General features: G+C 39.9%; 1 protein-coding gene across 2 annotated transcripts; it reads left to right on the forward strand.

The window, feature by feature from the left end:
* The first annotated feature begins 20,611 nt into the window (after positions 1-20,611).
* On the forward strand, positions 20,612-59,058 carry COL1A2 (collagen type I alpha 2 chain). 2 transcript variants are annotated; one of them, XM_009085961.4, is made up of 52 exons: positions 20,612-20,832; positions 22,952-22,962; positions 23,584-23,601; positions 24,265-24,300; positions 25,889-25,972; positions 27,262-27,318; positions 29,436-29,480; positions 29,577-29,630; positions 29,907-29,960; positions 30,389-30,442; positions 30,954-31,007; positions 31,281-31,334; positions 32,996-33,040; positions 33,244-33,297; positions 33,403-33,447; positions 35,448-35,501; positions 36,623-36,721; positions 36,804-36,848; positions 36,957-37,055; positions 37,657-37,710; positions 37,811-37,918; positions 38,823-38,876; positions 38,980-39,078; positions 39,965-40,018; positions 40,399-40,497; positions 41,271-41,324; positions 41,986-42,039; positions 42,159-42,212; positions 42,312-42,365; positions 43,080-43,124; positions 45,230-45,328; positions 45,981-46,088; positions 46,891-46,944; positions 47,516-47,569; positions 48,130-48,183; positions 48,301-48,354; positions 48,461-48,568; positions 49,525-49,578; positions 49,672-49,725; positions 50,643-50,804; positions 51,517-51,624; positions 52,025-52,132; positions 53,066-53,119; positions 53,228-53,335; positions 53,545-53,598; positions 53,909-54,016; positions 54,635-54,688; positions 54,820-54,927; positions 55,322-55,568; positions 55,957-56,150; positions 57,805-58,047; positions 58,638-59,058. In XM_009085961.4, exons 1-52 carry the CDS (start codon positions 20,763-20,765, stop codon positions 58,782-58,784), a joined length of 4,095 nt encoding a protein of 1,364 aa, XP_009084209.1. In that variant the 5' UTR covers positions 20,612-20,762; the 3' UTR covers positions 58,785-59,058. The 2 variants fall into 2 exon arrangements, with proteins under 2 accessions (XP_009084209.1, XP_050827450.1); XM_050971493.1 differs by lacking the exons at positions 20,612-20,832; positions 22,952-22,962; positions 30,954-31,007; ... (1 more) ...; positions 32,996-33,040; positions 33,244-33,297 and having other exon boundaries at positions 23,482-23,601.
* The last annotated feature ends 3,764 nt before the right edge of the window (positions 59,059-62,822 follow it).

A 62,822-nucleotide genomic window follows, 5' to 3' on the forward strand; every position in this document is an offset into this window, starting at 1 on the left:
CTATAGGACAATCCTTCCTCTTCTATTTTTTACCTAAATGAATAGTCAAAGCAGATTGGGAACTATTTAGAAAAATAGTGCTTCCATTTTTACATTCACCATCAACTACACAAACTGTAAAAATCAGACCTATGGCAACCTGCTTAGGGAACTCCTCAGTAAGCTTCATTTTAAGTCAAACACAGCTTGATGGGTTTCACTGTTGTAGGTCAGTTCTATTTCATACAGGATGTTCATTATTGGTTTTGTTCCTTAGTTTGTGACTGCACTTCTGTATTCGTAGGAAGAATTCAAAAAGACTGAAAACCAGTGAACACCGAACAAGAGAAATCGTCAATTGTCCTAGAAAGAATGGTGGAGTGAAGCTGTGTTTGGAGAAAAATGGAAAGGAAAAGTTCCCAATAACATATCCTTTCTTAAAAGAGAAGACCTTAGTACAGGTTAGCTTTGATTAATTTTAACACAAAAGAAGTAGCAAAGGGATAGGAAGGTGACACATTGAGTGGAAGATTTTGTGCATGTAAAATGAAGGTGGGAAGTTCATAAGTAGGGGTTCCAGTAAGAAATCCCAGATCACAATGCAATAATTTTTAATCTGATTTTTGCAAATGTAAATTAAGTGATATGAAATAAAAATGAACATTTAAATGGTGAGCTGGTTGAAGTTGAGGACTTACAGCTTGAAAGGGGCAGTTTTGCAGCACAATGCTTGTCTGATGACTTTGTGAGAAATACCAGCTCACTAAACTGCCCAAAAACAAGTACAAACATAAAAACTAGTGGTTTTCAGCTGGTTTAGTGAACAGAGCTTGTTCACCAAAAGTTAGATGAGACCTCAACCTGGAAATAAGGGGCTACATGGTCAGGACCACATGGGAATGGAATCGCATTTTTTGGCAGTTTTTGAGATGTCAGAACAGCTCAGACCATCAGATGCAACTGTACCATAAGTAGGAACAGCCCCAGAGACTTCAAATAGTTTATTCTTAAAATCCACTAAGCCTGCCATGCTTTATGCTGTCAATACACAGATACAGATGCCAGATGAAAAGGAAGCATCACATAAAAAGGAAAATATACAGGTGTTACAGAACTAGAACAGAACTCATTTTTAGCCTTTTACTCAAACTGTTCCACTGATCCTCATAACAGAGAAATTCTGTTAAGACCATCTCACTAAAAGCAGTAAACTCCATCCAATTTAACCAGATAGAACACATGGGCACCTGCAGGTGAAAGTAGCAACATGCTCCATTATTTGCTCCTAGTACCATCTGTATATAAATAAGACACTTTGGGGGAAAAAAAATCACAAAAAATCCTCTTCTACTTTTTTTTTTTTTTAACCTAAGTGAATAAACTTTAGAGCTATGTTGGCCCCATGACTATTTTCATTCTGTAAAGACTGTAGTGTATTTATATGTTTTCTCAGAATCTTAGAGGTGTGTGGAAGCAGCTGAGTACAGAGTGAATGCATAACCATGAGACATTAATGAAATAATTCTAAATATTTACTAGAATCAGAGAAATAATTGACTAGGTTTTTAGGTTTTTATAATTGAGTCTTGCCAGTTAAAAGAATTTGCAGAGAAAAAAAAAAGTTTTTCTCCTCCCTTTTTAAAAAAACATAGGAAGGTGTCATTCATCTACATTCACCTACAAGTATTTTACCATTATATGAAACACTGGCTTCTGCACATTTAGGACACATCTAGTTCTATATGTGTTGATTTAAAAGCTTTTAGCAAACTATGGAATATGGAGAAACAATACCTTTCTGACAGATTAATTGTTTTTGTTTAATTTTTCTTTCATAGATTAAAATATGACCTTGCTTCAGTGCATGTCTGACACATGATAAAATATAGGCTGGCCCTTCTGAGGCATCACCACTGCCCAGGAGCAGGCAGAAATAGCTAGGGTTAATCTGCACATCTAGCAGAAACTCCAGTGTCAGAAAAGAAAAATCAACTGCTCAGTCCCAAGGAGACAGCCACCGGAGGTTAAATCCAGGATGTGATTTCAGTGCATTAATCCTACTACCACATGGGAAGGAAAAAAAAACCAGGCAAACTTTTTTCCAACTTTTGCCTTATTAGCCAGAGTAGGAAACCCCCACTCATCATGCTGTGAATTGTGAATCTTCCCTAGAACCCAACTCCACCCGGGCCCTGGGGGAGCTTGGCTTTCCAGGTCAAGCACACAGAGCCTGCCATGTGCTTTCTAGGTACTGCAGGCACAGCACCAGAGCACTTGCAGCCTGTAGAGCACTTGCAGCCCGTTCTGGGGAGAGACAGACACTGCTTTGGCCTTAATTTAATGCAACAGTCCCCTGCCTGCTCCACGGGAGCCGTGTGGCTACTGCAAATATTTCCTGTTCAAACTATGGAGGGGAGGGCAGAATGTGGCTTTTTCTCTTTTTTTTTTTTTCTTTTTTTTTTGAGACCTCATAATTTTAAGCATAGATTCTGAGAGCTGAGCAGCTTGTGGAGCCCAAGAGAAGAAACGTAATGGTGAAGGAATGAATCCTATTGCAGCAGGAGCAGCACTGCCACATGGCTAACTAGCTGGAGCAAATCCTGCCACTGCTCTCCAGGCCCCTCCTTAAGACCCAAGTAAACGTGGCTCAGCAGTAAGCTCTCCAAACCAGGGCTTCTCAGATGGAGGGATTTCAAGGAAGCTGCCTAGGATTGGTAGGCTTTCTTATGGAAACACTTCCTTGCTTCCTTCCTCCTCCTTCTTCATTCTTCCAAGTTTCTTTCTGAGGGATTGGCTGCAAGGCACTCCAAGACTATGCTGATAGAACAATCAGAACAATCTTTTCTAGGCTTATTTCTATTTAACATCTATACCACTAGGTTTGTGGGCCAGACAGGTCTTTCTGACCATGCCTTTCTTTAAAAATTAAAGCACTCTGTGTGGTGATAATTACCCTGTATTTACCCCAGACTAATAAGAGGGCAAAAGGAAACAGCATTATCTGCTATACAATGCCATTAAAAGGGGAAGCCCATTCAAGCATTTTCCAAAGTAATTTCCAACAATTCACATCTTCATTCAAGAAGTGTGGTGCACACAAAGCAATTACTCTGAATCAAATGCCACTTAAGGTTAAAATGGGAGTTTCACTGGACATCATGATTAAATAAGAGAGAACTACTAGATGCCACAGACAGAGACTATGGTTGAACCAGTACATCCCTGCTGTTTTTCATATATATGTCAGAGATATATTTAGTTCTTTAATGTGTGTGTTTAAAAAACTATGAGTCATGTGGATTTTGCTGAATGATAAATGGTTATTATGCTGACCAAAGGGTGTGCCCTTCTCTGAGCTTTCAACTTTAGGGCCCAGGTTCATATGCTGCAAGTTCACACAAGATTCACTGCTTGTGAAAGGCTGCACAGCACTGAGGGGAGTTAGAGAAGCCAAAAAACCAAAAGGTTTTATTGCCAAAAGTGGGTTCTAATAAAGCAGGTAACACCTCTGTGTTATAATAAGCCCCCTTCTTTTCAGGTAAGCCCAGCATACTGCTAAGCATTTCTGCTCAGACTTCCTCTAACAGCCCCTTTCTTCTGAAGGGCTGCATGAAAGAAAAGAGTGGCTTAAATGCAGTTTTTTGCAGTGATGACTATCTCATAATTTTTCATAGCGCCAATAGGTTTTTAGTAGCTTCTCTCTCTCTCCCTCCTCTCTTTTCATTTTCACCCTCCCTTCTCACTATTTCATAATAGGGGGAATACTCAGCATGAACTTTGCCTGGATACTGAAATCAAGGAGTTGCAAGCAGTTTTACTAAGAGAAAGGAGGAGAGGGAAATGGCTGCAGCTACAAAGAGCATTTGGAGGGCTGGAAAGAGCCTGTACTTCCCAACAGCTGCACTGCATCAAGGCAAACCACAAAATAGTTTTGCAGCAGCTCCCTAGCACAGAAGGGGAACAAAAGTCAGACAAGGCTGTTTTAAAGGGTGTTGGTTTTTTAAATGGAAGAGGACAGGAAGGAGAAGGGGACAGAAAAAAATACCCTCCTCAATGGGTTTTATTAGAACCCACTGTGTATATGCATCTGTAAATATACAGGTAGCTGGCAGTACTGCTCATCGTCATATGTTACCCATTGGCTGTGACTTACATGCTGAAGTTTTAGAACAGAATTCATGCCCTAGTCAGCTGCAGTATTAATCTACTAATAGAGACAGCAGTAGATGTAAAGGGGGTCTAAGGATGTAGATAATTTTGACTCTCTGACTAGTGATCCTCTGAAGAAATTACATTTAGATTACTGGTTACTCCTGATTAAAACCAGTATAAATGTCAGATTGTGCCTTTATGCTCTTCCTCTGACTCTCCACAAAAGTATAAACCCTGTTGTAGTAAGAAAAAGATGCATCAATTGTCTGAAGCTATTCAGATACTTCTAATGAGAGGGTTAAGAAAACTAACTCCTCCCAGGACATGAAAAACTTCAACTGAAATCATAAGAATGTCTGAGCTGAAGTCCTGTCTCCCTCCCTGCCCCCATTCTTCAGGCTGCACTGTTCTTAAATAAACTATTTGGGTTGGAAAACATTCCTTGCGTGTATTCTGACTCATGATTTCTCTGCTGCTTTAGAACCTTTAAGTGCCAGACAGCTAGACAAAAGTTTCACTCTGCCCAGTCTGCTGGGGAAAAAAGGCAGCTCCTCACTTCCCTGAGCAGAGGGAGCCCAGTCCAAAATCAGTCACCACTTTGGGTGCTGGCTGTTGCATGACATGTGAGGAGGAAACATGGGCTCTTTCCTAGATTTCCTAATTGCCCTCTCAGACGGACATGAGATGATTCATATCTGGCTATGAAGAACTCTTGCTTTCCAGCTTTTTTTTTAATAGGTTTTGGGACCAATCCATTAAAAAGTAGCTTTCAACCAATTCTGAAAGAAAGGCTGACCACTCCATACAGCCAGCAACAGAAAACTTTTGGTGTAGCAGGGAGGGTTTTCTTGATATTGAAACCAAAGGCAAAACATAATTTAATTTATGTGTTTACCTAGCAAACCATTACATGCAGTACAGATTTAGGTCCTCTCTCTCGTGAAGAGAACAAATAACTTCCACAGGTACATAGTTTTAGATGGACACAGGTACACATCCATAAAAACATTCAAATTAGTTATGTTTACATACCAGCTGTTTCTGTCACTGCCTACATGCATGCACTCAGATCATGTAAACTGCAAACAATACAATTTATCATACCCCTTAAGGGAGTAGGGATAAAGTAATCTCATTTTCCCATGTTTGTCACAGACTATTTGTCACGCTCAGAGACACTGATCACAGCTCAGCTGGTGACAGATCATCCACCTGTAGGCAGCAATTCACATCTTTGTGCTTATACTGTATATAAACACTTGTGAAGATAGATAGGGCTCAGTGTTTCTTCTGCCAGTTACAGAGGCTACAGAGTATTTTATTCCAAGGGGCACTATGTGCTTTATCTGCAATTTAAAGTCAAGCAGTATGGTAAAGAAATTTTAATTTCTCATAACAGAGAAATACAAGAGCTTATAGAAAAGGAAGTGAAGAATGTTCTGTATGAGCTGGAGAAAGCCAATTCACTTTACGTCCAGGACGTGCAGCTGTCAATTATCAACTGTGCAGACCCAGGTGTGTTAAGCAGCTCATAGAGAACAGCCCAGAAATTAAGTGGAAAGTGAGACCCAGTGCACTGCAGTGTTTGCATCCACTCCTCATCTCTGCCTGCTGCAGTGTTTTCATCCTCTGCCTCCACTCATGACCTACTGCAGTCTTTCCCACACAGCAAATTGTTCCTTCTTCTTCCACAGCTGCAACTCCCAGCCCATCAGAAGAGAGGCAGATGTTTGATGCCAGATGAACAGCAGCCATTTCACAAAGTTCCTCACTTTCCCCCTGTCTCTTTTCCCTGCTACCTGAGTGACCCTAGCTGTTTTCCCACCACACAAAGCCCAGTTAATTACACACTCACGTGCAGTGCAGGAAGTGTACGAGAACCCAGGTCAGTGAATTATGGGACAAGTCCTGGAACATTTATTTATTTATTATGGGGCTAATCTAGAAGTTATGGACTCTTCTGAAGTGCTGCTTTCTTTGAAAGGTGGTAATACAAGCAGGACCAGACCTCAAGATTAGATTATATCACACACGTGTGCACACATATTCACAGGCCTACCTGGAAGGCAGAGGGGCTGCTTTAAGTCATCTCCTGACCTTGGCCATAGCCCCTCTAGGTTCCTCTCTGCATCATTTTCCTCCACTTTGTTTTCTACCCCTGCATTGAAATGCCAGATATGTTTACATTATGCCTACCCAAGAGACTTCTGTATACCTCTGATCAGCCTGATCATATAGCCAATAGTTATTAGGGTTCCCTGTAAACACACACATTGTTCAAATTAGGGCTTGAAGACAGGGGCTTCCTGTTTGCTCTGATTCTTTTACAGCCTTACTGAGGAGCAAAGCCCCTGCAAGTGACAATATAATCCTTTTCTGGCAAACTCATTAGGAAGCATATGTAAGCAATACAAAACACAACTAGAGCACAACCACCTTGCTAAGGCCTTCAGAACCATAATCAGCCACAAATTTCTTTAGAACTGACTAATAAAGAGCATCAAGACCACATCTTCTAAGTAGCATTTTAACAGCCAGACAACCTCTGCAGACACCTTTATAGCGGGAATATGGCTGAAAAGCTGAATTATATCCACTGTTCAGTTCAGATAGCAAGAATGCCTTTTCCCAGCCTTGTTGTTATTCCAACTCAGCCATAAATAAGGCCTGCCATTCTACTGGGTGGAAGCCTAAATATTCAAGGATCCCATCCAGCTGTGGCGAGCAGTCTAACAGGAGAGCACAGGTGATGACTGAGAGATGGCTCTTGAATAATAATGACTTGAGGAGATGTAATGCCCAGGTGCAGGTAGGGCTGAGTGAACAGACTGGCATTAGGTTCTGACTGGCATTAGGGCTCAGCCACAAGGTCTGCTTGTGCCAAAACATTAACATTTCTGTGTCACATGAAATTAAGGCTGGGCTGACTAAAAGAATATTCAGCACCTTTGTTGAGCTGCATATCTTCAAAGCCTGCACCAGCATGAAACTATTAGCATGCATCACACCTCCGCAAATCATGTAAATGAAGGCTCTTGTATGCATAATGCAGGGGCAGAAACAAGGACCCAGGAGGTAAACCCTCAGAGGTTAGCTGTTCAATCAGTGTCTTCAGATGATGATAAATGCCTGTCCTATGGCAAATGCCATCATGCTGCCTTTCATATATCTTGTATGCAAACATTCCAATTGTTGGAAATAAAGAAATTATTTGGGAGCTAAATAACTCCTCAAAATACCAAGATTCTAAGGTCTGTTGAACTGGAAAATAGTGTCTCTAACTGATCTGTGTCTGTTGACTATATTAGCCTGGAAACTGAATATTGGTGTATACAACACGTTTATCATGTAACTCATAAGTTAGATTTCTAAATGAAACTTGATTTAAGCAGTAAGCTGGAGCATAGTGGGTAAAACAGCAAATTAAGTTAAAAACCAAGAAAAGAAAACTATGAAACTTATTCTGTAGCAAGTAAATGGAAAGGTATTCTTCACTTTTATCTGTCTAATTTTGGCAAGGATGTTGAGAATGAGAGCCAAAGAGGTGTCGTTTTCAGCAGTGTGATTCTTGCACCAATGAGATTTTCTGGTGTGCTGCAATAGATTCCACCAGGTGTGAATGTAATCATTCTCTGGTTCTTTGTCTGTTATAAGTGATCCCCTGCTCCTGTTCTGACCCCAGCTTAGGAGCAATATTTACTTTGGAGAAGTAAGAACTGAGAACCCAAAATGTGAGTAAAAATTGGTACAGTTTTATTTTTAATGAACAACCCTGCAACTGTGAAATGCAGTCCTGTATACAAATGACCTGGAATTCATTGATAAGAAGTTTCCTTTGAAGATACAGAACTCCTCAGAGCCTGAAATATTTGACATTAAAGTATATACTTTCTCCTATTTTTGAGACAGTGTTCCAACCTTAGATTAAAAGAGTGGAGACCACATTTAAATTTTAAAGACTGAAATGTAAGAGTTCATTTGCAACATGTTTTCTTCTTTACCAAATGAAACTCTAAAATATTAATACATCCCATGCATTCTCTGCGTATTTTGAATTAGAGTGGGAAGATCTAGCTGCTTAAATTGTCATGTCAGCTCTTCCATGTTAGTTAGCAATATTTCCTTGTAGAACCCTGATGCACTGCTCTCAATCCAGTTGGAGAGCTGTTGTTGGAAGAAGTCAATCCGATCCATTAAGGCTGCAGAGACAGAGGCTTACAAGGAAAAATAATACTCAGACTTTTGTGGGCCTGATTGAATTCCACCAGCAGATCATATATCTGATATGTGATGGTTTTGTTACCTACCTGCTAAATAAATTCTTTCTATAATTTAGCACCTCCCTTACAGTAGATGTGAAATATTGTTGTTCCATGTATGATGAGCAAACAAGATCAAAACCTACATCCTAGAATCAAATAATCATACTTCTTTTAGCTAAATACATTGGAGGGTTTGTCTAATTGTGAGTTGTGTTCTGTTTCTGTTGAGCTCTTTCCTTCAGTATTTCCTCAAATAAGGATGAAAGGAACCTCTACACCATTCTTTAGGTTACCTGACTATTTTAAGTCAAATTTGTTAATCCAGAGAATTTCTCATAAGCCAAGCTAACCCTGAGAAAATTAACCCTTTCTCATCAGGCAGAATAGTTCAGTTTTCATAGAGCTTTCCTGTTGATTTAAAAGAGAAGAAAGCCACTGTTTCCCTATATTTTTTTAAGGAAATCCTAAGATAGGAGTTTCATGACAAAACTCACTGTTCAAATGCAGTCTTCTGTGTTAATTCTGCATGAACATCAAGAATGTTATTCCTCTTGTCCCAAACTCATGTTTGTGCCTTAAAAAAGGGACTGCAACCTTGTGTGTTTCTCTTCAGCTGAGCCCTTCCCTGCAATAGGGGCAGCAGTTCCAGCAATTTGGAAAGAACTGAGAAATATGAGAGTCTGGAAACAAAGCAACAGGAGTTCAGCTGGGCAACCCCAGTCAGAAACCATCTGGAGTGTGGCAACACTGAGATGCAGGATAAGTTATGGATTTGGAAGTAGCTAAAGAAAATTAAATTAAGTCAGAGCAAACAAAAAAGAGAGCTCCTGTGTAAATTAGGATGCACATTCTCTGCTGCAGTTTTCTTTTTCTTTTGTTACCACTCAGACTCCTTTGATGATCAAGTACTTGTAGAGTGAGTGGAGTTTGCACAGGATGGACAAACAAATCTTGTCCTGAACTGATGATGAAGAACATACATGAGGCTTGAATTTTGAACCATGCACCTACCCACCTAAGTTAAATGCACTGATTTTCTCAAGTATTAGAGTTTAGAATATTAGAATTTGCAAAGCTGGATAAACTGATATGTCTGTATACACAAAAGATTGCAAATGTCTTTGGAGTTTGGACATGGCTGATGCTGCTAATGCAGAGCAAGAGTTTGAGCACCAATGAGAGCACAAAGTGTCTCAACATCTAAAATTAAGAGAGAAAACTACTAGAAGTTACAATAGAAAATAATAAACTAAGGATCATTTAACCCTTTCACAGTCTGTGTTTGAATGCAAAGAGCTTCAAGAAATAATTCCTAAAAAAGTTTAAATGGAGGTGGAGTTTTTAGATCCATTCAGGAAGACACAAACACAGTTAGACTGTAATGCCAGGAGTACACAGCAGCTTCCAGAAAAGCTGAAAGCTGCCTCACTTGAATGCCTTTCAGTCTCATTGCAGGGATACAGAGGGAGGCACATTTCACCTGCAACTAAAAATATTTAGTTCATTTCATGAAAATAGTGTTATTTGATGGCTAAGAGAGAGTTTGGCTCCAGGTGACTGCATAATCCACAATCTAAGTCTGCTAGGGTCATACAATAACAATGGATACAGTTATGTGCTCTCATGAAGGGTGATCTTCTCATTTACCATTTAGCCAAATGAAACACAAACACTTGTGTTTTGAGGGGAGTGTAGGAGGCATCATTTCTTGTCTATAGCAGTTTCATAACAGAGACACCATCCTCTGTGGTTTGAAACCTTCCAGAGAAGCCTTCCAAAAGCCAAAGACCTTTAAAATAGTATTCGCTTAATTAGCAAGTCTGGATTTTTTTTAAAGCACTTTAACCCTTTGTTAATTTGCTAATTTTCCATTCAATGAGACCCTTTCAGTACAAATAACTTAAGAAAATATTTTTGTTTTCAATTTGGATAATCTATGTGGTGATGGCAGCCTGTAGTCCCAGTTCTGTGACCCCTGCAGGGGAGGCTGAGCAGCTGCTGAATCAAACCTCCTGAGGCTATGCAGGCTACCTAGGCTGCAGCCCTAAATTATCCTGAAAGGGCATTACACTCTGGGCTCTCCACACAGCTCAGGCCCTTGAGCTTCACAGCACAGCATTTCCTTTTAATGTACAGCAGCTGTGCTCAGCTCAGAGCAGAGCAGGCTGCTCCCTCAGGATGTACCCCCACTCTGCAGCACTACCTTTCCTGCAGGGCAATTCCCTCATTCCCACTAAAGACTGTGCTAAACTCCCAGCACTGTTCCTTGACAAAACCTTGGCTTCCTGCAGTGAACCACTGAGGCTGGATTCCACCACACTGTTTCAGAAGTGGGGCCTTCATACATAGAGAAATTTCACCAAGGTATCCTAGTTCTTAATCACTCTTTCTGTAATTTCTAAAATGATAAATAGTGGAATAACCTAAAAATATACCATCATTTGTAAGACAGCAGACATTTGTACATGCACATACATGCACTGGGAGCTCTTCTGTCCAGATCTTATCCATACACTCTACTGAGCATCTTGTCACAGATAAAAAGCAATTTGCAAATTCAAATATTCTCCACCATAACTGTTTAGCATCATCAGAGTAAGCACAGACAGTTTACCTATTCTCATGCACAGCCTGCTCAGTAACATAGATTCTGTAGACATGATCCTACTTTTCTCAGAGTCCCATGGATATACCTGTCAAGACTTTTCCATTCAATTTTTCAATAGCAGTCTAAGGCACAATCTATTTTTCCAAGAGTGATCTGAGAGACAAAAATAAATCTGCAAACTGTATAGAAAACAAAAAAAAATATTTTAAATACACAGGCTCAGTACTGATAATTTTTAAGAAAAATTAATGGATTCTACTAACTTACCTGGTTTTATTCTGTGATTCTGTGATTCTTGGGGTTGTCCTGTGCAAGGCCAGGACCTGGATTTTGATGATCCTCATGAGGCACTTCCAGCTCAGGATATTCCATGATTCTGTGACTTTATGTTTAAAGAACCCAGCTTTCTTTCAATATTGTGGGGTTTTTTTATTCATAAGTACATTTTATTCATAAGTACATTCATAAGTTTTTTATTCATAAGTACTATCAGGTCAAAGTGTGTCTAATGCAGTGTCTTGTCTCTGATGGTGACCAATAAAAGATACTTAAAACAATAAATATAAGAGGTGATATTTTATTAAAATAGTCTCACTGCTTTTAGCTTCTTATGGGGCAGGAGCTACAAGCCTGAACTCTCACTTGTGAATGTGCACTTTGTAGAGTTTCAAGGAGTCCACTGATTTATTGCCTAACACTTCAAATATCCTATTAAAGTTTGACAAGTGAAAATATTATGCTGTGAAAAAAGTGGAGTACAGCATTACAACAAGGCTGCTTATCATCTCACTAGACTATGGAGGAGAACACCAAGGCAAGGATGAGCAACCTTTTTCAAAGAGAGAAAATATTGTAGAGGAGAGAATGGAGAGCTACCACTCATTATCTATTAGGGGTATTTACTAACAAGCAAATTTAATACTAAGAAGGTATTTTGTGCTGAAGAATGCCAACAACATTCAACAAAATAGATTTATATCTGAAGCCCAGCAGACTTCAGTAAGGCCACGCTTGCATTCTCTCTACTTGCCTGCCCACTGCATTCCCCCATCACCTTGTATGATGGAAGAATCCACACAGATTTAAGGATTCTGCAATTTTCATGAAACCGGAAGGTTAGCTAGAGGGAAAATATTTAAATCTGCAGCTCCAAGAAGAAAAGGCTTTAGTGTGAGTCCAAAACTCTCTGGTTTGGTTTACCAGCTGGCTAATCAGTACAAATATGCTGGCCTGCTTGAGGTCAGCACTGGCATGGGCTGGTTTTTGCCCAGCTGATAGCTGCAGAATAGGAAGCTGGTTCTAGTGAGGGGAGCAGGTGTAGATGTGAGAGGGTAATCTAGGAGCAGGGAGAATCTGAGGTTTTTAGGATGTTTGCCACATCCATTCTGAAGGTGTGAGATGGTACCACAAAGAATCCCAACACAGAATATTCTGAGCTCAAGGGACCACAAGTACCATTTAGCCCAGCTCTTAAGTGAAGAACCTGTGACCTTGGCTTGGTTATGAGCACCATGCTCTGACCAATCTGTTGCAAGGTCTGTGGGTTCCTCATGCAATCCCCCTGGGCTTTTTACCAAACCACATGCTGTTACAAGGAACAACGGCCCATTCAGCTCTATTAAGTGCTTTTAACAAAGCACAATCAGCTTTAAAAATGTTTGTAGGGAGGAACAACACTGTGCTGCATGCCATCCATTGATTCTACCACTTAAAAATGGGAATGTTGTGGTGTACAAAGTTGGGGAACAGCAACGTGATATACTCAGCTGAGCCTTATATGCGATCTCAGCTGCAGGGATTTCACATTTGCCTCTGTGTGACATAAAAAATGTACCTTAAGTCTTTGTACTCAAATGCTATACCATTTTTCCCTAGTCTGCTGCAGTAGATTTATTTCTCTTTTCAGTGAATGAGAAACAGAAAGTTGTGAGAAGGACATCCAAAACTACTCAATGCAGAAGATTTCCTGGGCATTGTCCTTCCAGAATGAGGGATTCTAACTCCAAGTGAAGCAGAACAGAGATCTGTCCACAGTTGCTGAAGGAGATGAAAGGACTTCAGGATGACAATTGGTGAAAAGTTTTAGTCATGGAAAGCCTGGACTGACTGGTCAATGTTGTTGCTGAATACAACTTAAATATGTATACTGCCTCATTTTTCAAAGTAGGATTTAAATACACTTGAAAATCACCCCCACTGCCTGTGGGAATTTAGCTGCTTCAAAAGGTAATTTCAGTGATCAACACTGTCTGAAACAAGTCTTTACTTGCACTGCTGCTTATTTCTGACTGTCAGTGTGCATACCAAGTGGTATCTATATAATGAAGGATCAGGTTAAAGGCGCTTCCTTTACTGAGACAGATTTCTTTCCATTAAATTATGGGTTATGTGCTCTTTTTTGTAGCTGAAAATTACCACTTGATATGAAAAACTACCATTTATTGTTATGCTAATTGAAACTCAGGACATGAAGATAACAAAAAGACTGATTCTTTTCCCACGTGCTGTAAACTGTTACAGTTGAGCGTTCTTTTGATGGTTTTGTTTTGGTTTTTTTAATTCTAATTGTGCAGCAAGCTGATTTCAGTGGTTAATTTCAAGGCAAGGTCCCAGTAATTTGGCAGTTTCCTCTAATATTGCCTGTCTGATTTTGATTGCAATAGTAATTGTATCAAGCAGCAATTAGAGCTTTATATGATACTGTCCACAACATTCCATACAAAGACATCTTCACACAGACTGAATACAACCCATGATCATGTTTGCTTGCTTTCAATTACTCCACTGATCTTTACCTTTTATATTTTGTAGTACATTCTTGATTCATGCACTTCTGAGTTCTTATCATCCCCAATCCTGTTGAGAATGCAAAGGAATGGATCTGTACTGATTCTCTACAAGTGACATTCATTGCATTTTTATTTCATTTCACACAGAAAATTACGAAAGTTCCCAGGAACTGAGGCTCTGTAGATGTCAGTTCCATAAAGATGCAATGCAACCTTTAATTACTGTGATTTGATCCCTATTTCAGCAATATTCTAAATAACAGTGGTACATGCTTGGTATACCAGTCCTCATGTCCACATCACAAACTTATTGACAGATTGTCTACACACATCCATTAATGTGTTTTCATACAGAGAAATTATTCTCACCAGCACCATGTTAATTTGCTTTACTAGTATTGAGTACTGATACTGAGTATTGAGATGATGAGCATCTCAAAGGACCACCTGTCTTTATTTCGTCTTGCCTCCTGTTTTAGTTGAGAATTTTGATTTCCTTGAGCCAAGTTGTAAGTTTGTTTTTTTTTTTTTTTTCCAAGTTGGGAAATAAAACAAGGGGGAAAAACCCAATTAGAGAGTTAAAGCTGAAATTAAAAAAAAAAAAAAAAGTAAAAAAAATTCTGTGATATGGGTTAAATACTTGTGAGATATACAACTATAGTGAATATGGGCCTGGCTCTGCTATTACTGAAGTCAGTGTGATTTTCCATTGTATTACCAGAGTGAAAATAGAATCAGAACCAGTGTGGAAGGATGTTTATAACAGACATGCAGGCTTATGGCTTTACTAAATGAATTAGAGATGAAGTCCAAAAGGTCTTAAAAAATAATTTTTTCAAATTAGCTTTCAGATGTAAAGTTAGCATATCAATAATTTCATTATTTTAGCAGATGACTTTCAGTGTCACAGAGCAATAGACTGAGTTGATAATGACATGAAAAGAGGTCAATGTGTCCTGAATTTATTTAAACACGATAAATTTGTTTGGCTTCACTAACAACCAAGTTATAGTTCACCTATAACTAGGTGAACTAGGCCTTTGTTTTGACCTCCTCAATCCCTAATTGGGTAACCTTTGAGAAAAGAAAAGAAAAAAAAAAGTGAAAACAGAAAAGAAAAGAGAAAAGAGAAGGAAAAAAAAGAAGAAAAGAGAAGAAAAGAAAAAAGAAAAGAAAGAAAAAAATTATATATATTTTGAATAACTTAAACACCACCCAGAAAGCTCACTGACTGCTGCTGTGGAGGATTACCCCTTTTGAGAAGAATAAATAGACATCTCAGTTTCAATAAAGCAGCCTTGGGTCATTCTCTTGTTTGCTTTTACTGAAGTATAATTGAGGAAAATTTTCCATTAAATTTGTCTACTGATCCCTCTAACAGCACTCCTGCAAGGGCTGCCTATCTGCTGCTCCTTTTTGAGAATTCATGACCATTAATGCTGCTGAGGATAATGGATGATGATTTATTTCAGACACGAGACAGCCACTGGAGAAGAGAAACTAAATGAAGCAGCAGTCATAGCTGTTCACATAGAACCTGTTTATTTCCCATTAAAAGTCAGTTTTCTGGACTATTTATCAAAACCCACTTTTAATTATTCTAAAAGAACTGTCTCAAAATACCAAAGAAGTATTAGAAGTCAATGGCTATGAGCTTTTTGCACAATGTTCCTTCTTCCTTAACATTTACTGGTATCCCATGGACTCCCTCTAAATTATGATCCCTGGAGCAGCCAAGTCATGACTCTGTACCTGTGCCATGCTCTTACAACTATGTGTACCTTTAGTGCTATCTAGGAACAGTAGGACAGGCCACAGGAGCCTTGGCACACCCAGCCCTTCAACACTGGGTACAGAGGACTGCTGGAGGTTCCTTGTAGAATCTTGTCTCTCTGCAGGATTTTTCTGTAAGAGCATGGCACAGCCTTTTTTTTATTTTTTTTTTATTTTTTCTTTTTTTGTTTGTTTTTCGCTTTTTTTTTTTTTTTAACTAATCAGTTAAGAAGAAAACAGCAAGCATGACACAATGAGTTGCAGTGAGGAAGATACATGGTACCACTTCCATATTTTCTCCACTGACAATGTACCAGTCTCCTTGTTCATGCCAAATACTGACTAACCAAGCTAAGGTGTGAAGTCCAGAATCATAAACAATTCCATTAAAGATATCTCTTGGGAAGCTGATATGGCTACACAGCAGACATTGCGCAAAAACTACCCAAGGTTCTGCTTAGTGCTGCATGAAATCATGGAGACCCTCATACATCCATACAAAGGATTTAAACCTACAAAAGGAAGATTGAAGCCAGACCATGTCACTGAACCAGCCCCAGTACTCATCCCACTGGGAAACTGCTTCCCTTAAGCACCTTTGTTGCTCACCCACTGCTGCTGTGGGGTGGGGCATGCATCCCTCATCTGAACAAATGTGTGAAAGATTGTGTTGGAACAGATGAGAAGAAATGAATAACTTATTTGTGCCAACCACAAACACTGCTGCTCTCCCCTTGACATCAGCTGGAGGAGAACTTGGATCTGAGCGCACACCAAATGCAGTTATCCACCCCGGGGTATGAGGTTTGGGAACAGCCTAAAAGGACACAGATCTTTCTCCAAATTCTAGCATTTTCTGTGGTTTCTTGTAATATGGTGCTGACCAGACAGTATTAAATTGCTTGGCTGGGTGATTGTTTGGTGCCCATACTCCACTCTGGTGAGATCCCACCTTGACAAATGTATCCAGCTCTGGGGTGCCCAGCCCAGGAAGGGAATCAACCTGCTGGAGCGAGTCCAGAGCAGGGCTGCCAAGTTTATTAGAGGAATGGAGCATCTTTCCTATAGGGAAAGATGAAGCAATTTGGGTTTGCTCAGCCTGTAAAAGAGAAGACTTTGGGGTGACCTAATTGTTGCCATCCAGTACCTGAAGGGAGCCTACAAGTAAGATGGAGAGAGAGTATTTACAAGGATGTGTAGTGACAGGACCAGGGGAAATGGTTTCAAACTGAAAGAGAGTAGGTTTATATTCCATGCTCAGAAAAAATTCTTCACTGTGAGATTGGTGGGGCACTGGAACAGGTCCAGAGGAGTTGTGGATGCCCCATCTTTGGAAGTGTTCAAGACCAGGTTGGCCATGGTCTAATGAAAGATGTTCCACAGCAAGTGGATTGGAAGAAGATGGTCTTTAAGGTCCCTTCCAACCCAAAACCATTCTATGATTCTATGATAAGGGCCCAGTGGTTGGCTGATAAGTTTTGAAATAGCATGCAGGGAAAATGCTTCCCAGTGTACGTATAAAAAAGTTACCATTTTCATAATTTTTATCTGTATTATAACGATTTTTTAAAATATTGAGAAATAAATCTGGGTTGACATCACCTGGAAGCTCCTCTCTTTTAAAGCCTGCCCTAACAGCAAATCTTGCAGAGGATATTCTTTTGTTATCGTGAGAGTTTCAATTTGAATTGTGCCATAGGCATTACTGTCTCTAGTGTGAAATAGTTCCTTTAAACAGGTATGATCCAAAGGGAAAAACAATTCTTAGATCCTTACTTGTTGAAGCTGGTTGATCAAATCAATTCTGGTATGCTAATGGCTCCAAAAGCTTTCATGTTATTTCTGATACTTCAGAAGTACTTGTAATGATATTGCACACAAGCAACCATTTTCCATCATTGTATTTTATGGAAAAAGTATTTCGGAATTCACACAATAGAATCAAAGTTGCTAGTCACTACCCATTTAAAGAAATACTTTTTTTCTTTCCCCCAAGTTTCTAAGATTATTTTTGCATGCTTAGATAGAGGAGATAAGCACTGTAGTCTGTCATCACAACAGAAACTGTGACAGTGCCTGTATGACAGAGATACCTTGTAGGAAGGTCATCTTAACAGGCCCTTGTCACTTACCCTAAAATCATTTGGTGTGGCTTGAATGACTGCTGATGTGAGAGGGAGAAGAGATTCCTCTCTTTCCTTCCTCACATTTCTGTGAAATATGAAGACAATGGATGATTGAAAGAGAAAAAAATGGCCAAGGACTCCATTGGTTCCGAAGGTCAGGTATGAATCTGAGACTGTTGTGGCAAAGCTAGAGAGCTTCAGCCGTCTTTTCAGCCATCCACCACGCTGAAAGATCCATAACTGTATGGATGATTCAGTATGGTGGATGGCTGAAAAGAGCCATATCAATGACTTATTCTTCTGCATCTCTTTTTTTTCTATCCATATGCAGCAATCCTGAAATGGCTGGAGCATACCAAGAATTCATCTCTTTGGAAGCCTGAGGAGTCTCATACCATCTCAACCGGTTTTTTGTGTTGCTGAGCTTCTTGCTCCACATCTCCCTCAGCCACCTGCGTTATGGGAGACATGGTCATTGAAAATCCACATCTTTGCAGGGGTTTTCTGTCCTTTGACTGGGAGCTTGTCCTTCCTGTGTGAAACTTCATGGGTAGGATGGATGGGAATAGTGGCTTCGTTTGATTTCGTCAGGATACATGTGCCTGCATCCTTGCACCTTCCATGTATTTCTTTAATAGAAAGGGGATATCACTTATTGAAAATTTGCATAAAATAGGTTTATATGTATGCAATTAGAACAGGTTTGTCTCAGAAGTCTCTAATTACTATTATAATCAGTCAATAACTATTCTGCTGATGCATCAGAGTCAAAACAAAGAAAAACTGGCTACAGAGTCAATGATTGATTTCAAGGAAAAAGTTGGAAAAAAACCCAAACATTTCACTAAAAGTGGTATCAGGAAATACTTGGACTTGAGCCACAGTGTTTTGGGTCTATAGGAATATTGATAATGTATTTATCATTTTAACTTGTTTGAAGCTCACAGAGCTACTTTAGGTTTATGCTGGTATAAACTTTCAGGTAGTTATAAAGTTTCAGGTAGTTACTATCCGGGTTAATTTAAAATCCTTCTTGGTCTAAATTGATACCATTCACATGAGAGATAACCTGAAAGAATACTCATGTACCTTTTATGTCATATACTTTTATTACAATTACAATCACAGCATTTGTTGTGCTACCATTTTGTGGTCAGACACACTTCGGTGGATCACCTTTTCCTAATGTTGTGGATTTTTCTACCCAAACTGCAGGCTTTTCCATTTCGTCGGCACTCTTGAGAGCGAGGAACCGTACTGTCCGCGGAGGCAGCTCCAGGCAGGCTGTCCAGCCGGGAACGGCGGGCTCGCCGGACACGCGTGGATGCGTGGCACAGGAATGCTGCTTTCGGTGCTGGCAGTGCCGCTGAGACACAGCGCTGTGGGGTCGCGGCTCAGGTGCACAAACATGACCCATCCTTCCCATTCTTTCTGTTCACGTGCCCCCGACGGCAGCTGATAAACAGGGGCTGGATACACCCCCGCCACCTCCCCCAAGACAGGCTGCGGGCGAGACGACCCTCTTGGCTGCGGGGTGGTCCGGAGGCGGTGCCGAGCCGCCACCGGGAGCCCTCCCTCCCGCGCCCTCCGCCGCGGCTCTCCCGAGGCTGCTGCGGCTCGCCGCTGTGCCTGGGCAGGATCCGCCTGTCCGCGACCCGCGGCTGGGGGAGGGAAGGGGGGCGAGGACGGGCGCCCGCATCGCCTTTTCCGCCCAGGAGAGATTCCCCCACCACCCTGAGGCGGGGCTCCTGTTTGCCTTCGCCGTCACCTCTGCCCGGGACTCCTTCGGCGAGCGGAGGGGGCGTTGGAGGGGGCGGCTGCCCGCCTTGGAGGAGCCCCTGGGCGGGGAGGGGCTGGCCGCGGCTGCCGCTTGGCCTGGCCGGAGGCACCACGTCAGCTCCCGGCAGCCGCGGGGCCGCGATGCGCGACCCCAAGTGACTGCAGCGCCGACCCCGGTCCCGGGGCAGAGGAACGATGGGGCGGCCGGCCCTCGGGGGCGCAGGGCGGGCAACTCCTTTCACGCCCACCTCGGCCCCCTTCCCCGCGAAGGGAGAAGCCGTCTGCCGAGCAGACGTGGCAAACAAGCCCGCCAGCTTTCCCTCAGCTGGGTGGGCGGGTGGCCGTCGCGAAGGGGAGCTGCCGGGAGTGCCCATCCTCCTCCCTGCGCCCAGAGAGTCCCGCTCAGCCGGCCGGGAGGCGGGCGGCGCTCGGGGCGCCGGCTGCGGGTGCCCCGGACTCCCCTCGCACACACACACTGCCCGAACGGCCGCGCAGACGGGCAGGGCTCTGCCCGCTCCCTGGACGGAGATACTTCCCCGGGAGAGCAAACAGCCGGGACGCTAACGCGCTCCGCCGCGGCTCCCGCTCAGGCTGCCGATGTCCGCGGCACCCGCTGTCCGCGGGGAGCGCTAGGGGCGCGGGACCGGAGTGACCGTGTAGAGAGGTCGTGCTAGAGGGTCTGGGGATAGGGAGAGCGTCGCCTTTTGCCTTTGGTTGCAGTGGGAGTGCGGAGAGGTTGAGCTGGGATACAGCCTCATCCCGGCTCCCCGGCCGCTTCCCCGCGGGGCGGGAGGCGCCGCAGGTCCTGGACAGCTCCCGCTTTGAACGCCGTCAGGGCGCTGCCAGCCGGCTGCCCGGCGAGGCTCCCCGCCGCACTCCCAGAAAAGCGGGGCGAGAGGGGCGTGGGATGGCTGAGGGGAATAAAAAAAAAAAAGAAAAGAAAAAGAAACGAGAAAAAAAAAATGAGACGACGAGTCAAATTTTCCTTCCGAAAGCCTCAGTGTCCACGTCCTCAAAGCATGGAACCAATTTAGCGTTGCCGCCCCCCCGCCGCTGCCGCTGCCAAGGCTGCTGTGGAGGGCTGGAGACACGGGGCACGTGATGGCCTGGGCGGCGCCGGGACCCTCCTGCGGTATAAGTAGGGCGGACCGGGGCTGGGTTAATTTAGCGTCCCTGGCAGCAGGTTTCTGCTAAGGTTGGAGTTACTCCGCGAGACTGTATGCCTGCGTCCCACAGGCGATAGCTTACCAACCGACTCGGCACCACAAGGAGTCTGCATGTCTTGCAACTAGACATGCTCAGCTTTGTGGATACACGGATTTGGTTGCTGCTCGCAGTAACTTCATACCTAGCAACAGGCCAACGTAAGTGCTTTCCGCTTGTTTGTGGCAGGGGTGGTGGCAGGGGTGGCTGTCCGGCTGTGCGCTCTGTGCTTTGTCCCGACGCCCGCCCCACGCACGGCAGTCTGCGGGGAGTTGCTGCTTCCCAAACGATAGAGACCAGCTCAAACCTGCCACCTCCGTCCCAGATCAGACTCTAGGACTCTAGATTCTTTCTTTCCCCCAGAAAAAAAGATGGCCAACGAGATCCCCCTCTGCGGGAAAAAAAAAAAAAAAAATTAAATTAAGGGACCACCTCCTCCCCATACGGGCTCGTACCCAGAGGAGGACACAAAGCCTCACCTCCGGCGCAGTTGCTGCGAGGAGATACAGATGTGGGCTGAGAGGAGAGTGCTTGCGGCGAGCGGAAGCACCCCGGCTGCACTTTTGTGAGACTTGGGGCACGCTTTCCAAAGCGGGGGAGCGGTGGGCTCATCCATCCACCCATCCCTCCGTCCATCGCTCCCTTCCCTCCGCGGGCTCCGCGCGCGGGGCGCCCCCTGCGGGCCGCTCGGGGCAGCGCGGCGGGCGGAGCTGCCGCGGCCCCTGGGGGCTCCGGGGAGGGAGCGCCGAGAGAGGCAGCAGGAGGGAGGCAGGGAAGGAGCAGTGCTCCGCTCCTTTGCCAGAAGGGAGCGCGGCTCCCCAAGGGCGCAGTGCAGCTCTCCGCCTCTCGTTGGATGAGGATGTGGTGCCCCCTCACCGCAGCCAGAGAAGCGCGCACACACAAACGCACACACACACACCCACACCCCTCACACTGAGATGGGACGGAAACGCACCCCGCCATTCGCGCGGGGGCGAAGCGGAGCCTTCCTGCAGGGCAGCGCCCTGTGAAGGGCCCCCCGAGTCCCTAGCCACCTGGCTTTGACCCAGGGTTTGGCCGCGTTCCAGGGCGGAGCCCGCTCCTGGCGCTGGGAGCCCCCGGGGTTTTGTGCCCCGGGATGATGTCCCCCGGGTCGCCCTCGCTGGGGCAGGGGGCAGCGGCGGGGCCGTTCTGGACGGGCATTCTGAGGACATTCCCCCAACCCCGGTGACGGGAGGCAGCTGTGCCTTCGCAAAGGAGACGGAGCGGTTCTTGTGGGGGTGCCCGAACCGATCGCCCCGCGCTTCCCGCAGGGAGTTTGGGTAGGCGCCGCTGTCACCGTCACCTGCGAGCAGTAATGGCTTTAGTTTTGAGTCGGGTTAGCACAGGCTGTCTGTATGTACTGCCGCGGAATTCAGCATTTCAGCACTGTTACCTTTTCTGGAGTGCACGAATCATCCGAATTTAGTGTGGTCGTGCGCTGCCAAAGTGACACGTTGTGGAAAAACATCCAACAACATGTTAGTTAGTGGTGTTGTTAAATTGCAGGGATTCAAGTGTGATATGGAACTCTTTTAGTGTGGTGAGTTTAAGTCAAAATAGATTTTTAATTCCTTGAGATTAAGAAACTCCGAAAATTTGTTCCTCCAACTAATGAAAAAAGTACATACTCACAGTTAACAGTGCATAACATACAGAGATAATTATTTGCAATCTGGTGTTTAATAGCTTCAAACTGTTCCCTCTTACACAGTTTTACAGGAGTATGTGGAATTAGATGGAAATGGATGTTTGGCTAGAACCTTCCCCGAATAAAAGTGGAATTGGGCCATTTATGTGAAAATTTCAGATTACTCCTGCAATTTAGTACCTTCACATATGTCAGTCTGCCTGGGTTTGTTAATCTCTTGCATTAACACATATGTAGAAATATGTAGGTGTGGGGGGCTTTAAATTCAGGTATGTTGAAACATATTTAGAGCAGGTTATAGTTGATATCTGCCTTTTTACTGTATCCACCATATCCACTTGTTTTGATTTACTTAGCAAGTCCATTTTGAATTCGAAATACATGGCAATTTCACCCTTGTGTTTTTCCAGTGTAAGATAATCATCTTAACAGGAAGAAATTATATTAGAAAAATGTTTATTGCATTAAGGAAATCAACTGAATTGTATTTCAAATTAAAAGCAGCAAATTTAATTTTGAATTGAAACAAGTTTAAAATTTAAAACTTGTAAAATATTTGCTCTAATTATCTTCTCTAATTATCTCTTTTTTTCTTTCCCTTCTCTTTGCAGATGTGAGTCAGGTCTGTATATTTTTTTTATCTAATATGAAACACTCCAGTTAACAGGCTAGGCTTCTCTTTTTGTGGCAGTATTATTTTCTAACATTCATTCCCGAGATGGTAATGGAAAAGTGGTGATTAAATCCTGAAGGCACTGCCTGGAAAGGTACCCACCCCAATTTCACAAGTGGGACGGTCTTTTTAAGAGCCTGCCTTCATAGGTGAAGGGACCATGAGGAGAAAGTAACGGAGCAGTGCTCTTTGGACATTGTGCCTGGCAGTTTGGATTGGAGATGACTCTACTTTAAAGCCATTTTTAGAGTCTAACCTTCATTGCACAGTAGGATTATGAAAGAACTCAGGTGTGACTCTTTTTTTTGATTCTAATATTTTAGGCTGTAGTAGCTATAAGATTGTCAGACTTCAACACAACATTTTAATATAATTACAGTAACATCTTTGCTGTATATAACCTCCTAGCCTTCAAAGTAATTTTAATCACAGGGCATAGTGAAATAGATTGGGCTGAGAAAAAGTATAATTACGTAAGAAAGTGAGTCTAAGTTTATGCATTATTTTAGTTCAAAATACTGGCAGAAATTGTAACTTCTTTTTTTAATTCTCTTCCTAATTTTTTTCCAGGCACCTGCAGGGCGCAAGGTAAGCATCTTTATTTTTCTTGTGTGGAAATAAAGATGATATCAGGTAGTCTTCAGAAGATTAGTATTTTGTTAACTATTGGATGAAAGGAAAATTGGCTACTCTGCTTATTTTCAATGTTATAGAAATATGCTGAGATGAATAGGTAGGAAAAAAGGAGGAAATGATCAAATGAGCATTTTAACACCAGGGTAAATTCAAGTATTGAATCAAAGGTGCTTTACCTGTGAGCAGAACTAAGCCTACCAAGACATAAATGTCATCAAAGTATCATTCTAATTTGAACAGAGTTCTTTTGTAAAGATTTACGTGGATTGAATAGTACAGCAATATCCAAACAGGTCTAAAAGGCTAAATTGATTCTATATTATTCCTAAAAGTCAGTAATGTTAAATTAGAACTAGTTATTCAGTAGGAACAAACCTCAATTTTGCAAGCACTTCTGTGGTCTGTGCAGTGACACTTTTAATTCAGTGGCTAATCTATTTCCAGTAGATTATTGTGGACAGAAATGCAATGTCTACGGAAAGTAGCTGCTGGACCTGAATGTGCAGCCCTCTTTTCCTTTTTAATGTACCCTAATTTTGATTTGTGTATCTGTTTCCCTGTATTGTCCTGGAAAATTTCCACAGTAACTCATTGAGTGTTATTTTCTTCCGGCAGGGCCCTAGAGGAGACAAAGGGCCACAGGGAGAAAGGGTAAGGAATTAGATTGATGTTTACTTGTGATCTTTGGATGGAAGTTGTTGGAAGACCAGTAGGAAGAAACTAAGTTTAAGCATTCTGTGAGATCAAATGATTGTACCTGTAGAAGTTTGCACATGCAATTTAATTTAAAAAAGAAACCAAGTTAAATATGTGCCAAATTCAGCCTAATTATGGTCATTGTGCCTGAGCAGATATGGTTGAGATCATAGGGCAGCCTAGCTCTTCAAGTGACAATTTGAAAAATGTTTTTCCAGCTGTTCACAGTGGAAATAACACATAGAAATGCAGAGGGAAAAGTTGACATGTAATCTTTGAATAATATAGTGTATTATGGGTAGGCTCTCTGCATAAAACCTGAATAGACTAAACCAGTTTTGAAGATAATCCATTATTTGTACCTCCAAAGGTGTTTTGGAAAAGCTCTCCTCTTGGCAGCTGGGCATTTGTTATCTACCTTCTGCTAGTCAAAGAGGATGTTATACTGCTGAAGGCTCTACCCTAAAAATAACCATAAATAGGGACACTTGAATAATTTAATTGTAATGTTCATTCGTATTGCTCATATCTGCTTTTCTGGTTTGCTTCTGCATCATTGCTGCTTTTTGTAAAGTGGTATTTTCAACTTCACATGCTTATCTGGGTTGTGTGTAGTTATGTGTATTTTTTCTATCATCTGAAAATGCTATAGTACTGATGAGGGAGCTCTTAAAGATTTCTGAGATCATAGTGTGCTGACAAATGTAATGGAAACTATTAGGAAGACTGTATCAGTGTGGATATTTGCTTTAGGCTGCCACTAACTAAATTTGTTTAGTGAAAGGAGATGCTTTCTTTGTTCTGAAGGCAACAAGCCTAATTCTGCTCCTTTAGAATCATTTATTATTGATTTCATTAAGTACTGAACTGGGTCCAAAAAACTCAACAAATTAAATAGCTCATATCAGTTGCCAGCTTAATGTACTGAGGACGAAAGAATGTAAGGACAAATGTTACTGGACTGAACACAGGTAATTTCAACCTGTTGTAAAAGAAGTTTTGACAGTGGTAGCAGATGGATGGTATCAAAAATCTGTAGAAGAGCACTGCTGAACTTTAATTGGATTTGCAATTATACCAGTAAATTGTCTATACTGATTAAAAAATTGGTGTTGGACTTAATCTGGATCCAGTAGTACTGACCTTTTCTAATCCTCAGCTGGTCAGACTTTAGGCTCTCACTAACAGCGTCTGCCAGGCTGTGTGGGTCCACATGGGTCACTTGGGGTTTGTAGGTCCAAAGTTTGTCACATAAGATGAAACTTCCCAATTTGGACGTTATGCTTTGGTAGTGTAAATCCAATAGTGCCCCTGTAAATCTTTTCAAATACAAAGCTCCAGTACATATCTGATACAAGGTGTAGCAAGGTAACATAGAATCAGACTATATTTATTTTCTCAAGTGAAGCATTTATTGAAACTATTTATTGAAATGTATAGCACTGCTGTATGGTGTGCTGTGGGTGCCTGGTTGTTAGTGAAGTTACCACATCAGAGATTTCTTCAGCTTTTTTCACTGTATAATTCTCTTTTTTAACTCTAGGGTCCACCAGGTCCACCAGGCAGGGATGGTGAAGATGGTCTACCAGGTCCTCCAGGGCCCCCTGGTCCTCCAGGTCTTGGCGGAGTAAGGCATCCAAACTTTTTATTACCAGAACTCCTAAGCTGTGCATTGTAACCAAGATGGAATTTATATCTGCTGGAAAGCACTGTTGTTGAATTCAAGAGTGAAAGAAACATTCTCTTGCGAGCCGTAAAAAAATGATGGCCCAGTTCCAATGAAACCCTCCTTGGGGTCTATATATTCCATGGAAAATTTGGATTCTTATTCAACAGGGACTTAGGAAGAAGAGCAAATCAACCCTGTTATTTAGCATTAAACTTACACAGCAGTAATGTCTATAGGTGAGGCATCAACTAGATGAAACCGGTGCTGTTAATAGATGGGGAAAAGCAACCTTTGTGGTTGGATTCAAGAGACAGCAACTGTATTGGAATAAGCAAAGGAGATGACTCTTTAAGCCAAAAGTCAATTAAAAGAGCTATAGAATTTTAGAGTATTGCCCTTTATAAATTTTTCTTTTTATCTGTGTTCCTACTGCAGAGCTGTAAATGGGCTGTGCCTGCACACATTGTGCACCGGTGTCCATCATGTGCTCTCTGCAGAATGCTGAATTTAACTCTTTGCTTGACATTAGCTACATAGGGAGCATGAAGATGTAGACAGTGTTGTACTGATCAAGTTTAGTAAGTCCATTTGCATGGAAGAATACTCTTTTTTACTTCAATACTTTATTTTGCTAGTTGCAAATATCAAACTGCTTTCATTTTTTTTTTAATTTCAATATGCTAATGAAACAAGCAAGAAAAGGGGGTTTGATTGTGTTGTGGAAAATCTTTTTCTATTTTGATAAAATATCAAAAATCTATTGCAGTATTTCTGAGGCTGCATGTTCCTCAGATATTTCTGAAACTGAAGGGCCCACCTCATGCAATAGCTACTCAGTTGGGACATTAATTTTAGTTATGTATATTTTTTCACTGTTTTGCTTAATTTCCCTCATTGGAAATTAGGCAGAATAATTTGAGAGTTTCAAGAAAGTTTTCAATTTAAAATCAGCACTAAATTTATTTTCCTAATTTTCTGTTCACACTATTGAATCCCTTTCTATCACTTCTGCAGAGATACTTAAGTTTGAAAGGGCCTTCCCAGTAAAATTGAGTCTTTTTGGAAACAAGTGAATAGAAATGTATTTATAATAGGGCTATATTTACTGAGCTATATGTATGCTGCTTTAACAAACCTCATAGCAAGTATAAAAAATCAGATTATGTTTAGATACAGAATGTTGATTATAAGTAGTTTTTAAAGTATAATTTTTAGTATTTTGATTTCAACCTTTTTATTATCTACAGAACTTCGCTGCTCAATATGATCCATCTAAAGCAGCAGATTTTGGCCCAGGACCTATGGTAGGTATATGACAAAGCACTTCATAACTCACATGAATAATGTGTTTGGGATTTTCCTTTTACTCTAGTTCAGCTGCATTAATGAAAAACATAGTGTTAAAATTTGTGTTTGATCATATATTGACTCAGACTGGAAACTGATCCTTTAACATAGGATGATGATAAGTATTTTAAATAGTCTGAGGGCTTGAAATATGGTCTTGAATCTGTATATTTAGCTTGAATATAGCACTGCTGGGTCTTGTGCTTTAACTCTGTTTGTTGACCACACTTTCATGAGTCAATGAATCTCATAATCTGATGTTAGACAACACATGGAATTGGAGATAGTATTACTTTACCCATACTGAGACAGAAGGTTATGTTTTAGGGATGAGATTAACTGTAAAGCTGCTCTCTAAATCAGACACAGGCCTAAAAAGGAGCTCAGCATCTTGGCTCCAGTTGGTGATGATTTTTCCTCCCTGGCTGTACAACTCTTTTGATACCCTTGGAGTGAACAGTTTTTTTAGGAAGTTGGCCATTACATTTGGTTCTCAACATCTGAATGTTAGTACTTGGTACTGTAAGGCTGCTCTGAGGAGGACTCTTTATAGCTCACTGTATACTGTGTACAAATGGAGTTTAAGGGGTCCATTGCCACTCCATATGAATTTCTAACCCTTCCTTATGTTAGCAAATGTCTTCAGTATACATGGGTATCAGAATATGGGTTAAATTCACCACACACTCTGATGTCACAGGCAGTGCATCTGATGGGTGAGCAGCAGGATGAAGGATGACCAGGATTGTTCTGGGTCAAGTGCTTGCTTCCTCTTCCAAAAATACTCTAATATTAAATGGACTTTGAAAAATATTTTGGCATCCATTCAGTTAAGAAATATAGAAAATAGGAGTACCTTTAATCAAGTTCTGCCCTTAGTGTCTGACAATTAATCAGAAAACATAGATGAGGATTTATCTGAGGTGTCGCCATTTCTATATTCCAATTTTTGAGTCAGTTAGGTTCATTTGATAGAAGCAGCAGTAGAATCTGCCTATTGTGAGGAAGTTCTCAGTTTCACATATTTATTTCATAAATAATACATAAAATTCAGGATTGGGAAAATAGTTATAGAATATAATTTAAGAAGAAATTCACAGGGTTTATGCAGCACATAAGATTCAGATTGTCTAGGAACCATTATTTTTCCTAGAATTACTGCATATTTTCATATCCACAACATTGTTTTAACTTCCATGAATAAATGCCTGTAATTAATGTGCATTTATTCCTCTTAATAAAATGTTTTCAGTTTTATGGAAAAGCTACACAAACCAGTGAAAAGTTGGCATATGATTTTAATATTATAATGAGAAAATCTAAAAGACTTTCCAAGAAAGATTTAAAACCAATTTAAAACATAATTATTTCTGTTGAAATGTCTCCTAAATAATTTGTTTGGACTATAGAAGTCCAAGTTAAAATTTCAATTTGTAAATTGTTTGCTTGCTTAGTAAACCTTAAGATAACTGTTAAGAGAGGGCACCAATCTATGACAATTTCCTTTTTAGAAGTGATTTTTCTCACCCTGTGTTTTCAAAATGTATGTAAATTTTAAATAATGCCAAGGAAAGTGTATTAGTGACTTATTTTTCAAGTGATATGAAGAGAATTTAAGAAACACCAGAAATAAATGAAATATTTAAATTGAAGTAGATAATTATTGGAAATAGATGTATACACAATATGTATAAGAGCCTTTCATGATGTGCTATGACCCTCATCTTTAAACATTTTAAACAGGAAGGGTAGAGGGAAGAATCCAAAAAAGAATGAACCAGTTCACTTTCTAACAAGCCAGAATAGATTAAGAAGAATAATCATGACATTGACAGCCATAATTTACATTTCTAATCATCCCACTGGATTCTGTGCTGGTTTGTTGCCATTAGATGTTTGCACTTGGACTGCCTGTGCAAATTCATGCAGACCTCTTAACTTCAATTTCATTTGAACATTGCACAATGGAAACTGTGATGCTCACCATGTTTTAGGAATGCTGGGAATTGGTGTTAGAGATGAGTTTTTATAATTGTGATGTTTTTAAAAAGATCTTGGGTTTTTCCTTCCCTAGGGTTTAATGGGACCCAGAGGCCCACCTGGAGCATCTGGACCCCCTGTGAGTACAGTCTTCTCTCTCCTACTGACACTGACATACCTGTAAAATTACAAATTATCTTGTTTGGAAACCAATAATATCTCCCTCATTTTCTAGGGTCCTCCCGGTTTCCAAGGTCTTCCTGGTGAGCCTGGTGAACCTGGTCAAACAGTAAGTATGGATCACACACAGACACTGCTAGCAGTAGGAGTAGCACCCCAAACTAGGCTTGTAATGCTTAGGCCTATTCCTCCTACCCATGTGCACTTCTCTGAATGTTTGGATACTCCTGCTTGATCCTGAACTCAGATTCAGGCTCTCTCCACTTGGAGTCATAAAGTGCAAAGTCAATTAGGCTCCAACTGTGCCCCAACTCGAGTCAGAAAACAGTGGGAAGATGTATATGAAGACTGATGCTTCAAGTAATTCTCCATCTATTTTTGACAGGGTCCCCAGGGTCCTCGTGGTCCCCCTGGTCCTCCAGGAAAGGCTGGTGAAGATGTAAGTGGTTATTAAATGTTTCTCATCTCTTTTGGGGTGGTGATTCAACTCTAAAAACCAGATCATTGTTAAGCTAAGCATTCTATTGGCCATATTTTTTACATTATTACATAAATAAACCCCTGAAATAATTATGTTATGGTACAAGAGATGCAGTATGCTGGAAATGTACAGAAAATTGGATAACTTCCAAACCACTCCAAAAATAAATACATAATAAATACAAAAAAATAAAAAAAAATAAAAATAAAAATAAATACATTATTTAACTTTAAGAATACAGGGAGAAGAAAACTTAAAAGTTAATAATCTCACTGTGTTTATGGAAAAAGAGAAGCCTTGCCAATGTACTTTCTGCTTTCTTAGTGGTTTGTGTTGCTGTTTTATAAGAGCTTTCCTTCTTATGCAATCTTTATTGCATTTTTTAGGGTCACCCTGGCAAACCTGGAAGACCTGGTGAGAGGGGTGTTGCTGGCCCTCAGGTGTGTAGTGATCCACTGAATACAATACAAACCAGTTCACTAATCCATGAAACCTAACAACCTTTCTGAATTTCACCACATTAACAGTCTAGTAATATTCCTTATATGGATTAATACAATTTCAGCCCTTACCTGCAGGGATGTCATATATTATGTTTTTATTTTGTTCCCCTACCCCCATTCCCACTAAAGCTAGAAATGAGTAACAGAAGTGTGAGGAATTACACAGGAGCAGGTAACCAGGCACCTTGGCGTAGAAAGTTAACAAAGCTGTGCTGTCACATGGTAATGCATGAAATTTGAGATTCAGAACTGGAAAAAATCAGGTTGCTTATTGTTAGTCTTGAAACAAGTCTGGTCCTGAGAGGTTAGGATCTGGATTCTATTCCTTACTTGAATGATAATGACTGAATCTACTTGTTAATTTTATTGAAAGACTTAGTCATCATCTTTCCTCTTAACTGCAGTGTATAATATGAGAGACAATCATTCATGCACTGTGTGTTTTTAGGGTGCTCGTGGATTCCCTGGAACTCCTGGTCTGCCTGGCTTTAAGGGAATTAGGGTGAGTACATATTTTCCCTGAATATTTAAGACTAACATCACTGCAGCATACTGAAAACCCCTGGAAATCCTCTGAAAGTGAAGAGTGCATGAACCTCTTCAAAGTTTTTAGTATCACCTGATATAAAAGACTTAATTATTTCTGAAAAATCAGAAGATCATATTAGGAAATAATTTTGTGTGGGAGGAAGGTTTTGTGTTATAAGACTAAGAATGTGCATAAAGCCATTTGGGAGAAAATATGTATCAATATTTATTTTTCTACTCAATATAGGGACACAATGGTCTGGATGGTCAAAAGGGACAACCTGGTACTCCTGGCACCAAGGTAAAGACAAAATCTAAACATGTAGGATGCATTTGTAGTTCTTCCTAGCAAAAGAGATGTGAAGAGATCCAATCAGTCTTCCATGTTGCCATTAAACATTTCCCAGCTGCAGTAATCTAGAAGTCAGTGGATCCATGTAGAACAAATACATGCACTTTGTCATGAGAAAACATTCCTGGGGCCTTAGTCTGGAGCCCTCAATCAAGCTGTAAGCAAGTTAGTGCTTTCAGTGAATAAAGGCTGTAGAATTGGGCTCTTAATGAGTGACTATTCACCAGCACTTCAGACTGATTTTGCTATCTCTGCTCTTCTTGTATTCTACATTTGGGTACGTTTTTTTAAAGCATGCTAAAATAAAAACATCTAATTTTTCTACAAAACTCTGCTGTGTGAGACATGTGGTCAGTGTAAGCCTTCCTGCTAAAAATTTGGATCATGCAGTGCTTTTCTGAGTTAAGGCTATTTGATCCTCACAGTCTTTTTTCTTTTTATCATCTTCATATTAGAGCACATTTGAACACTAGCCTTAAAAAAAACCCTTAATAATACATTCTGAAATAAAGTGTAGAAACATCTATGGTAAACTGAGTTTTTTCTTCTCCCATTCCACCTCAGTGCCTAATATCAGTGTTCTTGAAAAATCCACTGTTGCATCATTGTGTTATAGGAAATTCTGAATGATTCACAGGGGATTTGTATTCACAGACTTTTAATATAACAGTGAAAAACTCAAATACTAATTCTCCATCTTGCTTGTTTCTAAGAGCTTAGCACTACTTGGTTAAAGGGTTTTTAGTTGAAACATAACAATCTTCAATATCACTGCAAGTTTTTACCCTTCATAAAAAGTTAGGTGGCAAAGTCTGTCTGGTCATTGGAGATTTAAAGCAGGTAAAGCACATAAGTAAAGGATAGAAAAGATACCAGTAAGAGTGCTAGAAAACACCAGCATATTAAATCAACGTTGTTCATTATATGACCATGCTGAAAGCAGCAATGAAGGCAAAAACTTTCTCTCTTTGCAGCATTTAAGACTAAGAGCATTAAGGTATATTCAGGATACAAGAACTTGTCTTGTATCCTGAATCTTGTCATTGTAGACCAGCCTACACCTGTTGAGAAGGCTGTTGAGAACACAGTACTGAAGGGAGAGAAGCCAGGTATTAATGGCTGTTACTCAAATACTCAGTATTATTGGACTTAAGTCAAAAATACCTGAGCCAGATCCTTATTTTAAGCCATTTGAGAGGATTTTGTCAACTTACATTAAGGCAAAAGAAAGCATCATTCTGTTTCTGCTCTAGCTAAAAAACAGCTGCTGATTGATTTGGATTTCCAATCTCTTAAATGTGTACTACAGAGTAAATGTCAGCATAAAGAAAGGGGGTGAAGAAAGCTGAGCAAGTGACACAACTTTGGCCTCCCCTTCTGAAAGGATTCCATCTGGCTGTGTTGCAGTATATGCAGGGACAATTGCAGTCTCTGCACCCTCAGGATGTGCTATTATGGTATAGTGTGATGCAGGAACATGGACAGTGCTATGTTATAAAATGCTACAGAAGACACAGAAAGTGGGATCCAGTAGCTGAAAATTTCTCTGGTAGTGTTATACTATCTGTCCAAAGCATCCTTTAAATAACTCCAAACTTTCTTCTTCATAGGGAGAGCCTGGTGCCCCTGGTGAAAATGGTACCCCAGGACAACCTGTAAGTATTCACTGCTACTGTGGGAAAGTGTAATCTGATGGATTTAGTTCAGCCAGCATTTTCTTCAATATTTGTCATTATTAACACTCCAGATTCCCAGATACTCTAATGTAATAGTAATATGACTTAGCAGAGGGAAAGATCTCTATTTATCTATGTTCAGGGAAAAGATATAAATGAATTAATTTGATTTTTCTTTCAAGGGTGCTCGCGGTCTCCCTGGTGAGAGAGGAAGAGTAGGTGCTCCTGGACCAGCTGTAAGTGGCTTCCCATCTGTCTGTCATCATGAACCAGACACTTCCTGTGGCTTCCTCTGATATCCTGTTCTCTTTTCAAACTGTTCATCATCTTCTTCCTCACAGGGTGCTCGTGGAAGTGATGGCAGTGCTGGCCCCACTGGACCTGCTGTAAGTTTCAGTCTTGCTTTTTGACAGCCTTTTTTTCCATTAGGCTTTGTGCTTCTTTTCCTCTTTTTAGAGGATTTCTTGGGCTTTTAAGAGGTTTATTGTGTTGATGTTTTTAACACAGTTCTATGTTGCTTATCAGGACATCACAAAGAGAATTAGTGATAAACCCTTTGCAGATAAAATAATGACATTCTCAGGATTTATATTAAACACATCCATATAAAAGGAACCAAGTATTCTCTTGTTTGCACTGGTGATTTCATGAGAAGGTTTTCCAGCACATCTCACTGGGAAATACTCGGTGCACAGAATTCTCATTTCCAACAGTCTAACAGAAAAATTCTCATCCAAAAGCTAAAGAGACTTTCTACTTTTTAACAGATGCATACCTTGCATGTGTTACAGATGGCTATATTAATATACGTGCTGTAAATTATATGCACCTGCAGGCACTAACTTTTTTCATTCACTACAAATACCTGAGTTGTGAGCTATTGTGAAAGGCCAGCAAGATCCAACTCCCCTGACTATAACTATTCTAATAAGAGCTAATCCAGTGCAGATTTGTCTGTTTAAAAGGAGCTAGTGTTTCCATAATTTAACCCTAACTCCATTAAACCTCCTTTATCTCAGCCACATAAATATGAGTACAAGGATATGGTTTTGAAACTGTAAAATAAATCAGGAATACATCAGAATAATAGTACTAACAGTTAATAGGTTTTTTTTCTTCCTACCTTCAAAAAATGAGTCTATGATGAAGATGCACTTGGTTCTGTTTTGCCAAAGTTGATTTTAATACCCCTTGTCACTTCAAACACCTGTTGTGCTTTCACAGAGTAGAATGTGAGCATGACTGTGAATATCTCTTATGTTCTTCCATGTGGAATATTTAAAAAATATGTTATTGGGCAGTTAAATTGCAGGCAAATAAAATTACTGCAGCTAGGATCTGATGTAGTAGAATCAAAACATTTTAGCTGAAGACATTCTGAATTGAGGCAGTTGAGTTGCAACAGGAAAAGTGTTATGAAGCTGTTGATTTCATAGATTGTTATTCACAATGGGCACAGTGTTGCATTATGTCCCAGTGTCTGTCCCAGACTGAAGTTATTTGTCACACATTTAGGTGATGATGCCTTAAATATTCTGCACAGCAGTTACTAACACTCATTTTATAAAACTAAAACAGAAATAATGTTTTATCCTTCTTTCCACTTGAAATTTAAAAGGTAAATAAGTCATTGCGATGAAAATTCTGGGAGTTTATGCTTTCAAACATATCCTAAAGGGAATTTGGTCTTTTATTTTTGCTTATGCAAAACTAGTGACAATTCCAGGTACCCCCTTTATGTCAGAGTAGATTATAGAATGTCTGAAGCCAGTTCCTCTTTGTCATAGGAGCTGATGTTTTATTACCTTGGATTTGTGAGGCAGTGTTAATTTAAATACTTCTAATTGAAAGATATTAGCGCGCAAAAGATAGATATCAACTCCCAAGATGAGTTGGATTACTTAAGTAATAATTGAAGAGAAACTATCCCTTTTTATTGGTATGAATTTAAAAATTAAGGCTATGAACCCATCAGTGTATCTTCTCTTATAATGTCTGGTACGTTGGAACTTAGTCCCAATGTAATTATAAATCTCACAGCAATAGGTAAACATAGTAGAGTCAGTCATCTTGCCTTGCAGATGCCTGCCTCTGCTCATCCTCTGTTAGTTCTTTCTCAGGTGTTTGGCCTCAAGGCAAGGTTTTACCAATTCTTGCTTAATTTGCACTGCAAATGTTGTTTAAGCATTCACCTGGCTCTTAACTGTTTGTAGTGAACCAAATCTCCAGTCTTGCAGTTTGGAGCTGCAAAAGGCAGCTAGTGTGCTGAGGGGGTAATGTGTGGAATAAGTAAATGTGCGTTTTTTTAACCTGGTTACTTCAGCAAGCAAGATGTTTCTGTTGGCACTGAATACCTTTGCACAACTGCTTCCCTTTTACTTCCCAGGGCCCTATTGGTGCTGCTGGTCCTCCAGGTTTCCCAGGTGCTCCTGGTGCTAAGGTATGAACCTCTGCTTCTACTGGTACGTTTGATAGTGAAGATGAAATGTACTAACCAGAGTTTCCAGGCAGCAGAAAAACCCCATCCTCTGTGAACTAAGAGTGCTTTCTTAGTAGTTACTCTAGGGAATCATCCTCGTCCTGATCTGTATTTGGAGAACATCAGATATGAAGGCTAATTTAAAGTCAGCACTTACTTCACAGCTGAAGATTGAAGCTGGGCAGGTTCAGGAAAACAGAACCCTTTTACTGCTTTTAATTGGTGCACTTATACACACTTTCCAAGGATGACATGAGTCATGATAAATAAGAGAGGTAGCAGTTAAATCACTTTACAGAAATAGTGGAGGACAAAGAAGCTGCATTTGAGTATTGGGTTACTTCTGAGTCCCTGAAATTACAGTGCAGAAATTGCATTAAATTTTTTCAGGTTTAGGACAGTACCATTTTGCTCTTGCAGACTATAATTTAAATTATTCACTTTTTTCCTCAAATCTTAGCATTTTTTACCTGGCCAAGAGCCTCAATATTTTTAGTGACCAAGGAAGGACAGAGCATTTGAGGAAAGAGTATTGCATATATTTCATTTACAAATTTTGCTGACCATTTGTCACAAAATCCATGTCATTATATTCAGGTTCTTGTAGTAAACTTGCAGAACACAACCTTCTGAAAATAAAGGCAAGAACCATTTTTTGTCATTTACTCCATTGTGAATAGTATTGTATGCACTCTGATCAGGCATAATTTTGCATTTTGCATCTATGCAAATGGCATCTGAAAGTGCAAGATAATGGTCAGTTAGGTCTCATGTACTGTGGTACCTCAGGTTAATTCTGGAGGCACATGGATGCAAATGAGACTGGAATTCTAATTCTGATTGTTTTGGTCAACCTTCTGGGTAAGCATCTGGTTTTCCTGTCTTAGCCATTACCTTAGATGGAGCCTAAACAGACATCTCAACTTGAGTGCCTTTGAAAGCTCTCAGCTGCTCGGTTTCCTGGTCTCTGAAGTGGGAATACACAAATATGATTATCTTTGTGCCAGATGGATGCAGGATTGCTTCACTCTTGCCACAAGACTGTGTACACTGAAAGAAGGTTCTGTCCTTCTCTCCAACAGGGTGAAATCGGACCTGCTGGTAATGTTGGTCCTAGTGGTCCTGCTGGCCCAAGAGGAGAGATTGGACTTCCTGGTTCTAGTGGTCCTGTTGGCCCTCCAGTGAGTAACTTGTCAGGCTCTATCTTTTAGATGTGTGCACTCTTGATTCTGAATTAACCAGTATTGTTACCTTTCTTAACAGGGCAACCCCGGTGCTAATGGTCTTCCAGGGGCTAAAGGTGCAGCTGTAAGTACAACTACACTCACACGTGTTTCCTCTAAAAAACCCCAATTCAGTTATTGCAGCAGAAAAGACAATGGGTTCACAATACCTTTTTCCTCCTCTGTTGGACAGGGTCTTCCTGGTGTTGCTGGTGCTCCTGGTCTGCCTGGTCCCCGTGGTATTCTTGGTCCTCCTGGCCCTGCTGGTCCTAGTGGCGCTAGAGGACTTGTTGTAAGTGACCTCCTCTATATTTGAAAACCAGACACAGTGTCCACAGTTGTAAAAGATCTCTGGATCATTTCTTTATAGTGCAGACATCTTTTTCGGTATAGTGCAGACATCTTTTCTTGATGCACTATAATTAACATTGTAGTTAATTTCTGTGTTTCATTACTTGCTTTAGATGCTGAGGCTGAAAAGGTTCACTTTGCACTCCCTATGAGTGCAAGGATTAGTTGGACTCAGTGATCCTTGTGGGTCCCTTCCAGTGCAGAATATTGTGTGGCTGTGAAGCTCTGTCCATGTTGATAGCACTGAGAGAGATGTGGCAGCAATCTCACAACTAGGCCCTCGGTGGGTATCCTCAGTAGAGGAACCAGCCCTAAATGTGTCATTGTTCAATAATGTCATTTCTAAGCACCTTTAATATGTTTGGTTTTGTGCCTTTTAAGTCAAAAATGCAGTCATGCTCATTGGCCATTTTCACAATAGAGGGAGGCATGCCATTAGATGATAAAAAAATTTTTTAATTAATGAGTAAGCTCTCCAGGTAGAAGAGGGTTTTTTGAAATGATGCCTAATTCTGTCATCTCTTTTTTGTTTTGGACTCTAGGGTGAACCAGGCCCCGCTGGTGCCAAGGGAGAAAGTGGTATGAAGGGTGAGCCTGTAAGTATGGCAAAATGTGAAGGCTTTTTCAATCAAAAGCCTGATAATATCTGCAACACTGTGTCTGATATCTTCTTTTTTCCCTGTTTGTTCAAAATAGGGTGCTGCTGGACCTGCTGGCCCTCCTGGCCCTAGTGGTGAGGAAGGCAAGAGAGGCAGCCCTGGTGAACCTGGCTCTGCTGGTCCCCCAGGCCCTGCTGGTCTGAGAGTAGGTTTTCTTTTCATGTTCCAGACTTAGAAGCAAAAAGGAAAGTGGAAATCAATCTAGAGTCCCACAGGGAAATTAAATAATTATGAGTAATTAAATTGATATTAATGCTGCTAAGCAATTGAAAATTGATAATTCAATTTTCAATTGCTTATCAATTTTCAATTCAATCAAAAGGTTCAGAATTGAAAATTGATAATTTTCAATTCTGAACCTTTTGATTAGTGGGGAACAAACCCATTTTCACTTTGCGTTAATGCATGTTTACTCTCTTACCCCTGAAGTATTTAGATATGGCTTTGATTTATCTACTGTGTAATATTTAGTGAATTATCTTTTGATTATTCTTAAAAGTTTGTGTAAGGGATTTAACTGCTTAAAACCAGTAATGGGCTCACACATAATGGGCGGCAAAAGCTTTCAATTCAGTGTCTTCAAGGATGCCTAATAAACTTTTCACTGGGTGAGAAAGCCACTCCATGAACTTCAAGAAGCATTTAGCTTCATGAAGGAAGAGAACTCGCAAGAAAATAATAAGAAAAATGGCAGCACTTCCCCCAGATTTTTTTTTTTTTTCCCAGAGATGAAGAATTCAGAATCAGTAACTCTCTACAGGGAACATGGAACTTTGTGGGGCAGGTTGTGGGATCCTAGCTGCTGGCTAGAGCCACTGTTATTTATATGAACACTGAAAATTACACAATTAAAATTTAAAAAATCTACAGGAAGTGAGACGGATTTCTTTCACCATACCTATTTACACTGAGGTGTGTGTGCTTAAAGCTGCACTTAACTCAAATTCAGCAGACCTACTTGGAAGGCTGAAATCTAGTAGGCACTCTACACCTCACAGGAACAGATTTATTTCTTTCCCTTTCTTGATTTGTTTTGTGTTGACTTGCAGGGTGTACCTGGATCTCGTGGGCTCCCTGGAGCTGATGGCAGAGCTGGTGTCATGGTAAGACTTTGGTCTGGGTCACTATTTTTGAGCCACCTTTTATATACAGATCTGCAATGCTTTTTTTCTACCTCTGCCTAATTTTATTTCTTTCTTTTGGTAGGGACCTGCTGGTAACCGTGGTGCTAGTGGTCCTGTTGGTGCTAAGGGTCCTAATGGTGATGCTGGCCGTCCTGGTGAGCCTGGTCTTATGGGTCCAAGAGTAAGTTCAAACTCTGTGGATTAAGTTTGGAACTACACAGGAAGAAAATTACTTACAATTAAAGGACAAAATTATTCAGAAATCCCACTGCAAAAATTCAGCATGTGTTAACCACAGTTGGGGCACTCAACTACCTGAAAAAACCCTATTAGGAATGAATAAAAAGCATCAAAATGTTTATTGAAAGTAGTTAGTTTTGTTAACATAGCATTTGATGGCCTTGGGATGGAGCACTGTTTTCTTGTACTGGATACTGACTGCATTGACTTCTGTAAGGGGTTTCCACTTGTGATTGTTTACAGAATGTGATCATTATGATCACAATAAAGGTGTGTGTTTTCTTTAATGAACTCAAAGGAAAGCAGACCCTACTGAAATTATGTGAAATGGCTGATCTCAATTATTTCTTTTTATTTGGCAAATAGCCAAATAAAAAGAAATTTCAGCCAAATAGCTGAAAACAGCCATTTACTTTTAGTGGTGTTGGCTGCAGCAAGATTATGTTCATCTCACTACTTTTATGCTCCTTATTCTTTCTCTTCCTACCCTACCCTCTGAATGGAAAGTTTGCAATGCACATATGAGTATTAGGCATCTGCAAACATTGAAACAAACTATTCCTCCAAAGCAGAGCCTAAATTATTTTCTCTGAGTAAAATAGGTACTTTCCTATACTATTTTTCAGCTGGCCTGGGAGCACACACCATCAATCAACAGTCAGTGTGCTTCAGGTGGAAATGTGATAGCACCTGCAGTCCTATTTAAACAGTGTACATTGATATCTTGGCACCTCTGTGTGTGTTCATGCATGCATGTAGAAAAAATATTGACTATGTGTTGTGTGAGTAGGTTTCCTTCTAAAAACTTGAAACTTTTCCTTTCCCAGGGTCTCCCAGGTCAGCCTGGAAGCCCAGGCCCTGCTGGCAAGGAAGGTCCTGTTGTAAGTACCTTGCTTTTTATTTTGTTACACCATTGCATGGGGGAGAATGACGTACAATTGTACAAAGCAGACATCTCAGCACTGAGCTCTGACACAACTGTGTAAAACCAGCAAGATTTTCTATTGTATTGCTGAGAAGATCAGTGTGAATATTTCCATTCATTTCTGTGGGTCTCAGATCAGGCCTGTGTCCTGGATGGGGAAGAAGAAATACAGAGTTGTACAAAAAAGGAGGAGAAGGGAGGGATGCATGAGCATGCAATATATCAACAATGGTGAAAAGTTAAATGACATTTGCTTCTTGTCAGTACATATTTCTCCTAAAGCTGAACTCTAATTAAATTACCTCAGCCACTTAAGAGTATGATTTCTTTTTCTAGGGTTTCCCTGGAGCAGATGGTAGAGTTGGGCCAATTGGTCCAGCTGGTAATAGAGGTGAGCCTGGCAACATTGGATTCCCTGGACCAAAAGGTCCCACTGTAAGTACAGTACAGAAACTTTCTATTACTATGAAAGTATTTCCAGACGAATCTGTAGAGTCCTAACTCTATCATTAATTTAACACATCTCCCTGTATCCTCCTCATCAGGTGGCATCAGCTTACATTCAAGAGTTCTGTTTCAAATTATTTTCCAGTTATCTAAAATATGATTAAAGAAATGAAAAAGCAGTTTAATTAGCTTTGGCATATTTTGAAATTGAAGTGATTAGAATAATATATGTCTTTTTTATTGTTTCAGCATGTTGATTTTATCATTTCTGTATATTCACATCTGTAAAAGTTCTGTGAAGTTTGGCCATTAAACCAGTTCCAGAGTACTGTTATTTATAGAGGGCTAACCAAAGCTCACCCAATTTAGAAGAAAAGCTACCAGTGACTTCAGTGGAGTTCTTTACATGTCCCACAGAGGCCACAGATAAAAATCATGTCATGGACTTGGGTGTTGCTGTACCTACACACACAGGCAAAGATATAGTGTATTGCATAGGATACTACGTGGAATGCCATGAATTACAATCTCAAAACATAAAGGCATTGAGTTTTGAAAAGACATATATTTTTGAGCTAATCTAAGTGATCCAAAAAGACAGATGGAGCTTGTGTGTGTTTTAATTTGGGTTAAAGAAATATTACTGTAAATTATTCTTCTGTTATTCTTCTGGCAGTGAGAAGAAGTCTCTGCTTAGTAGTTTAAACTGAATCTAATATGAAGTGTTGGTTAACTTTTATATCTTTTTCTTTCAACTTCAGGGTGAACCTGGCAAACCTGGTGAAAAAGGCAATGTTGGTCTTGCTGGCCCACGGGTATGTGGATAAATTTTCTTTATCACCTTCCAGAGAGGAAAAAAAAGCAGGTTTTCCAAACCTCTGTAATAGGATAGCATTGCCTTGTGCAAGTATGACTAGATGATGAAATTAGAAAAGCCCTTGAAGAATGCATTATTTTTAGGCTCTTGTTGGTGGGGGCTATTACTTAATGGATAAATGAAAAGTCCCCTTCTTGGATATTAGTGGGGTAATTAATTATGGGGAATTATCCTATGAAGAGGAAAAAATAGCACTCCCTGTCCTTAAATCTTAGAGCACAGTGTATGGTTTCTAATTCATCCTGTAAATTTCCAACTTTTAACTCATAGTAAAAAGTAATTCTTAGTAACTTAGTAATTCTTCCATTTAAGAGACCCAGAAACAGTCTTGTCTGTGAAAAATGCTATCAGCAAGATTTCCATATTCTGTAATTCCAAAAAAAAGTTTTCTTAAGTATTAATGTGCAGCAATAACTAAAATTATGGGAATTTAAAGTTTTAAGCATCTTTAGTACCTCTGGCTGTGAAGTTCTTGCAAGTAAATGGTTAAGTTCAAAATACTCAGTCAGAGATGTTTGATTTCAGCACATAATAATTTAGATATATTACTCATATCATATTAAAACTTTGATAATAGCTTTCTACTTGAACATATACAGGGTGCTCCTGGTCCAGAGGGAAACAACGGTGCTCAAGGTCCTCCTGGAGTCACTGTAAGTAACAGTCTCCACACAAATACAATTTGTCATTTACTTTTCATTAATGGGACTTCCCATTTTAAAATCCATTTCCCTGTTTTTCAAGTTAATCACTTGTTTTTCATTCCACCCAGGGCAACCAAGGTGCAAAGGGTGAAACAGGTCCTGCTGGCCCTCCTGGCTTCCAGGCAAGTAACTTTGTGCTGTATTCAATCTTATCCATGGCTCCCAAAGCATGAAGAGCTTCTGCCTTAACTATATTTGTATTCTTGTTTCTTTACACTCAGGGTCTGCCAGGTCCCTCGGGTCCTGCTGGAGAAGCTGGTAAACCAGGCGAGAGGGTGAGTGACAGACACAGCATTCCATGGATGGGGCAGGCATTGCATGAGGGCTGGGTTTGCAATGGCACATGGGCTGGAGCAAGAGCCTGTTGAATCTATTTACCAAAACAAAGCAGTCAGGGTAACTTTAAAAGCAATCATGCAAACTTTAATAGTCCCTTTTGCATTGGAACTTGCATCATACTTCTTTTTTAAAAGTTTTGCTATGAAACAGAGCAAAGATAGTCCTTTTGCTTTTTTGGGCCTTAAGTAGCAATAAACTATGCTTCTTCCCCCAGAAGAGACAGTACATGAAAAATATTTTACTTCCCATTTCTTTCAAAATCTTCAAGGTTCAGTCTAACCTCCATTTATGTTTTGCACCTCAGCTGATTTCAGGGAATGTACAATGGCATCCAACTGAGGTGGTTCAGTTGTAATTCATGCTCTAGCTGCTGCACAGTTAGTGTGGGATCCTTTGTGTTATAATCACCTTTAACATTTATAGTTCCATCTGTGTCCCTGTAAAAGAGTTTACATTGCTTATACCTGAAAAAAGAGCTTGTAATTTAATAAATAACTCTTCAGATGAAAACATTTTATCTAATGTCTACATGTGTGTAATAAATTGTCAGAAAATTTGTCTGAAACTGAGAATTTCCATTTGTTGCTAAGAAACAAAGTACAACTTAAGCAAGTAAAATAAATTTTACCTCTATATCTACTCTCTTCTAGGGTCTTCATGGTGAATTTGGTGTCCCTGGTCCTGCTGGCCCAAGAGTGAGTAACTCATTTGAAATCTGGTACATGCTGTCTTAATAATGTGTTCACTAATAATTGTAACTATGTACATTTCCATGTTCCTCAAGGCAAAAAGCTCTTCTCTGTTACAGAATAGTGTATTGCAGCAGACTCCCAGGAATGAAGGATAATATTCTTTGCTCTTTGCAGGCGTCAGGATATTTGAGTTAGGGTTAACACCATTGCCAGTGCTAGTAAACTTCTGTATAAAAGTATGAATATTATCCAAATAATGATATCCTGTATTAACCTTACAATGAGACTGTGGATGATAAAGGACTGATCCTGCAGTGTTACACTGAAGCCTGATGAATATGAGAGTTTTCACCTGCAGTGCCTGTGCACAGACTTTCTTAGCCTGACCATTTCAGTTTTACTATCCCTTGCTAGGCAGCTCCTACCTTCCCAGTACTGTCTTTGAATAAATAGTGGGCTGAATTCAGAAACCAGAATAGTCATTAGAAGATACTGCCTCCCACTTCCCTTTAGTTCTGATCTGTCAATAGACATCCTTAAAGAGCTTTGTGTGGATGCCTTCCTGCATGGCAGAAAGATCCCATTTATGCAGAGCAAGGTGTAGTTTATAAAGGGCTCAATTAAGTATTTGCTTTCCAAATCCACCTCTAAAGAGGTTGATATTTAACCTACTTTTGTTGCTTCTTCTTTTCTTCTGACTTCCAGATTAAATGTATCCAGTGACAAATATTCCCATTCACTCGTATAAGTTATTTCAATCAGTTTAAACTGCACTTTTTCTCCCTATGTTTTAGTGCCCTGAGCCTGTATTAAAAACCACGTGTGCTCTAAACTCTCATTTTGCCATTTCATCCAAGCCAAGTTCCCTTTGTCATAGCAGTAGCAGGTATTTGCCTCTGCTCTAGCTTGCCCTAAGCATCACGTATCGAGCCCTCAGTGTATTTCATCCAGTATTCCAAATTAGGTCTTACTGATGCTTTATACACAAAACTAGCACTTCCTAAAAGTACCCCACTGCTTGTTCCAGATTCCATTTTCCTTTTACATGTGTGTGTCATATTGTTGGCTATTACCTTTCCCTTTCAGTCATTTTCACTATTGAAACCTCCACTTACAGCACAATTTGCAGTTTTTGGTGCCTAAATAAATGGGCTGGTACTTGCACTCTTGAATTTTATCTCATTACTGTGACAGCCATCTAGCAGGTTGTTCACTTCTTCCTGTGTAGTCTGCCAATCCTTCTTCCTGTTGACAGATGCTTTCACCGATGTGATATCTGCATATTTCTTCTTTTTCTGCTTCTCTGTAATTAACAAAATGTATGAAAAAAATTAATTTAGGAACATCTCTACAACATAAGTTTATCTGTTGCATCATTGGTACTTTCTACTGGTGTGCTATCTCCCCTTAAGTCAGTTCTTTAACCACATTACAGTTCTTATACAAATTCCAAATTCTCCAGCATAACTAAAAACTCCATTATACCTTATCAGAGTATTCACTGATGTCCAGCTTGATCACAATGAGATAATTTGAGATATATTTAGTAAAACTAATGTTTGTACCTTTGATAGATCTATTGTGCATTTAAATCAGGTTTCTGGCTAGTTCCATGTCTCCAGATCTATGATTCAGAATTTATCCTTATACCTGTTATAATGTACAGGTTACATTACTAGGCTTTATTATTAGTTTCCTTTATTATTCTCCTGTCACCAGGCACCTGCCACTGTATAAATAATTTCTTGCCAATAGCTATCCTTTTAATTTCACTAGATTCCATTATTTGTCCTAAAACAGAATCTCCATTTGACAGTAGAATGCCAGACAATGTTAACAGAACAAGCACAGTAGCCAAAATCCATGTTTGAGAAGTATTAATACTTTAGTTTTCAGCTGTTGTCATGATGCAAGACTTTATTACTTCATTTTGATACTTTTGTGTCAAAAGCTAGAGCCAGTTTTTATGACCAATTTATTTCATAGCTGCACACTTCTAATTAAAGGATTGTTCAGATAAAAATGTGCCACGCTGTCATTGCTCCCAGCCAGTGCTTTCAGCTAGAGAGCAATTCAAGGCAGCACTCAGATCAGACTGTCTCCTGTAGGGTGAGCGTGGTCCTCCTGGCGAGAGCGGTGCTGTTGGTCCTGCTGGTCCCATTGGAAGCCGTGGTCCCTCTGGCCCACCAGGCCCCGATGGTAACAAGGTATGACTTTTCCAGTTGCCATTGCCTTACTGTTGAATTCCTGATGAATGCTGTCCAAAACCTCTCTCCAAGTGGTGAAGTTCCATCCCAGCTAGTCCACACGAATATTAAATGGGTTTATGCTTAGTAATATGGATGATGGGAGGGGAAGTCAGTTTGAGTACAGGTTGTCAGCTGGGGATGCTTTTATTCTGTTTGGAGATAGGATCTGAGATTCTGACCAAAATTCATGCTGACTTCTGTTTATACCCACACCTACTTGTACACAGGAAGCTCTTTTCTCTAGTTAGCAATATTTCCCCCCAAATATTAGGGCAATAATAAGTGATCATCTAGCAAATGATGATGTTGGCTAAGTGAATCTGGGTCTTAGTTTTCTAGATTTCCATGGCTAGTCTTTCTACTAAACTTTAGTTTAGTTTGGAAAATGGACCTAAAACCTCAGGAGCCCACAAAATCAGAAAGAGTGTTCACAGCTGGCATATTCAGTAGCTGGAAAAGTAAAACATATACAATACCTCAAGAAAAAAATGTTACTGCTTACACTGTTTACAACAAAGTAGATTGGTGGGCAGAATAGTAATGATGATTTTGTTCCAAATTGTGTGAGTGACTTGACCCTGACACTTATATGGTATGCTGTTGCTGCTAGGGTGAGCCTGGCAATGTTGGTGCTGCTGGTGCCCCTGGTCCTGCTGGCCCTGGTGGAATCCCAGGAGAGAGAGGTGTTGCTGGTGTTCCAGGAGGCAAGGGTGAAAAGGTAAGATGTACAACTGGCTTGTTATTGCATGCACAAGTTTGAGAGATGCCTAAATTTCATTAGGTTGGAAAAACCTGTAGATTACCCCAATGTGACTTTTATTTACTGTGAAAATGTATTACTCAATGGTCCGCAAGTAGAGGTTTTGGTCTAACGGACTGTCTATTCTAAGGTGCTATCCTAAAACTTTTTAAAAAACACTATGTATTGACATGCAGAATAATGAAGAACACTAGGCTGTATTAAGGAAAAAAGAGAACAGAGTGCTGATCTGGTTTCTTGACTCTAGTGATGGTCTGAAAATGACTTTTTGTTATATGAAACATGTGGCATTTTATGTGTCTGCCCACATGACAGCATTTTAATGCCTGTTTTCTTGCTTCATATAGAAGGTATAGCATTAATACCTAGAAGAACTTTTACAGATGGCTATCTCTTGACCAAAAGAAAAGAGATTTTGAGGGGGATTTATATTCATCATTTGTAATATACATGAACATCATTTTCAATTTCTAATTCCATTCAAAATTCTTGCTACCTGAGAGAAGCCAAGAAGGCTTCCCATGACAGAAACAGGTTTGTTCTGAAAAGCATGCCATCTTTCCAAATATTCACTTTTCTAGTCAGTACCCATTCAGCAATAAGAATAAAATAATCAACACCCATTTCTCCAGAAAACCTAGCATAAGGTTCTTGTATGATGTCTAAGTAATGCATAGATACTCAGCAAACAGCTCAAGACTTCTTTCATAAAAACTGTTGTGTTCACTACCAATACAATTTTTCCCACCGTGTGTTCCAGGGTGCTCCAGGTCTGAGAGGTGATGCAGGTGCAACAGGAAGAGATGGTGCTCGTGTAAGTATCTTGTGGTTCTACTTGACTTTACCTTGCTACACCTCAGAAATTAAATTACTGAGAAGAATGTTCAGGATTTGCATTTCCCACTGTACTACATTAGTGCTTGTATCTGCTCAGTTTTTATACAAACAAATGTAATTTTCTTGCCCCTTGTCCAAGGATGATTGAATTCAGGAGGGGAGAGAGAGAAAAGGGATCACTTCTCATGCATGCAAGCAGAGAAATTACATGAGCAGAGTATGTCACAGATATTGCACAGCTGTTCAGTGTGATAGTGATCTCTAATTTCATGGGCTCAGCCCAAACAGCTAATTTTAAAGGCAGCCTGCAGAGTTACACAAATCCATCTTTAATTTGAGATTTCAGGTGTCTTTCTTAGGATTCATACTTTGGGAAGGAAAATAACAAAATAGGTTTTGTTTCATAAAATCATGTATCCTTTATACTGAGAACATCTGAAAGAAAGTTAGTTACACACCTTTTTTCAGGGGGAAGGAGAAAGCTTATTTAAAGTAGCTGGTCCTACTTGCATTTTGTTTGAATCAGTGTCCTGTCTCTTGGCCTATAGGGTCTCCCTGGTGCTATTGGTGCTCCTGGCCCTGCCGGTGGTGCTGGTGAACGGGTAAGTCTACTCTTTGCATGAAAAAATGCCTTGTTGGTTCAGTTTACTCACACATGAATGTTAAAGATGAGTTTCATAAAAACCAATTCCATCTTTATAGTTTGCACCAATTCTTTAAGTTTTTCAGATTCAGGAAGCAAGGGCTTTTGAGACTATTCACTGAAGCTTGCCATAGGACCCCAAACCTTTTTTCAAAAGGGCAGGGAAGGGGATGCACATCTGCATGGCTGTGGATTATATGTGCAGAGGATTCTGATTCAGCCTTGGGCTGATTTTTTTCCCACCTGAAGTTAAACTCCTCAATCCTACTCACACTGTGAGAGGAGATTTGATACAATGATGAATAACCATGCCTTAGCTCAGAATGATACTTTATGCTGTCTGAGAATCATTAGATAGAATTAATACAGAGTGGATCAAAACCAGAAGCATTTTCAGTAATGCCCTCTGTACTGGAGATCCAAAGAGACTCATTATATGTATCTATACCACAGGAGCATTCTTGTTCTGGTTGCAGTTGGGGCATTTCCCAGTGTCAAAATGTTTTGTCTGTCTTTTAGGGAGAAGGAGGTCCTGCTGGTCCTGCTGGTCCTGCTGGTGCCCGTGGTATCCCTGTAAGTTGTAATAGGAATAATTTCTACAATTATTCCTGTGTCAAAGACATGATGTTCAGAAAACTACTCTTTTAAAAATCTTTCTAATCAGTCATCTCTTCTTTGTCCTCTCTCTAGGGTGAACGTGGTGAGCCTGGTCCTGTAGGTCCCAGTGGATTTGCTGGACCCCCTGTGAGTTTTATTTGCACTTTCCTCATAAAACCTTCCTGCCATAACCTTCCTCTATTTCCTCTGCAAGGTTTTCAGTTCCTCATTTTGTCTGGTTTTCTGCCTGCAGGGTGCAGCTGGTCAGCCTGGTGCTAAAGGCGAGCGTGGGCCCAAAGGACCTAAGGGTGAAACTGGACCAACAGGTGCCATTGGCCCAGTCGGTGCTTCTGGACCACCAGTAAGTGAATTGTGTCTTTGTCAAATGCATCGTTCCCAACTGTGCCATGCAAGCAATGCATTAGCCTGAAAGCCTTGAATTCTGAAAAGGTAATGAAAGAAAGAAACAAAACTTCAGGCTAGGCTGTGAGAAAAGTTACCCTGCTGATTTTCACCCATTATGTAAATTTTATCAATCTATTTATGTGGGCTCAGATCGTGAGTCTGGAACTGAAATGAAGAGAAAATAATAACTAATTTTCAACTTTCTCTGAAGATCAGCAAAATCACTCTATCTTGGACCATTCAGGGGGTGATTGTGGGTAAGTTCTGAGCTGAGGATGTTGACACTTTTCTCTCAAGGATGGGATGTGCTGTCACAGTCTGATTTTCAGACTCAGTAATCCAGAAGAACGTGTGCAAATTTGTCTGTGCACCCATTTGCACATAGGCTTTTCATGTGCTCTTTATAGCCCAAAGCTGTAAACTGCCTCACATGGATATTACTGAGGAACAGGTTGAAATGATGCAAAAAGTCAGACCCATGTACTTCAAATACCACAAAGTGTTGCAGGATAGCATGGCTTGGGTTACTTATTGTATGATTTTAGTACCAATACCAGGCTCTTGCACTAAGTGGCTGTATTAGTCACACAGTGCAAACAGAGGATTTGATTTTTTCCTGCTTTCACATTTTGACTTCCACATTTGTTTAGATGCTTGTAACATTTGCAAGGAAAATAATCTAAATCATAAGTGCCTTATGCAACTTTTCTCAGGCCTTACGATACTAATTCAAAATGTGTGTGAGAATTTAATACCTTATTGTTAAGACAGGCAGCATAGTTTGGGCCCAGTCCTCCTGCTGGTGTAAAAATCACCCCTAGCTTTCACTAAAGTGAGACTGAGCCCTTATTCTAAACAAGCATTAGTTGTTTTTGATTGATCCATCTCTCTTTTTCAATCCTTCCTACTTAGGGTCCTGCTGGTGCTGCTGGTCCCGCTGGCCCTCGTGGTGATGCTGGTCCTCCTGTAAGTCTTCAGGCTTTTTGTACTGACATTGTTGCTTCTCATGAAGTTACTGTTTCTTTTAAACCTAATCTTCATTTTCAAATTTGTTTTTAGGGCATGACTGGTTTCCCTGGTGCTGCTGGAAGAGTTGGTCCTCCTGGCCCTGCTGTAAGTAGCTAATGAAGAAATGTAATGGGAGATAAATCAGAAGCTGCTTTACTTAGGGATAATCCTAACTTTTTTTTCATTGATGTAAATCATAATTGCACTGGAATAACCTCAGATCCTTACAGAACTGGATGAGAAAACAAAATCTAATTCTTCAAACTCTCAGAGTGCAACCCATGCATTTAATTTGTGAGTTTTTATAATCCATCAAGCATCCCTATGCCTCTTGAAGTACCCAACCATTTCCAAAAATCAGTGTTTATTTGCTTTTGTTCAAATCAATGGCTATGCAATTACTCATGATGGAGTGAAATAAGCAAGGTCATGTCCAATCTGCAGAAGAATGTTAAGGTTATTGTATGTCTCCATTTTCTAAAGTACCTGCAGTTCTAGTGCCTGTCTTGAGCAGGGCAAACTCACTCTGTTTTGGAAAGGGAATCTTTTTTAATTTTCAGCAAGAAATTCTAGATTGACATTTGTAGTCTTTTATTTTCAGAGGTGTTTCCAACCTTTACCAAAAGGCGCTTCTTTTCTTAGATACTCTAGATTTAAATAAATTTTAAGCCCCCTTATTCAAAGCAAATAATCCTCTTGAAATGGAAGATACTGGGGTGGTTTTTTCCTCATTGCAATTAATGTCTCCAACAAGAGAGAGACAGATCTATATTTTCCCACCAAATTTTGCCACTTTCACATGCCCAGACTTTAAGGAAAAAAAAAAAAAGCAGTCAAATGATTCTACTGCTTCCAGCTCTCCACTGCTAACAAAGCAATAGAAGTTGCTGCTTTGGAGCAGCTGATGACCTGTTTATTGCAAGGGACTATTTTTTCATCTGGACTTAAAATGAAATTTTATCCCCAGGTCTATATTTAATCTAGGGGATTGAATTCTATACTCAATTCATACTCAATCCTAGGGCATCACTGGTCCCCCTGGTCCTCCTGGCCCAGCTGGCAAAGATGGTCCTCGAGGTCTGCGTGGTGATGTTGGACCAGTTGGCCGCACTGGTGAACAAGGTATTGCTGGCCCGCCCGGTTTTGCTGGTGAGAAAGGTCCATCTGGAGAGGCTGGTGCTGCTGTAAGTTACTGAGTATCACATCTCATTAAAAATGTTTCTCCTCTTGTGAATGTTATGGCTTCTGAGATACATTTGGTGTTTGTGAAGTGCTTTTCTACTTTATCCACAAATTTAGCAAAGCCTTTAAGTATAAGTTCCACTGAGACACAAGAAATTGTTCATAGGCATGCTTGAAAAACATGCCATAAAAAGTGAGCCTGATCGCTGGGTCAGGGTTTTCTTTCTCTTTTTCTCTTGTGCTGAGTTGTATCTTTCTCTAACTACAGAAAAACTTGATATTTAGTCTGAGAAAAGAAAGCACATCTTCTGCTCTGAGCTTGATCCTCATGGATAGAAAAAGAAAGAACCTGTGAATGTCTATTTAGAACAATCTCAATTCATAGCTCCACCAGAAACTCTGACTTGTGGGTTAAAGTTGTCTGTCCACAGGTTGACATAAAATTATGCAAATTAATTAATTATTTTGGAGTATTATAAAGCTTTCATATCCAAAATTACTGTTATTTTTTTAAAGTCATACATGTTTCTGGCTTATTGAAGTAAACACTTGTGTGAAATACCACAATAGTTGCTCAACAAAAACATTATAGAAATTTCTTCTGTGATCTGCAAAAATTGTAACCGAGAATGCAATTTTCAGTGTCATTGTGTGATGTGTATGCTACATTTATTTTTGTCTATTAATATAAATATTATTCACTTCATGTCATAGGGTCCTCCTGGTACCCCAGGTCCTCAGGGTATTCTTGGTGCTCCTGGTATCCTTGGTCTGCCTGGCTCTCGGGGAGAACGTGGTCTTCCAGGCATCTCTGGAGCAACAGTGAGTATATGTTTAGTTAACTGCTTTAAACAGATGACATGTAATTAGAAAGAAAAACCCACACACACTTGAAGTCCTGTCTTATGGGATGCCAGGGATAGGATATGGACCTACCCAAACTAGATCAATGGAAGAAATTATGGCTTGTTGCAGACAAACCAGAATTATCTGCAAGTGAGCAAATTTCTGAATGTCAGAAATGTTAAGAGGTTTCTAGGAGTAACATTTAAAATGAAGATTACATTTGCTATAGATAGGTATGTTTCTTATGTCCTGATTCTTTTTCCTTCCCAAAATCTTTGCAGTGAAATGCTGATCTTAGATAAAGGCTAAAAGTTCTGTAAGACTGGTTTGTGTTGTATTATAATGTCACATTTTTTTACAACTGTTCCTGTATTAGGGTGAACCTGGTCCCCTGGGTGTTTCTGGTCCTCCTGGTGCCCGTGGTCCCTCTGGTCCTGTAGGTTCTCCTGGTCCAAATGGTGCTCCTGGTGAAGCTGGACGTGATGTAAGCTGTCTTTTATCCTCTTCAGGTTTATTTTTCTTTATTCTGATCCAAATAAAAATACTCGGAAAAAGCAGATGGAACTCTAGGCTGTTCTGCTAGCAAACTTGTAGAATGTCTTCAGAGAAAATTATATCAGGATCTTTATAGGTATGGAATTCTATGCCCAACTAGGTGACAGAACTTTTTAAAGCAAAAGTTGTGTCTGAAATACATCCTGAAGTCACTCAGAATATTTTCACTTTTTACTTAAATGCCAAGAAAGATTGAATAGGGAACATACATATCTCAATAAAGTATAAAAACTGCAGCCTTATCAGGGAAGTTTATTTGATAACCTGAAACATAGTTATTACATTATGAATAAAAATCCTGCAGAGACTTTGCAGAATTTCAAGGAGAACAGAGAATAGTAATTTAAAAATTCCAAACTTTGTTTCACTGGAATTTTCTAAATGAAAATGGGTTTCATTGGACACAGCCTAAGTACTGAAGTGAAATTAATATTCACAAAGGAAACCATTTAACCTTGTGAAGTACCACACAAAGTGATTTATCTGTGGCTATTGTTTAGGTTCTTTTCCCTCCACTGGCATTTTTCATCTAAAAAGAAAGTCTCAGTTTTAAAAGAGTGCAAGCTAGTCAAGACCACAATTGTCCTAGCTTTTTCATTTAAAGAAATGTTGCAAAGCCCAATAATTTTTTCCTTTACTGAACCTAAAATATTTGAAGACCATTTTCATTTTCTGAGAGCATTAGTATATTTAAGGCATTTGAGAATGACATGTATAAGGAAGAGGTTTTTTCTCTTTAAGATTTATACTATTCTATCTCAATATCCTCTTACTCTCACTGTAAGCAATTAGACTGAGACACAGTTCTGTGTGATATGAAAGGTGATGGAATTTAGTAATTTTTTTCATGGTATTTTAATAGGGCAATCCTGGTAATGATGGTCCTCCAGGCCGTGATGGTGCTCCTGGCTTCAAGGTAACGTGTTTCTTTCTCTTTTTTTTCATTGTCATGGAAGAAATATTCCAATATGTGTTAAGTCAGTAATAACACAATGTGTCTCCTGTTGCATTCCTTTGTTTCCAGGGTGAGCGTGGTGCTCCTGGTAATCCTGGTCCCAGTGGTGCTCTGGGTGCTCCTGGTCCTCATGGCCAAGTTGGTCCTTCTGGAAAGCCTGGAAACCGTGGTGAACCTGTAAGTTGATGATATGATGATATACCTTAACTTTCTGGATTAGGGTCTAAGAGGACTAAGACTTGTCTATAATATGTACATATATACAAAGTACATCCCACCTCTACAATGTATAGATAATTGCTTCACTTTCTCCAGAGATGTGTGAGCATGAAACCCTCATTAGAACAATATACAGCAGTGACATGTATTCTCTGTTCTTGTTTCAGGGCCCTGCTGGTGCTGTTGGTCCTGCTGGTGCTTTTGGTCCAAGAGGTCTTGCTGTAAGTCTGATTTTTAAATACATTACCACATTGATGCAAGAAAAGAAAACATGCTTTATTGATAAGGACTCATAACCGTGGTCAAGGGGCCCAAACAATAATGCTTAAGGACCTGAAAATATTTAGGAACTTAGAATCTCAATTCTCTTTTGTGGGATCAGTCCTGAAGCTTTTAGGATTTGCACTCTTCCTGGGTGTGTACACTGGGATATGACTTAATGTGGAATGTTTACACTTAATTCTGGCTTTGACAGGAGTATGTTGTTTGAAGCCTTCTAATTTTTCCTTTGACACCTATATCCCTTCCTAGGGCCCACAAGGTCCACGTGGTGAGAAAGGTGTTCCTGGTGATAAGGGTCCTAGAGGTCTGCCTGGCTTGAAGGGACACAATGGATTGCAGGGTCTTCCTGGTCTTGCTGTAAGTAAATGATTTTCAAGGTTTTGAATATAATGAGCAAAAAAACCAAAAAAAGGTCACACTAGCAAGGAATTACATATGCACAATACAGTATGTTAATAGCACTTACTCCACTCTGCAGCAACTTTCAAATGAAGAGTCATAGTCTCTAACATTCAATGGTTTTTGTACAAATTTGAAGATTCTGGTATTGGTACTAGACTGTGACTACCATTAGTTCCCTTGAAGCTCAATTGCATTTGGCTAACAAAGAATTAAAAAATCTTCTGCCTTTGTTGTAGTATTATTTCTTATTTTGGCCAAAAACTGTACGATTTTTATCTCAGAAAAGCTGAAGTAATTTGTGGATTTTCTTCCCTTTAAATTTGGGTATCAACTTTAGGAATTCTGACTTTTCTTTTAAAACCTTCTCTGAAGATCAGAAGGAACAATATAAAGAATTTTACCCTCCCTACTCTCTCCCCAAAACAAGCATTTTATGCCCTAACTCCACTAATAAGCCCTAGATTCCCATTCTCTGAACCCACATACACATTACATATATTTCCCTCTTGAATCAAGCAAACACAAACATGTTCCACTGCTCTTTTTTTGATGACTGTGTATCTTTCCCAATAGGGCCAACATGGTGATCAAGGTCCTCCTGGTAACATTGGCCCTGCAGGCCCAAGGGTAAGTGAATTTCAGAATATATTCAAATAACTCCCATTCTCTTTGTGCGATATATATGTATGCTCCCATCTATATGAATCCCTATTTGTAGCATTTTTACTGTCATTTAAACTGTTGAAATTTCCATTTAGGGTCCACCTGGTCCTTCTGGTCCTCCTGGTAAAGATGGTCGCAATGGTCTCCCTGGACCTATTGGCCCTGCTGGTGTGCGTGGCTCTCATGGTAGCCAAGGTCCTGCTGTGAGTATAAACTTTTTTTTGGTTGATTTAACACATTTATGTTATACTATAAGCCTAGTGATTATGTCACTTCAGAAGCCTAGCAGTTTAATAATGCACATGCTTTTATTTCTTAAAAAAGATATGTAATATTAGGGAAATGTTTAATAGACCTGAACTGAAAAGTTTTTTTCACTCCTTATGGCCAGAGTGCAAATACACAGTGCAGGACTACCACATTTTCTTTGTGCATCTTCCACTGCTTCAACCCATAGCAGTCACCACAGGGTGCTGCCTCCAATTAGAGTTGAGGGTGCCAGGAGTTAACCAGGACTATGCATGTGTGGAAGCATTTCATTAAAAACACCATATCTCTAACAGAATGCTTTCTTCTTCTACTTTTGAAAAACTTCAGGGTCCCCCTGGCCCTCCTGGTCCCCCTGGCCCCCCTGGTCCCAATGGTGGTGGATATGAAGTTGGCTTTGATGCAGAATACTACCGGGCTGATCAGCCTTCTCTCAGACCCAAGGATTATGAAGTTGATGCCACTCTGAAAACACTGAACAACCAAATTGAGACCCTGCTGACCCCAGAAGGCTCCAGAAAGAACCCAGCTCGCACCTGCCGTGACCTCAGACTTAGCCACCCAGAATGGAGCAGCGGTATGTTAGTGCCAGATGTTTGCCCGTTCTGGCTCAGGGCATTAGCATTCTTCAGAGAAAGGTATCCTTGGCCACGTGGCAAAAATGCTAAATGACAATGAAGAAGTTCTTTCTGCCTCCAATGAAAATAGCTACAGTTACATCCTGAAAAGCTCTTTGTAGATATTGTTGCATGTTATTGCAATAATTTTCCAAAATAATGCAAAAATATTTAACCCTTGCTTTTAAATACAGTTTCTTATATATTAACAATCAAAAATACCTGTATCCCACTGCCCCTAGCTGTGATATTTATGGCCTGAATTCCTATATCAGACAAGTGAATATGAACTGCATGCAAAGTTTATGCTGAGTGAACCATGATTTACATTTCTTCCCTCAATGGCAGGCTTCTACTGGATTGACCCCAACCAAGGCTGCACTGCAGATGCCATTAGAGCATACTGTGATTTTTCCAATGGTGAGACTTGCATCTATGCCAACCCTGACAATATTCCTGCTAAGAACTGGTATATCAACAAGAATCCCAAGGACAAGAAGCAGCACATATGGTTTGGTGAAACTATCAATGGTGGCAGCCAGGTAAGTGATGTATGGCAGGGTGGTTGCTTCCTTCAGCACTGTCTGAAGAGTTCTCAATTCACTGACTCTCAGAAGCAAGCAGATAAATTAAGTTCTTTGGGGAGAAATATGAAAAAGCCAGCTACCTTTTTTCTCAAGGGCATAGAGCTCTGATTCTGATTTAGATCAGTTTGTTAAAAGTACTTCCCTGTATTGTTCTAACTTTTCTTGATGTCTGCAAAGGATCAATTCAGCCTGACTAATGGTTATTGCTAAGGGAAGCCTGGACTGGAATATGGTACATATAAAGATATTCCAGAAAATGTCTGAAAAATTAAGAAAAACATCAATCTTTTTAATTGATGTTTTTATACAACACTATTCCTGGAAATAGGAATTACACTTCACAGATTCTGAGTGCATGCCACCATAACATTCAGAATTGTTGGTGTAAGTGAAAACAAGAACTACCTCTTGCATGTTAGACACTGTCCCAGCATATTGCAAATACATCACTTTTTTAAAGCTAAGGAGATTTAATTACCTAATTCTTAAATGAAATGGAGCTGATATTGTGATGAAGTATCTAAGATGAGATTTAATCACATTGGATCAGAACAGTCTAGGGTCCTGTTTCTTAGAGTGGCTAAAAGTAGATGCTGTAAAAAGAATACAAGAGTGAAGAAAACATTTGTACCATCCACAGACACTAGTGCATTAAAAAAAGTTTCAAAACTCTATCAAAAAAGGTTTCACAGTTTTATTGAGACAGGCATTGTTTGTGTAGCTGTAGGAACAGTAGATTGTCTTCCTTGAACTTATCTGATCTTGTCTCTGAATCCATATAAACTGCTAACACCATACCTTGGAACAGAACTCTGCAATTCAACTACATCCACTCGTGGTTGCCAGTCTACCTCCTACTACTTTTAGTTCATGCTCTTTAGCTCTGGAGTGGCAATAGAAAAGTGATTGCAGACTGGTGATTATTTTTTTTTAAATCTCCTAGCTGTCATGGTTTAAGCTCAGATAGAAATAGGTAACATTGCCACTTGCTCAACTCCCTTTCTCTTCCCACCAATACACCCTAGTAGAAAGGGGAGGAGAATCAAGGTAAAACTGGCTTGTTGAGATAAAAACGGTTTAATATTTGAAAATAAAATATAGTAACAATGGTAAATAGTAATGATAGTAAAAAAGAAAACAACATGTGATGCAAAATGTCATTGCCAACCACCTGCTGACTGGTGCCAGACGACCCTGCTTCCTGGACCCAGATTGGCTGCCTTTTTGGGTTACTTCATCCCAGTTTATATACTAAGCATTATTTTTTATGGTGTTGACTATCCCTTTGGTCAGCCCAGGTCACCTGTCCCAGCTATGCTCCTTGCCATTTTCTTTTGCACACTTCCTCACTTGGCAGAGCATGAGACACAAAACCAAACAAAACAAAACAAAAAAAGTGTCTCTGACTTAAAAAAAATCCGAAACATCAGTGTGTTTTCAACTCCATTCTCATTCCAAATCCAAAACACAGCACTGTATCAGCAACTGAGAAGAAATTAACTCTACCCTAGCTGAAACCAGGACACCAGAGCAGCTATCACTGATTTTCATTACGAGCATCCTCCTTTCCCCCACAATACAACTGACTGGGTTCCTCTCTGTTTTTCAGTTTGAATACAACAGTGAAGGAGTGACCTCCAAGGATATGGCCACCCAGCTCGCCTTCATGCGTCTGCTGGCCAACCACGCCTCCCAGAACATCACCTACCACTGCAAGAACAGCATTGCCTACATGGATGCAGAAACTGGCAACCTGAAAAAGGCTGTTGTGCTGCAAGGATCCAACGACGTTGAACTACGAGCTGAAGGCAACAGCAGATTCACTTTCAGTGTTCTTGAGGATGGCTGCTCTGTAAGTAACACAGAAACCACAGGCATGGTGACTGTCCAGGCCTAAGCATATGGTTAGGGATAGAGTTGTGCTTTAATTCAGAATTAGATTATTGGTCAAACCAGCAAAATTTTGCCTGGTGAAGATACATAGCCTACAAACCCAACCATGGCAGGTCCTTAACAAGTGGGAAGGAAGAGGTTACAAAAAAAATCCTACCTTGTACTGTACATGTGGCCAAAAAAGAGTTTTCAGAGGGACCAGATTCAAATTCTATGTAAACAGAAGATAGATAAGAAAACAATGCACATGCTGTAGAAGGGGCAGGATCTTTAAGTCCTGAAACAATCAGGCAGAGTTCTCTTAGGATTTAACATAATTTTGAATAATATGGTAGCTTGCATACAGCATCACATTGGCCTACAGAAGATTCAAGTAAATATTTTCTCTTTATTGGAAATCTAAATAGTTGGATGTGGGTATCTGATTTGCAAGCAATACAAGCAAAATTGATGTGAAATTATTTCAGGAATTGTTTCACCCATTCAGGTGAAACAATTCTTAATACTGTGAACAATGCAATAACAACTGCAATGAATCTTCTCTTACAGAGAAAGAACAACGAATGGGGCAAAACAATCATTGAATACAGAACAAATAAGCCATCCCGCTTGCCCATCCTTGACATTGCACCTTTGGATATTGGCGGCGCTGACCAAGAATTCGGTTTGGACATTGGCCCAGTCTGTTTTAAATGAATGAACTAAAATTAACTTAAAGCCTCTCCCAAATTATTCTCTTGTCATTTCTTTTTATAATGAAAGCTGACTCCTTCCATTTCTTCTGTTCATCTACTTGCTTAAACTCTGGGCGAAAGAGAAGGAGAAGAATTGATTGGAGCATTGTGCAATGAAATTTAATACAGCCCCAAATGGACTTGGAAATCTTTCAAGATTTAACACCTTGTTTTGGGAAATGTCAACCTTTGTAAAGAAAAAAAAACAAAATAAAAAGTCATGAAAGTTTGCACCACTTGTGGCCTTTGAATATCTTCCACTGAGGAAGTTTAAATCCATGACTTCCAAAGGTTTAAACTACCTCATACACTAAATCAAAAGTGATCTACATCTTTTGTAGGAACTTCTCCATATGATCTGAGGTACTTTCAATTCCACTCATAATACAGTGGTGCTAATTGCATAATTACAGAGTATCTTTCCAATACTTGAACTTTGATGGTGCTAGTAGCATTTAAAGTATTGCTTCTCTGTTTCTTTGAAGTCTGTCTTAAAACTTAGATGTCCTGTCTCACCCACAGGTTAAGCATGTGGATAATTTTTCTTCCTCTTTGTCTTCTTCCTCCAAAATCAGGTGTTCCCACTTTCAAATTTCATTTCAATCTTCTACTATGGGTAAAAAAAAAAAAAAAAAGGTCATCATTTCTCAAAAAAGAAAGAAAATGTATTTTGTATATGTGAGATGTTTAAATAAATTGTGGAAAAATGAAATAAAGCATGTCCAGTGTTCCAAAAGAAACTATTTAATTAATTACTTGCTTAGATGCATTGGAGATTTTCAGACCAAGATTTTAGCACATTACTACAAAACATTTTCTTAAAGCCTCAAAATGTTTCCTACAACTCTCTTAAGCATGTGATTGTCTTCATGACTCTTCATTTCAACACTAACTTTTGAGAAGTTCTCAAGCAACTCAGTGCCTCATAGTACGAGAAGTTCAGGAGCAGAAATAATTCCATCCTGTTTTCCAACTAGTTAGTAGGATTAATGGCTGCAAGAAGGATCATCGTCTCACTTAAAGGTGAAAGGAAATGAAGCTTCTCTCTTTCACTTGAGGACAGAAAGCTCCTGCCTGTTGATAGAGCTGTGCTGGCTGATGCTGGGCTGTAACCAGCAGAACTGTGCCTGTGCACTTTAGAAAGGATGTGCAGAAGTCTATGCCAAGAATCTCAAATTTTGTTTTGTCAGGAAGGTCAGTGTTAAGGCCTTACAGATTGTTCAGTTGTGTATGGGACACATAATCATATGGTTTTGCTAACCTTAATAATTTACTGTCACACAAACCACCACGAGAAGCAAAGACTTCTACTCTGAGACCATTTAGAAGACTGCTGAAAGCCCTAAATGAACTGCAATTCTAACAGCCCTGTTTTTGTAGTTGGGAAGGTGCTTGAGAGAACCCACAGAGGACCATGAAGAAAACAGCAAAAGCATGTAAGGCAAGAGGTGAGATGGACAGACAGAACCCCCAAAGAGTGGCATGAAGAAAATATCCAGAATAAAGTCACTGTTACCTGAAGAAAGCTCCACTCCAAAGATTAGCAGCTGAAAGTCTGAAGGCAGCTCCAAATGGTGCAAGGGGGAATAAGCACTAAAATCTGTTTCTAAAGATTATTTTTTTGTTCCTGCTTTCAATGAACTGATTAAGGAAAATAGGGCAAATATCAGAACATGAACTTGGGTGCAGCTGCTATGTGGCTGCAGCTGTGTGCTGAATTAGTAAAAATGGGAATTTCCATTATGAAATATAACTCATTTTTTCTTCACTGAGTACAATATACTGTAGGTAAATACCTGCATTTACTCATTGGACCATGATGATTCTTAAAATATTATTATTATTATTATAAGCACTTTTTTATCATTACAAAATAAGTTTGTTGTTGTAAAAACAGTAATTCAATATTTGAAAATAGTAAAGACTTTCTTTCTTTGTATAGATTAACTACAAGACGGAAAGTTCCTACAAGGACTGAAAAGCTAAAATTTTATCCCTCAGGTTATGCAATTCACTAGAAGGTAATCAAAGGTTATTGCCAGGATAGGGAGGTGGACCTTTGTTTCCTGGGGAGAAAAAAAAACCCAAAGAAAACCTAAAGCAACACTTGAGTTTAGAAAGGAAACTACACCTAGCAAAAACTGTCTCCTTTTGTTGTCTTCTGATTCCTCCTTTGCTTTCTGTGATCTATTCCATGGCATGTCCTGGAATAGACAGAGAACACCTTCTTTCTATCAGCTTACTCATAACATCCAAATTATGTGTTTTCAGATCTTTGCTCCAAAAGCAGCCTCATTTGGAAAAAATACATAGTGTTTACCTCACGAATTCCCACCTCATTAGTGCTGGAAAGATATTCAGTCTGCCTTGCAGGTTTTCTGCTTCTCAGAACTCATTGCGTGATCAAGTATTTTGCTTATGCTATGTACAATATTGAAGAAATTGTCTATCAAAGATCATAGCTGCAAATAAGAGATAAAGGGCAGACAGGGCAGAGAGCCTTAATATTGTCTAGTTTTGGGAGTATAAGACATTGAATAAACTTCTGGTAAAGTGCTCTTAATTATTTTTCAGAATACTCTGCCTCCCTATAAGCATTATCTTTGGAGAATTTCATTATCAGCAGCAATATATCTAGAGCATTAGCATAAATTAACTAAAATAATAGATTAATGTTTACATTTGTAACAAGAAAGAATCTTGGAAGGAAAGGAAAACAGCTGGAGTAACTAAGTGAAGGGCAAAGTTTGCAGCAACCCCTGGCAGTACTGCACCAGAATTGCTGGGGAAGCTCTGTAGAGCTGGGTGGAGAGACAGCTGATGTGTAGTGCTCAGTTGTGACACAACTGTGCAAACCAAAGTACTGCAGCATTCAGACCATTTTCATCCCTGGAATATGCAGGATTGATAACCCTCACCTGTGTGATCAAGAAATATGTTCTGTCTACCAGCTTCTCTTACACCATCCCCCCAGGAGATGGACAGAGATTAAAAGGTTCCTGTCAGCATGTGCTTCAAATTATATCTAAGCTGACTTCTGATATCTCCCGTGCAATATTCCTTTTTGTAGTCATGCAGTTTCCCATTGCAGCAGGCTCAGCTGGCAGCACATTGGGATCTCTGTAGCATGTGCATTTGCATTAATATGGCCTAAGTAAGTAAAAACTAGAGGCAAGGAGAACACCATCAACAGGACCAACACTGAGCAAAAAGAAATTCAAACCATGAAGCACGGTTCTAGAAGGGGCAGTTGTAACCACACAGCCCCATAGGGAGAAACACTAGCCACTGGCAATTATCTTCAGTATCTGAATTTATCAGTCTAAAATATGAATACAGTGCTACAGACAAATATCCTTTAATACAGGTGAGTAACAAAACAACATTGACAGACAACATATCTACACTTCCACCCCTCATGTTTAAGCTGAGGCTTTTGACGTGACTTTTGATTCATTTTCTTGTAGTGGCTTCAGACAGGATCTCCTAGAATCTGCCTTCCTACCACCCTCTTGATGCAGTGTTAGAATCATGTACCAATTCCAATGAGATATTAGCAAGCTTAAATAAAGCTATTAGACATGCAAACAGAAGTAACCCCTAATTCATTTAGCTTTAATCGTGCCTCATTCTGAGCTCATTAGAAATCCACTATTTTTCTATAGGGCTCCCCCATGAATCTCAGATGCATAATGAATGCAGTCCACAGTGCATGAACAAAGAAATTACTGCATGTCTATATTCTAAGGCTGGAATGCATTTGTTCTTTCCTGGAAAACAAAATGTAATATCCAACATGTTACATTTTGCTAATGTAATATGTTGGATATTACATTAGCAAAATTTTTTTCACATGAATCCATGCTTATGTATACACTCCAACTACTCAGGAAATTATGATTCTCATTAAGGCAAATATAACTATCAAAACAAACAGATCATTTCAATATTATTTTGAACACAAGCATTTGAAATACATAAAATAAATTCCAATAATTAT

This window comes from Serinus canaria, chromosome 2 (assembly GCF_022539315.1).
Source record: "Serinus canaria isolate serCan28SL12 chromosome 2, serCan2020, whole genome shotgun sequence".
In the NCBI taxonomy this organism is placed as follows: domain Eukaryota; kingdom Metazoa; phylum Chordata; class Aves; order Passeriformes; family Fringillidae; genus Serinus; species Serinus canaria.

Coding starts and splice junctions, on each gene's coding strand:
- COL1A2 (XM_009085961.4), top strand. CDS start 20,763: ATGCTCAGCTTTGTGGATACACGGATTTGGTTGCTGCTCGCAGTAACT. Junction 29,631..29,906: donor CTGGTGAACCTGGTCAAACA/GTAAGTATGGAT, acceptor TATTTTTGACAG/GGTCCCCAGGGTCCTCGTGG. Junction 36,722..36,803: donor GTGGTCCTGTTGGCCCTCCA/GTGAGTAACTTG, acceptor CTTTCTTAACAG/GGCAACCCCGGTGCTAATGG.